This window comes from Chiloscyllium plagiosum, unplaced genomic scaffold (genome assembly GCF_037043375.1).
Source record: "Chiloscyllium plagiosum isolate Xiang-an unplaced genomic scaffold, Cpla_swu_hap1 HiC_scaffold_36, whole genome shotgun sequence".
Taxonomy (NCBI): Eukaryota; Metazoa; Chordata; class Chondrichthyes; order Orectolobiformes; family Hemiscylliidae; genus Chiloscyllium; species Chiloscyllium plagiosum.
In genome coordinates, this window is record NW_028270174.1 from 26,751,865 (window position 1) to 26,823,953 (window position 72,089).

Consider the following 72,089-nt stretch of genomic DNA (forward strand, 5'->3'; position numbering starts at 1 on the left):
TGCATTTTCCTACCCCATTCTATGCCTCCTAAGTCTTTCCTAATCACATTATAATTGCCATTCCCCCACCTGTAACTCTTAACCTGTGGCATGTACCTATCCCTTTCCATCGCTAAACTAAATGTAACCGAATTATGGTCACTCCAACATGCTCACCTACCATTGAATCAAACAACTGGCCTGGTTCATTACCACGTAACAGATACAGTGTGACCTCCCCTCCTGTCGGACCTTCGACATACTGTGTCAGGAAACCCTCCTGCACACATTGGACAAAAATGGATCCACATGATGTACTAGAGTTATAGTATTTCCAGTCAATGTTGGAGAAGTTAAAGTCCCTCATAATGACCACCCTGTTCTTTTCAGTCCTACCCAGGATCGTTTTGCTGATCCTCTCCTCCACATTCCTGGAACTCCGTGGAGGCTTATAAAAACTCTCAGCACTGTGACCCCTCCTCTCCTGTTTCTAACCTCAGCCCATACCATCTCAGTAGACGAATCCTCATCAAAATTTTTTTTTACTGTCCTTGGTTAACAAAGCCACACCTCCCCCTCTTTTACCACCTTCCCTGTTCGTGATGAAAGATCTAAACCCTGGGACTTGCAACGTCCATTTTGACCCTGCTCTATCCATGTATCCAAAATAGCCACAACATTGAAGTCCCAGGTACCTATCCATGCTGCAAGCTCACCTAACTTATTCCGGATACTCCTGGCATTGAAGTAGACACACTTCAAACCAGCTTGCTCTCTGCCAACTCACTCCTGTGACCATGAAATCCTGTCCCTGTCCTCCCTACTCACATCCTCCTGTGCACTGCAACTACACCACAAGTTCCCATCCCCCTGCTGAGCCCGAATAGCACTAGCAAATTTCCCACCCAAGATATTAGTGCCCCTCTGGTTCAAGTGAAGACTGTCCTGTTTCTAGAGGTCCCACCTTCCGCAGAATGAGCCCCAATTAACCATGTACCTGAAATCCTCCCTCCTGCATCATCCCTGCAGCCACATGTTCAGCTGATATCTCTCCCTGTACCTCGCCTTGCTATCACGTGGCATGGGTAACAAACCAGAGATTTGTTTGTTCTAGCTCTCAGTTTCCACCCTGAGAATGGTCTTAACCGGGATCTTGGGTTCATGTCACACTCCAGGTGACCCCATTACACTATATTCTCCCGCGCACACTCTTACATACTCACAGGCTCACACAGACCCTCTCTCATACACATATACATACAACCCCCACACTCAGACCCACACACACTCCCTCTCATTGGCTTATACTCCATCACATACACATAGACACTCACTCTACCAAGCCCGCACACACAAACACACAATTCCATGCACACACTCACATCCTCTCTCTCTCTCTAATGCATGCACACACATGTAAGTCCATGGGGTGAATTTGCATTTGCAGAATTGTATTTGTAGGTACATTCTAGTTTGTTCAAAAAGCGCATAATCTGCAGGCAGTCAATGCATGTAATATGTTATAAATTCCTACTTTGGAAGTAGAACCAGTCTGACTCAAGATTGGAATACAGACAGACTCTAACCTCACACCTTTAATGCATTCTCTGAACTGGGATGTCACTTTTTTTATACAAAACCTTAAGTTATCTCAAGAATGTGACTAAAAAGAAGTTCTGGGATTTACATGTTAATGAACCAAAACCTGCAACCCATTCTAAAAGTTGAGAGACTTAACAGCAATCTAGGTTTGTTCAATGTATCGTTGCAGTTGTACGACACTGTGATCTTTTGCTATAAATTCTGTGTCTTATGACCCTGCTCCACAGCTACCTGATGAAGGAGCAGCACTCCAAAAGCTAGTGCTTCCAAATAAACCTGCTGGACTATAACCTGGTGTTGTGTGATTTTTAACTGTCTAAAGTTTGCACATTCTCCCACTGTCTTGGTAGGTTTCCTCCCGGCGCTCCGGTTTCCTCCCACATTCCAAAGGTATGCAGCTTAGGTGAATTGGCAATGCTAACTTGCCCACAGTGTCCAGGAATATGCAGGCTAAGTGGATTAGCCATGGGAAATGCAGGGTTGTGGGGGTGGATCTAGGGGTCGGTGTGAACCCAATGGCCTGAATGGTCTGCTTCCATACTGTAGGGATTCTGTGTATCTATGTAAAAAGAAAACTAACATTGTTGAACAGGTAGTGAGAGAGGAACAAGAGCAGAGAGGAATAAACACGATCATTTCAAAAGAAGAATTGTATTTATGCAGTGCTTTTCATTACTTTTTTGATGGTCAAAGAACTTTACAGCCAACTTTTGAAGTGTACTCACTTTTCGAAGGTAGGGAACACAGAAATGATTTGTTTATCGCAAAACACCTCTAACCACGTCAGTGGTGTTGGCTGTCTAATTGCGCGTGACATCTAGTCAGAATCACAAATCCCTTCATGTGACCAAACAGGCCGATATTCAATCCACACACCTAGTTGAAGATACTCCTTGAGTTTGTAAAATCTTGAATGCAGAATTTGTAACCTGTTCTTTCCTGCTTTGCGATCACTCTACAATATGAGGCATCAAGACTAAAAGTGTCATGTAGCTTAATTGACACGTTGCCCCATTCAGAACAATTGGTAGCAAGTTCTTCAGTCATTAACTTCAAGGACAGTTTCATAGTGCCTTTGAAGCATTTTCTTTGTCCTCCCATGAAATGTTGGCAATTTGAGGGTTGAAGCATAAGGAATTAGCAGGGAGACTGGTTTTCAATCATTCAGAAATAGTTGCCAATGCATTGAAGTTGATTTTTTAAACTTGTCTGAATTCTTGTAAACCTCATTTCAAGAAGGACACCAGCATTTGTTTAACAGTCCTTCTACACTTGAATCCATGGATGGGGCAGAAGCATTGCTGATGTAATTTCTCTAGTGTTCTAATGTCACTGAAATTGTCTAGGATTTCTCACTGCTATCTAGGAATGTAATGATGCAACTACTTTACACACCAACATTTTTGTTGAACTGTGGAGTTTTAACTGGCAAATGCTCACTGCCATGATTTCCAGAAGTCTGAACTGGCAAACTGATCCAATGTTGGATTTCCTTATCAATGAAACCAAGAAGGAGAAAATCAATGTCTCTGCCCTAAAGCACCCCAACAAAGTGAAGGAATTTAAACAGCAGCTTCTGACCAGTCTGGTAATCTTCACACACTCAACTCAGTGCTGTAACAGTAAGATCATATAAAGTCAGCTGCACTAGGCTCAGCACCTCATAAAACTCTGTACAAACGTGATTCAGTGGAGTGAGTGGAAGAGAAATATTGATTAGGACTCCCTTGCTCTTCCTTGATTGGTGCCATGGAATCTTTTACACTCACCTGAAAGACTGGTGAGGGTGGGAGGGGATTAGTTTAATTTTCCATCTGAAACACAGTGTAATGGTTTCTAAGCAATGTCTTGAAGTACCAACCGAGATTGTACATTCAAGTCTTCAGCTAGACTTGAACCTGCAACCTGCTGACTGAACAGCAACTGAAAGAAGGTTGCTACAATCCAAAAATAGCCACCAAGAATGGATGAAAGGAAGCAATGTATATTGGACATGCTAAGTACTGGGAAAGGAAAGTGTATTTTCTAAGATTTAAGGTAGGTGGACAACACTGATATCTGCTTTAAATGCCTCTTATAAGTAATCGCCGTTTAAAGTAAAATGTCCTTTTTGTACTCTTCAAATTACATGTAATAACTGCTTTGCTTAAAAAACATAAACTGCCAAAAATAGACATGAAGAGAGAAAAAGAAAGTTATCAATGTGTCAAAATCTTTTTAAGATGCCACTGAATTTGCTACATCTGAGATATTTTAATTGTTATTTACTGGTACTGGCTTTCCTGCTTTGTATTTTCAGACTATTTCTTATATTCATTTTAAACTTTCAGCATGATTTTTAACTGCTAACAGTTAAAATTTTGCATTCATTTTAGCCAATAGCCAAAAGCATATATCATCAACTCATGTTAAAAAAAATGATTATCATTCAAAAACAGAAAATGTCTGCTCAATAAATGGATAATAATTAATTTGAAACTTGCATTCTCTTTGTAGACAAATGATTAAAATAAATTAGTTCAGGAAACTCGTTTCTGGTGATGTATTTGTGTAAAACAGATGGAAGTTTTCAAATAAAGACTGGGCATGAACCTGCTCACCCCCAAGTAAATTGTACATTAAGATCTTTGTGAAGAATTTGTTACACTAAATAGTTCAATTTACAAGTCTTGTCCCTAGATCTCAATATAACTTCATTTTAGCTGTAAAACTGTGAAGCAGACTGTCTGGTGTGACTTGACTAAAAGAAATCCAACTTTAATGTGACCAGTCAATTAAATAGAATGTATTTTTTTTAAAATATTGCAAGTACTCAAATATGCTTGTAAATGGGTTTGTTTATATTAAGAAAATTGTTCTCTCTAAAAATGAATAATATATGCCTCATCTTGAGGTAAATATTTAGCTCCTATGTATGTTTTTAAAAAGAAATTTGACTGCAAAAATTTACCATTAAACAGAAGACATCGACAGCACTGGCACATGCTCCTTAACCATACCAAATATGGGTTTATTTTTAGATTCCAGTGTTGATTATCTTTACTACACTCTAGTGCCTAATGCAACCCAGACCATGCTGCTGTTCCAGAATGTTTCCAACCCAAAGTGTCCCACAGGAACAATAACATCTCTTAACACAGTGCAGATGGCGATGTGGTCTGTAAAGCAATTAATGGGCCTTAATGGTATAGTGTACAATGGGGGGAAAGGGGGAAGAAAGGACAAATGAAGAAGCAATTCTTTTTTTTCTTTCGTGCTGTTGTCATGTCACCTCTATGTTACTCCACTTCAGCAAGGAGAACAGAAGCAGTTCAAATCCCATAGCTTTCAACACTGGTGCTCTCTCGAAACAGCTACTGGATTGCACATGACAGAAGTTGAAACACCTGCTAATCAATCTTTACCCTTTGTCCTCCCACACGATATGGCGTGGGGATCATCTACCTCAAGTTGTGCTGCAGGTGACAGCTTGTCTATAGGCGTTCCATGAGAACAAAATCTAACTGAGTAACGATGGACTCCATGGTTGAAAAGTCTCAACCTTTCAACAATACAAGTACTTGGGTGAGGTGCCAGGAGCTGTCCACATCTGTGTAACCATTTGTCAGCATAAGGGCACCTGAGGTTGAGAAAACCAAAGGGACAAAGAAACCTCGCCTGGAATGGATTGTAGCATCCACTTCTGACAGAGGGCCACACACTCTGCTCCCTCCATCAAATCTGCTGAATGTTTCGAGCAATTTATTTTCTTTTAAACTGCTTGTCTGAAGCTAGAATTTAACAATCTGGCTACTAACCAACTGGGACTCAGTGCACACGACAGGAACTATTCATCATCTGACATAAACAGGTACCAAAAGATGGGAGATTACAGAACTCTTTTAAGCATCGCGCTACAAAAACCAAAATCCCTCAAAAGTGAATTATTTAAATTTCGAAGCAGGGCTCGGGACACATTCCAAAAAAGACCAACAATGAATAATTTACAATCTATTGTGTATGGTTTTAAAACTAGCTCCAAAGAGGGTTGCATCCACGTCGCTAACTGCCCATATAAGTAACAGTTTACATGACCTACAACGGCTCGGCTTCGCTGACTTCCCCACGAGCAATTTCATCTGTTATTATCTCACCGCCTGGTAGTTGGCAGAAAATTGATTCGCTCCAGGATTGAAGTTATTTTTTGAAAGAAAGGATGAAGCGTTTAGTGTGGAGGTTCGAGGTGAAAGCCGACACGAATGAGTAATATCTCTCAAAATGTGGAGAAATCCTATTGCGAAGTTATAGATACTCAGGAGCGCCTTTCAGTCACAACTGCCTGACCGTGGCGCCATGCATGTCTGAGATATTTTTGGGAAAAAAAAGTTCATAAATCACGTGGCGGCATCTAAATCACGGGGAAATGAGAGTTTCAACACTGAACCCAGCTCTGGATTAATATTAGCAATCGATTCGGCGTGCCTGAGAAATGATAAAGCTGTCTGTTCCAGCAGACGTTCTCTATATTCTCCTTAACCTGGTATGCAAAAGGCAGAGGCTGGCGGTGGTTAATGTTTAAAAGTCATTGCTGTCATCTGTTGGCCATATCGATAAACCCATTCATTTGTGGTTACATTTGGAGCGACTCTTTACCAGTGGGAAAAGTAATCTGATCAGCCTCCACTCCCCCCACACATGAAAATGTCAAGACTGCACAAAACCTGCTTCTCTCCTCTTGTCACACTGATATGGTGCGGTGTCGCTCTGAGTACAAACATTCTGACTTCTGGTAAAGGGAACCTGTAAAATGAGACAGTTTATTTCCCCGAAAGAAGGGAACTGATACACACAGGGGGCCAGGAAATCCACGCACCAAAGACACAATCGTGGTTGGATGTCAGATAGGTGGCCAGCGCAACTTTTATCGACATTGCTATAATTCAAATGATGAATGTGTTTTGTTTTTTGATGATATTTTTACGTTTTAATTGTAATAGCTAGCCAATTCTCACTTCATAGACACCTCTGGCTTGGTCCATCAATACTGGTTATACTTCAGAGATGCCCGCCTTTCTAGGTGACATTAATCCATGAAACTTTGACCGAAAAAGATTAAACCTAAGCAATACAGTAGTGTACAAAGTTAAAAATCACACAACACCAGGTTATAGTCCAACAGGTTTAATTGGAAGCACACTAGCTATTGGAGTGACTACCACCTGATGAAGGAGCGTCGCTCCGAAAGCTAGTGTGCTTCCAATTAAACCTGTTGGACTATAACCTGGTGTTGTGTGATTTTTAACTTTGTACACCCCAGTCCAACACCGGCATCACCGAATCATGAATACAGTATTGTTTATCTTCCATATGAAAGTACGACTTGGTTCTGTTTTCAGCTCACCTCGGTTAAAGATTTAGAACTTTTATGACATGAAGGGCGCTATGTAAATTTCGGTTGACGAAGAGAACAGAGAAGCTCTCCGGCCAATGAAGGGAACTGGAAAGGTTTTGCAACAAATATAGTTGTTGGGGCTTGGCCAATTTAAAATTTTAAAAGTGGGATTCATCTTATTATTGTGTTGAACAAGGTTGTTAATGGAACCAAAACGAATAAACAAGAATTAAGCTACAGCCATGATGCAGATGCACAAATGGTTTACTGATTAGATTAGGTTCCCTACAGAGTGGAAACAGGTTCTTCCGCCCAACCAGTCCACACCGACCCTCTGAAGAGCAACCCACCCAGGCCCATTTCCCTCTGACTAATGCACCTAACACTATGGGGGCGGGGGGGGGGGGGGAGGCAATTTAGCATGGCCAATTCACCTGACCTGCACATCTTTGGATTGTGGGAGGAAACTGGAGCGCCCGGAGGAAACCAATGCAGACACAGGGAGAATGTGCAAACTCCACACAGTCGCCCGAGTCTGGGAATCGAACTTGGGAATGCTCCAATTGCTATTACAGGATGTGTTTACCTTCATCTACACTTATACCGCCACTTGTTCGTGCACCCATTGATGTACATCATTTTGAGAGTAGCATTATATTGTGTAACCTGAGTAGGGTGGGGGGGCCGCTACTGAATGAGTTGGAAGATGTAAAAAGCTGTCAGGTTGATGTCAATGTCTACACAATGTAGTTTGTGCACATGCCAATGCAGAAAACTAGCCCAAAGCTGAACAGCTTCAAAAAGCTGACATGGCTCCCAATAATGTTACACCTCAAAAAGCATTTGCAACAGTAAAGATTATTGGTTTTTGGTATCTGAATGAGCTAATGTCTGAATAGATTGAATTCCAGGATTTTTACTAATAGTTCCAGAATTGCACTGCACAATTTGCCATTTTCCTGAAGCCCAGAAGCTTTATTATTACCATCATTGAGTCCCTCACCACCAACATCCTGGGGGTTACTATTGACCAGAAAATTCAACTGGATTCACCAAATAAACACAGTGGCTACAAGAGTTACTGGAGATTTAGAATACTGCAGTGAGTAACTCATCTAAATCCACAAAGCCTGTCCACCATCTACAAGGCATAAGTCAGAAGTGTGATGGAATACTGCCCACTTGTCTTTATGGCTGCACCTCCAACTACACTTAAGAAGCTTGACATCATTCAGGGCAAAGCATCCCACTTGATTGGCACCAGATCCACATCCATCCACTCCCTCCACCACTGACTCTCAGTAGCAGCCGTGTCTACAGCAATTCACCAAAGATCCTTAAGACAGTTCCTTCCAAGCCCACAACCACTTACATCTAGAAGAAAATAGGAGCACCACAACCAATAAGTTCATCCCTGAGTCACCCCCCATCCTAACTTGGAAATATGTTTCTGTTCCTGTATTGTGACTTGGTCACAGTCCTAAAATTCTCTCCCTAACAGCATTGTGGGTCAACCCACAGGAAGTGGACTGCAACAGTTCAAGAAGGCAGCTCTCCCCCAACTTCTCAAGGGCAGCTAGGGATGAGCAATAAATGTTAGCTAGCCAGTGACACCCACATTCCACAAGTGATTTTATTTTAAAATTGAACTGTGGAGCAGATATAGTAGCTGCATTGAAAGTAATGCTTAGAGGTTAAGACATAGAAATTAAACCTCAGCCATGCAGTGGTGCTTATCCTCCATGTGAATAAATAATCCTCGTGATATGTACCTGGCAGTTCCCATCTCTCACTACCTTCATTTGTTTTGTTAATGTGTAATATAAGCCTGAAATATCATACATTTAATCTTCGATCTGATACTCTTTATTCTGGAGCCATCAGCCTATTTGCATCAACCTTTGTTGACTCCTTTAATCATTTTAAATATTCCTGTCATGTTGTCTAATAACTTGTCTAGTTATATTTTTTAAAGTTCCAATTTTCACAATCTTTCTTTGTACTTTCTCAAACCAAACAGACTTCTCGTGATTCCAAGCTGTATCTTCTTAAAAGATTAAATGTTTTCATCTATGGGATAGGTGGTGATCTCTAAGTAATGTCAATATGCTATTATTTCCGAACCCCAGGATACTGTAGGAACATAGATACAAATCCTACCATGGCAACTCATAGAAAATTAATCTCATCAAAAATCTAGAATTGCAAGCTAACTCAGTAATGGTACTAAGAAGCCATCATTGATTGTAAACATCCACCTGGTTCTGGATGTAGGTTTGCTCACTGAGCTGGAAGATTCATTTTCAGATGTTTCGTCACCATACTAGATAACATCTCCAGTGAGCCTCCGGATGAAGCTGTTACCTAGTATGGTGATGAAACGTCTGAAAACAAGCCTTCCAGCTTAGTGAGCAAACCTACACCCAGAACCTCAACCTGAGCTACAAATATTCTCAAAACTCGCTATTCACCTGGTTCACTGATGTCTGTTCGGGAAGGAAATCTGATTGCTAACCTGGCCTGGAGTGTAAGTGATCCCAGACCCACAGAAATAAAGTTGACTGTAAACTACCTTCGGAAATGTCCGACATGACACCTAATTACGCCTAACTGTGATAGAAATCAGATGGAATGCAACAGTTCATGAAAGTAACTCACGGCCACCTTCATAAGAAGTTTAGCAATTGGCAACAAATGTTGACCTAGCCAGCATTGCAGCACTTCCTAGTAAGTCAATGGTAGTCCGGTGGCATCACGATTATGAATTATATAGGCTAAACATTACCTCTTTTACATTTTGTACTATAACTCTTTTATGGCTCAATTAACCTTAAATTCTGCATTTAATGTCCAATTAGCCTGTACTTCTAAATATTTTGTCTTTTTCACAATCAAGAACAAATTTATGTTTAAAAGTTAATGATTGCTTACAGCTATTGAACTCAATCTGCTACTCATAAGCCTAATCCCACAATTTATCAATTATCAAATTCAATATCCCTTCCATCTTATTTCTTATTTTGGTATCATCGATAAATTTCAGTAAGACTCCCTTTAAGTCCAAATTCAGGCAGAAGAGGTTCCAGAACTGAGCTCTGTAAAACATCGCTGCCTGCTTTCAATCTATCTGTAAAACTGTCCTTGGATTCTCTTTGTTTTCCACTTTCTAACCACATTTTAATCAGCTTTCAATCTTCCACCTTATTGCTTACTCCTTAATTTTCTCCAATAATCTCCTGTATGGTTTCTATCCTGAAGTTCATCTTCACCACATTCACCATATTTCCTTGTCTTTCATGTCTGCTGCCCCTTCAAAAGAATTATATGAAATTACGTAGCACAATTTTCTCCTTTGAAATCAGTGCTTGCAACTTTTAACTTTTTTATGTAGATATGTAGTTATTTTAGCTTTAATTAAAGATCAGAACATTATTCCCACCACAGATGTTAATGTAACTGCCCTGTTATTACGTAGTTCAGCTGTGTCTCCATTTATTTTCAAATGATTCTACAATTGGCTACTCTTCTATTTTCTGCCATAGATGTAAAAATAATGGAGTTCTGAAATATTACGTTTAGAGCTTCACCCAAAGAATTTGTCTTCCAAAGTAAATTATGTAAAACTTTCATTTTATCAATCATAATACACCTCATGTCAGTTGAATTCATGTGCATTCTGATATCTTTCATTTTTTAATAATGTTGGATACCAATATTGCCTCCCATAATTTTGGATCATCATCAACTGACAGATAACTCCTTCAGGGGAACTAATTTGCATTTGTTGATTTTCAACACTTAAAAACTCTCCTGTCCTTTTTAATTTTAGAAAATGTATTCTTCATGCTCACTCTTTGTTTTCCTCAGCTAATCTGCTACTGAATGTCTAATAGAGGGCTTTGATACCTCTGGCTTGGCACAAGTACACTTCATGCAGACATACCTAATGTTTCAGCACTTGTATTATAGGGTAAAATTAAAGTGAACAAGTGTACATTTTTGCAGTGGGAAATTTAGAACTGCTTGACATGAAGAATACTTAAGGCATATATGTGTGAAATGTGGACATGAGAAAGTGACCACAATCCTTATTTTCCCCTTGAAAATGTACATTTTTGTTTGTAGTTTCAAGAGTTTTAAAGACTTGTGAGGGGGAAAAGCAAGTGTGATCTGGAGCACACAGTTTGCCAACCTGAAACAGAATCCAAAGGGACAACTTCAAGGCAAGTTTACATTTGAAATTTCTTACTTTATATAAAATATTTTCATTGCATTTACTTACCTAAAATGCCACAATCTTGCTACAAAGCCATGAGTTATGTTCAGTTTGAACAAACGTGACCCAAGCTTAACACTCCAGTTGAAAAGTTCACGAATTACTGTACATCCTATTTGACTGTTTCTTATTACATCTTGCTTTGAATTACCCTGAACTGCATCCAAGGCATCAGACCTGTTTTTTAATCATACCGGAAGTGATTTGTACACTGTTTCAATTTCAGACAGTGTGTACCATAAAATATCAAGGCAAAAGTTTGGAAGAATTGTGTACAACCTTAATCTTTAAGTGAATGCAATCAAAGCACCAAGAAGCCATAAGCTGTTGTTGTTATAAATGTTTTACAGATAATTTTGAGACTTTGGCAGCAATATTAACAAATGTTATTACATACATACATGGCACGGTGGCTCACAGCACCAGGGAGCCGGCTTCAATCTCTGCCTCGGGCAACTGTCTGTGTGGAGTTTGCACATTCTCCCTGTGTCTGCGTGGGTTCCCTCTGGATGCTCCAGTTTCCTCCCACAGTCCAAAGATGTGCAGGTTAGATGAATTGGTCATGCTAAATTGCCCGTAGGGTTAGGTGCAGGGGTAAATGTAGAGGAATTGGTCTGGGTGGGTTGCTCTTCGGAGGGTTGATGTGGACTTGTTAGGCTGAAGGGTCTGTTTCCACACTGTAGGGAATCTAGTCTATATGAAAATAGCACTCTTTCCCAAACTTGCTGTGTGCACTGCAGCTGTTATTAGCAACATATGATTTTTAAAAAGTTCCTTGATAATACTGCAACTATTAGATTCCCCAAACAAGGTTTCACACAGCAACTGCAAGCCAAGTGTAAAACTATTACTTCATGAGAAGACTGACAGCATGGAAACTTGCTGAAGATCCCACGCTTGAGCAATCTAAAGGCACTCGCACAAATCTCAGGCAATATCAAAGTCATAAAAGAATCAGACGTCTATAAAAATGTATAAAATTGCAAGTCAACTAATAGAACCTACCAGGACACTTTTATCATTAAAAGGGTCAAGTGATCATCAACATTTATATTACTGTTGCTGCTCAAAAATAGTCCATTTATATATTTTTAATTTCAACCTGTAAAATAGATTGCAGTGATGCCAAGCATTTAAAAAAGAGAATTTTACATAGGGCTTATTTTGGATTTATTTTGCACTGATAAAGGTCTCAGAACTCTTTTGTACCTGCTATATATTACTCACAAATTATGAATCTTTCATTATATGAAGGAGATTTAATAGTAATATGCTACTATCAGTGTCATATCCTCTACTCAACATAGACAGCAATTAGATCATTTCTTGATAACCTTCAGTAGGAGGACTATAATCTTGTAATCATGCACCAAGGACATGGAGCATGCTGACAGTCAATGTCCAAGACTAAACATAAAAATCCATACTTAAGATTGGAAAAGTGGATGTTATAAGTCTATAATGGCGGGAACCAGGAAGTGATTATTGGACTGCAATTTAATCCTAACTTTCAAATAAAGTTTTTAAAAAAGATTCTAAGATGGATTCTAAGAGTAGATATTGTGAGGATTTGCCCCTTGCTGAGAAATCTAACACCAGGGATCACAGTTTTAAAATAAGGGGTCTCCTATTTAAGATGAAGACAAAGAAAAATTTCTTCCCTTGGAGGGAGGTTAACAGTTGAAATTCTGTTCTGCCAAGAGCAGTGGAGACTGTGTCATTGAATTAATTCAGGCCTGAAATAGACCCATTTTTGATGGTCAGGCTTCTCAGGGGCAGTCAGTAAAGTTTGTCAAGATCGAACAGATCAAACATGATTGTATTGAATGGTGGAGTATGGTTGAGGGCTGAATGGTCCATCTCTACTACAATTTTTTAAGTTCTGCATTTGTATAGCAGCTATCATGACAACAAAACACTTCAGCATCAACAAAATAAAGACAGTTATTGTTATTATGTGGTGACTGAGAACCGTTGCACATGATGCTACAAACAATGATGTGGTAAATGATCAGAGAAACTGTTTTACTGATATCGGTTGAATGCTAAATGTGAAAAATAAATGGTTTATTCAGAATAGTGCCAATGGATCTTTTGTGTTCACCTACATATGCAGGCAGTTCAACAGAAAAATGTCAATGTAATTTTGAACTTAACAACAACTTACAATTAGATAGCAATGTAACAGAATAAAAATGTCCTAATACAGAATATTATTAAACAAAATTGATACAAAGTCACTTTAAAACTGGTCAAAGAGGGAGACATTAAAGGAGATCCTTAAATGAATTGAGTGAGGTAGATAACCAGGGACATTTAAGAAAAAAAGTTTCAGTGTATGGGCCCAGTTATGTATAGTCACCAGTGGTGGACCAATTAATGTTGCAGATATAGATGCGGTCAGAACTGGGGAGTTGAGAGAAAGTGAGGGCTGCAAATGCTGGAGATCAGAGCTGAAAATGTGTTGCTGGAAAAGAGCAGCAGGTCAGGCAGCATCCAAGGAACAGGAGAATCGATGTTTCGGGCATAAGCCCTTCTTCAGGAAGGATTCCTGAAGAAGGGCTTATGCCCGAAACGTCGATTCTCCTGTTCCTTGGATGCTGCCTGACCTGCTGCGCTTTTCCAGTAACACATTTTCAGAACTGGGGAGTTGCCAAGGTCTCAGAGGATTGTGTGGCTGAAGGAATTTGCAGAGATAAGAATGGAAGAGGCTACAGAGAAACTCAAAAACAAAAAAGAGGAGTACCATTGCTTGACCAGGAACTAAGGGAGGGCTGGGAACACAGGGATGATGGGTGAACAGGACTGGGCTCATGTTAGGGTACCAGCAGCAATATTTTGGATAACATTAAAACTCTGAATACCAGGACTTGGAGGGCAACTTGTAAGTGGTGGTTTTCCCATGCACCTGCTGTCTTTGGTTCTTCTCAGTCGTAAAAATCATGGATTTGGAAGATGCTGCCTAAAGAGCCTTGGTGAACCATTGCAATGCATATTGTAGACAGTACACACAGCTGCCACTGTATGTGGGAGTGAATGATGAAGATGCGAGACACAACACCAATGAAGTGCTCTGTCTAGGATGGTATGAAACTTTTTAAGTGTTGCTGAAGCTGCTCACATCCCACTACACCTCCAATTTTGGTGTCATCTGCAAACTTGCTAAATATACCTCCTATGTTCCTATTCAAATCATTTCTATAAATGACGAAAAGTAGAGGACCCAGCACCGATCCTTGTGGCACTCCACTGGTCACAGGTCTCCAGTCTGAAAAACAACCTTCCTCCACCACCCCTTTTGAGCCAATTCTGTATCCAAATGGCTAGTTCTCCACGTATTCCATGAGATCTAACTTTTCTAACCAGTCTACCATGGGGAACCTTGTCGTACGCCTCACTGAAATCCATATCGATCATGTCCACCACTCTGCCCTCTTCATTCCTCTTTGTTACTTTTTCAAAAAACTCAATCAAGTTTGTGAGACATGATTTCCCACACACAAAGCCATGTTGACTATCCCTAATCAGTCCTTGCCTTTCCAAATATGTGTAACTCCTGTCCCTCAGGATTCCCTCCAACAACTTGCCCATCACCAACTTCAGTCTCACCAGTCTATCGTTCCCTGACTTTTCCTTACCACCTTTCTTAAATAATGGCACCACGTTAGCCAACCTCCGGTCTTCTGGCACCTTACCTGTGACTATCGATGATACAAATATCTCAGCAAGGGGTCCAGCAATCACTTCCCTAGCTTCCCACAGAGTTCTAGGGTACACCTGATCAGGTCCTGGGGATGTATCCATCTTTATGCATTTCAAGATGTCCAGCACTTCCTCCTCTGTAATATGGACATTTTTCAAGATGTCACCATCTATTTCCCCACATTCTATATCTTCCATGTCATTCGCTACAGTAAACACTGATGCAGAATACTTGTTTCGTATCTCTCCCATCGCCTGTGGTTCCACACAAAGGCCGCCTTGCTGATCATTGAGCGGGGTAAAAACAATGACTGCAGATGCTGGAAACCAGATTCTGGATCAGTGGTGCTGGAAGAGCACAGCAATTCAGGCAGCATCCGACGAGCAGCAAAATCGACGTTTCGGGCAAAAGCCCTTCATCAGGAATAAAGGCAGAGAGCCTGAAGCGTGGAGAGATAAGCTAGAGGAGGGTGGGGGTGGGGAGAAAGAAGCATAGAGTACAATAGGTGAGTGGGGGAGGAGATGAAGGTGATAGGTCAGGGAGGAGAGGGTGGCGTGGATAGATGGAAAAGGAGCTAGGCAGGTCGGACAAGTCCGGACAGGTCAAGGGGACAGTGCGGGCTGGAAGTTTGAAACTAGGATGAAGTGGGGGAAGGGGAAATGGGGAAGCTGTTGAAGTCCACATTGATGCCCTGGGGTTGAAGTGTTCCGAGGCGGAAGATGAGGCGTTCTTCCTCCAGGCGTCTGGTGGTGAGGGAGCGGCGGTGAAGGAGGCCCAGGACTTCCATGTCCTCGGCAGAGTGGGAGGGGGAGTTGAAATGTTGGTCCACGGGGCAGTTTAGTTGATTGGTGCGGGTGTCTCGGAGATGTTCCCTAAAGCGCTCTGCTAGGAGGCGCCCAGTCTCCCCAATGTAGAGGAGACCGCATCGGGAGCAACGGATACAATAAATGATATTAATGGATGTGCAGGTAAAACTTTGATGGATGTGGAAGGCTCCTTTAGGGCCTTGGATAGAGGTGAGGGAGGAGGTGTGGGCACAGGTTTTACAGTTCCTGCAGTGGCAGGGGAAAGTGCCAGGATGGGAGAGTGGGTCGTAGGGGGGCGTGGACCTGACCAGGTAGTCACGGAGGGAACGGTCTTTGCGGAAGGCGGAGAGGGGTGGGGAGGGACCCCTGGTGGTGGGGTCTTTTTGGAGTTGGCGGAAATGTCGGCGGATGATTTGGTGATTTGGTTTATGCGAAGGTTGGTCGGGTGGAAGGTGAGCACCAGGGGCGTTCTGTCCTTGTTACGGTTGGAGGGGTGGGGTTTGAGGGCGGAGGTGCAGGATGTGGACGAGATGCGTTGGAGAGCATCTTTAACCACGTGGGAAGGGAAATTGCGATCATTGAGCGGCCCTATTCACTCTCTATTTACCCTTTTGTCGTTAATGTATTAGTAAAAACCTTTTGGATTTTCCTTAACCCTATTTGCAAAAACTATCTCATGTCCCATTTTTACTCTCCTGATTTCCTTTTTACGTATGCTCCTACTGCCTTTATACTCATCTAAGAATTCACTCGATCTCTCCTGTATATACCTGACATGTGCCTCCTCCTTTTTCTTAACCAAACCCTCAATTTCTCTCGTCATCCAGCATTTCCTACACCTACCAACCTTTCCTTTCACCCTAACAAGAATATACTGTCTCTGGTCTCTCGTTATCTCATTTCTGAAGGCTTCCCACTTTCCAGTCGTCCTTTTACCTGCGAACATCTGCCCCAATCAGCTTTTGAAAGATCTAATATTATCAAAATTAACCTTTATCCAATTTAGAACTTCAACTGTTAGATCTGGTCTTTCCTTTTCCATCATTATTTTAAAACTAATAGAATTATGGTCGCTGGCTCCAAAGTGCTCCCCCACTGACACCTCAGTCTCCTGCCCTGCCTTATTTCCCAAGAATCAGTCAAGTTTTGCACCTTCTCTAGTAGGTACATCCACATACTGAATCAGAAAATTGTCTTGTACACACTTAACAAATTCCTCTCCATCTAAACCCTTTACACTATGGCAGTCCCAGTCTATGTTTGGAAAGTTAAAATCCTGTACCATTACCACCCTATTATTCTTACCGATAACTGAAATCTCCTTACAAGTTTGTTTTTCAACTTCCTGCTGACTATTAGGGGGTCTGTAATACAATCCCAATAAGGTGATCATCCCCTTCTTATTTCTCAGTTCCATCCAAATAACTTCCCTGGTTGTATTTCTGGGAATATCCTCCTGAAGTACAGCTGTAATGCTGTCCCTTATCAAAAACACCATTCCCCCGCTCTCTTGCCTCCCTTTCTATCCTGCCGATAGCATTTGCTTCCTGGAACATTAAGTTGCCAGTCCTGTGCATCCCTGAGCCACATTTCTGTAATTGCTATGATATCCCAGTCCCATGTTCCTAACCATGCACTTAGTTCATCTGCCTTCCTTGTTAGGCTTCTTGCATTGAAATAAATGCAGTTTAATTTATCAGTCCTACTTTGATCTCTGCTTTGTCCCTGCCTGTCCTGACTGTTTGACTCACTTCTTTCTCAACTGTACCAGTCTCAGATTGATCTCTTTCTTCACTATCTCCATGGGTCCCACAGAGCGCCAAGGAGAATGGGTGGAGAGATGCGAGGGCTGCCGGATAGGTCAGTTTTTCTCACTTAAAAAGGGACTTACGTCAGCAGTTGGGCCTCCATTTTAAACAGAGCGGTGAGGAGAGAGTGGAGAGAAGCGAGGGCCACCAGGAAGCTTGTAAGTGAGTGAAACCTAAACCGGAGACCCTATACCATCAGGCCACCCTCCCACCCACCCTCTCTAACCTCATTGAGTCTGTAAACTTAGTAAGTTTTCAGGTTTTCTCTTTTTTTCTTCTTCTCTTCCTTGTTTAGCTTTGTGTGGGCTTTCAGATTAGTGGGGTATGGCTGTTTGAGCAGTTGAATGTTCCTCTTGCAGAATGTGGCAGGTGAGAGACATGACAGATGCCTCTGCCGACCACATCTGCGGGAAGTGCATCCAACCCCAGCTCCTTGAAAATCGAGTTAGGGAACTGGAGCTGGATGAACTGCGGCCCAGAGGGAAATTGAGAGGATGTATAGGGATGTGGTCACTTCTCAGCCACAGTATAAGGACAGCTGGGTTACAGTCAGGGGGAGGAAAAGGAGCCAACAGATAGGGCAGGAATCCCCTGTGGCCAATCCCCTCAGCAATAAGTATACCGTTTTGGATACTACAAGGGAAAACTGTAGTTGTCAGATCTCTGGCACTGAGCCTGACACTGTGGCTCAGAAGGGAAGGGGGGAGAATAGAAAAGTGCTAGTGGTTGAAGACTCAAGAATTAGATGAATTGACAGGAGATTTTATGGTCAGGAACGGGACTCCCGGAAGGTATGTTGTCTCCCCGGTGCCAGGGTCCAGGAAGTCACCGATCAGGTTAACAGGATTCTGAAGGGGGAGGGTGAGCAGCCAGAAATTGTGGTACATATTGGCACCAATGATATAGCCAGGAAAGGAATTGAGGATCTGAAAAGTGGCTACAGAGAGTTAGGTTGGAAGCTGAAGAGCAGGACGAGTAGAGTAGTGATCTCAGGTTTGCTACCGGTGCCATGAGATAGTGAGGTGAGGAATAGTCAGCGAGTGCAGCTTAACACATGGCTGCGAGGCAGGAGGGAGGGCTTCAGATACCTAGACCATTGGGATGCCTTCTGGGGAAAGTAGGACTTGTACATGATGGACTGGTTGCACCTGAACTGGAGGGGCACAAATATCCTGGGTGGGAGGTTTGCTCACATGGTTTGGGCGGGTTTAAACTAGTTTGGCAGCGGGGTGGAAACCAGAGCTACACATCTGAAGGGAGGTAGTTGTAGATGGGGCAGTGACAGGATATAGTCAATCTATTGAGAACATTTTTCATGTGATGAAACAAAGGGATCGGTGTCTGCTTAAAAGCAAGGTGTGTCAGAGATAAGAGTGATGAACTTAGAGCATGGATCAATACTTGGGACTATGATGTTGTGGCCATAACAGAGATGTGGGTTTCACAGGGGTAGGAATGGTTGCTAGATGTTCCAGGGTTTAGAACATTTAAAAACAAAACAGGGAGGGTGGAAAAAGAGGAGGGGATGTAGCATTGCTAATTAGAGAGTGCATCACATCTACAGAAACGAAGGTTGTCAAGGAAGGTTTGTAGACTGAGTCAGAATGGGTGGAAGTTAGGAACAGCAAGGCAGCAGCCACCTCATTGGTGGTTTTCTACAGACCCCCTAATAGCAATTGGGAGATCGAAGAAGTCATAGGCTGGCAGGTATTGGAAGAATGCAGATGTAACAGGGTTGTTTTTATGAGTGACTTCAACTTTTCCAATATTGACTGGAACCTCCTTAATGCAGATGGTTTGGATGGAGCTGTTATTGTCAGGTGTATCCAGGAGAGTTTCCTTACTCAGTATGTAGACTGGCCGATGAGGGGAGAGGCCATTTTGGATTTGGTGCTTGGAATTGAGTCAGGACAGGTGTCAGATCTCGCGGTGGGAGAGAACACTTTGGTGACAGTGGCCACAACTGTCTCACATTTACCATAGCCTTGGAGAGGGAAAGAGCAGTTACTATAGGAAGATTTTTAATTGGGGAAAAGGAAATTATGACGCTATCAGAGAGGAGTTGGGAAGTACAGACTGGGAGCAATTATTCCACAGAAAGGACACAACAGACATGTGGAAACTGTTTAAGGAGCAATTGTTGCGAGTGATGCACAAATTTGTTCCTATGAGACAGGCAAGAAGGGGTAAAATTAAGGAGCCTTGGATGACGAGAACAGAGGCTCTTCTCGTCAAAAGGAAGAAGGCAGCTTATGTAAGGTGGAGGAAGCAAAGGTCTAGCACAGCTTTAGAGTATTACAGGCTTACTAGAAAGGAGCTCAGAAATGGGCTGAGGAGAGCCAGGAGTGGGCATAAAAATGCTTGGCAGGAAGGATTAGGTAGAACTCAAAGGCATTTTACTTGTACATAAGGAATAAGAGAATGATCAGGGAGAAGGGAGGGCTGGTCAGGAATAACGTAGGGAACTTGTGCATGGAGTCTGAGCAGATAGGGGAAGTTTTTGCTTCAGTTTTCACTAAGGAAAGGGATCTTGTTGTGAATGAGAACTTTGAGGAGCTGAGAAATAGGCTTGAACAGGTCAAGATTGTTGAAGTTAATGTGCTGGAAATTGTAGCAAACATTAAGATTGATAAGTCCCCAGGACCAGACCAGATTTATCATAGGTTGCTCAAGGAAGTGAGAAAGGAGGTTGCTAAGCTGCTGGTGAAGATCTTTGCTTCCTCACTCTCCACCGGAGTCATACCGGAGGATTGGAAGGAAGCGAGTGTTGTTCCTCTTTTCAAGAAGGGTAATAGGGAAATCCTTGATAATTACAGACCAGTCAATCTTATGTCTGAGGCCAGCAAGGTTTTGGAACTAATTCTGACGGATAGGATTTATGACTATTCAGAAAAGCATAGAGTGATTAAACACAGTCAGCATGGCTTTGTGAGGAGCAGGTCATGCCTCACAAATCTTATTGAGTTCTTTAAGAGGTGGCAAGACAGGTCGACGAAGGTCAAGCAGTGGATGTGGTATATATGAACTTCAGCAAGGCACTTGATAAGGTTCCCCATGGTAGGCTCATTCATAAAGTCAGGAGGTATGGGATACATGGAGATTTGGCTGTCTGGATTCGGAATTGGTTGGCTGACAGAAGGCAAAGAGTGGTTGTAGATGGAAAGTATTCTGCCTGGAGGTCAATGGTGAGTGGTGTCCTGCAGGGCTCTGTTGTTGGGCTTCTGCTTTTTGTAATTTTTATAAATGACTTGGATGAGGAGGTTGAGGGGTGGGTGAGTAAATTTGCCGATGACACAGAGGTTGGAGCTACCGTTGATAGTATCAAGGGCTGTTGCAGACTGCAGCACGACATAGACAGGATGCAGAACTGGGCTGAGAAATGGTAGATGGAGTTCAACCTGGATAAATGCAAAGTGATGCATTTGGAAGGTCTAACTTGAATGCTGAATATAAGATTAAAGACAGGGTTTTTGACAGAGTGGAGAAATAGCAGGATCTTGGTGTTCAAGTGCATAGATCCCTCAAAGTTGCCACCCAAGTGGATAGGGTTGTTAGGAAAGCAAATGGTGTTTTGGTTTTCATTAACAGGGGAATCGAGTTCAAGAGCTGCAAGGTTTTGCTGCAGCTCTACATAACCCTGGTGAGATCACTGTTGGAATATTGTGTCCAGTTCTGGTTGCCCTATTATAGAGAGGATATGGAGGCTTTGGAGAGAGCGCAAAGAAGGTTTACCGGGTGCGGCCTGGACTGGAGGGCTTGTCTTACGAAGGGAGGTTGACTGAGTTCAGACTTTTCTCTCTGGAGAGAAGGAGGAAGAGAGGTGACTTGATTGAGGTATACTAATACAAGGTAATGAGAGACATGGATAGCCAAAGACTTTTCTCCAGGGCAGGATTAACTGGCACGAGGTGCCATAGTTTTAAGGAGTTAGGAAGAAGGTATAGAGGAGATGTCAGAAGTAGGTTCTTTACACAGAGAATTGTGAATGCATGGAACGCATTGCCAGTGGTGGTGGTGGAAGCAGACTCATTAGGGACACTTAAACGACTACTGGACATGCACATAGACAGCAGTGGATTGAGGGGTGTGTAAGTTAGGTTATTTTATTTTAGATTAGAAATAATCCTCAGTATAACATCATGGACCGAAGGGCCTATTCTGTGCTATATTTTTCTATGTTCTCTGTTCTCTAAATCCTCCTGAGCAGCTCGAGCAAATCTCCCTCCCAGTATACTAGTCCCCTTCCAATTCAGTTGCAATCCATCTTTCTTGTACAGGTCACTTCTACCCCAGAAGAGATTCCAATGATTCAAAAATGTGAATCCTTCTCCCATACACCAGCTCTTCAGCCATGCATTCATCTGCTCTATCCTCCTATTCCTGCCCTCACTAGCTCATACTGGGAGTAATTAAGATATTACTACTCTTGAGGACCTCCTTTTTAAATTCCTATCTAACTTTCTATGTTCTTCATTCAGAATCTCATCCTTTTCCCTTCCTATGTCATTGGTACAAATGTGTACAATGACCTCCTGCTGGTCCCTCTCCCCTTTGAGAACATTCTGCACCCTTTCCAAGATATCCTTGATCCAGGCATCAAGAAGGCAATGCACCATACTGATTTTCCGCTGCTGGCCACAGAAACATCTGTCTGTGCCTCTGACTAGAGAGTCCCCTAACACAATTGACCACTTGGAACTCGTCATACCCCTCATTACATTAGAGCCTGTCTTGATACCAGAAACCTGGCTGTTCATGCTACATTCCCCTGCAAGTGCATCATCCCGTACATTTTCTAAAACAGCATACTTGCTTGAAATGGGGATAGCCACAGAAGACTCCTGTACAACCTGATTACCTCTCCTACCTTTCTTGGAGTTAACCCATCTACCTGACTATAGCTGTGGCTTTTCTTCCTTCCTATAACTGCCATCCATCACACCCCGAGTTCCTGTATGTTCCTCATTGCCGCTAACTGTCACTCCAGTCGATCCATTTGATCTGTCAGGATTCACAACCAACAACGTTTATTGCAGGTATAACTGCCAGTAGCCTGGAAACTCTCTCAAAACTCCCACCTACGACAATAAGTGCATATCACTCTACTAAAGGCCATTTTGCTCCTTCCAATCTATAGACCCAGAAAATAACACTGTCTTTTTGCTCTACAAAGCACTGCTCCAGGCTAACTTAATACTGATGGCTTATATTTTTAAAATTTAATCAAGGGACAGATCCCAATAAAAACATATAATCAAGAAAGAACCCACTCTACTCACTGCTGTAGGTTTATAGCAAGGCTGTACTTAAAACTATTCACTTATCTGTTGTGACCTCTCCCAAACAAGTTCCTCCAAGATCAGCTGTGAATGTCGCTGTTTATTAAGTTTTCCCAGGCACACTACAATGTCCAGTTATGCATGAATTCAAACTGCAATAGCAGTACAGTAACTGTGCAGATTCACTGCTGTGTCAGTTAGCAGTGTAGTTTTCTTCACTCTCGCCCTTACAGACTATGTGCTCGCTGCCTTTGTCTGTCTTTTTCCTTTTTAAAAGTGCCACTGTTTTGACTTTTTTTCTCTTCAAAGTTCCAAAACAATGCAACAATATACAAAACACTAATTGCTGCTCCTGAAATTTGAGAAAATCACTTCCAAAACCTAAAATACCTCAAAAAAGATGCAGCTGTTACAGCTACAAATTTTTCCTGTCCTCCATCTTGAATTACCCAGAATCCTCTTGCCCCAGGTCTTCCTTCAATTCAGTACAGGCTCTATTAGTATCTGAATAATCAAGAATGGTGCTAAAGCTTCCCTAACTCTGACTTGAAGATGGAGGGAAAATCATTGCTGAAGCAGCTGAAGTTGAGCCTCGGACAGAAATCTAAGCATCTCCTGCCATGATGTGCTGCGGCTGAGATGATTGAGCTCCTTTTGTGATCCCAGCTGATGCTACTACTCAGCAAGTCAGAGGCCAGAATGAAATCTGGCTCGATAGAATCAATTTCTTTTTCATTTTATATGGTGGTCATTCACTGAAACAGGAACATAAGGCTGCAGATTTTTCCGAACCAAAATTTATAACACAGAAGAAAGACTAAAATAAATTAACTTTCTAAATATAGAATGTGGTTTAAAGCTTATAACACAAATGCCAAAACAATGACTCATTGATTCCTCTGAATCTTTGCTTTATTTTGATTAAATTCAGAGGAATTACCTACTTTATACAAATCTTTAGGGGAATTAACAGCTACACCCAAGCTCTGTCTTGTGAACAGTGAAGACTTCTAACAAGAATTCTCAGAAAACTGGATGCTTAGGCTTTCTCTTTTTTTTAATAATCTGCAGATTTCTAACCAAACACTCCTGGTCTGGAAGTTTCACAAGCAAACTTTTACCCCAAGTTAACTGCACTTTTCCTGAATTGCCTTGCACTGTAGAAGATAAATAATATTTTCTTCTGACTCTCGTCAGGTCTCTTGAAAACTGCCCTTAAAGTTTTCAATCCCTATTTTTCTTCCCCCTAAAAAAACAATCTATGCCTTTCAATGTTTACTCGCTGTGATGGAAAACCACCAGTATCAATAATCTTCTGTCAACACTCTAGGGGATTTGCAATCACCTGCTGTCTAGCATACACTGGATTAGATCATTATTCTGGACAGGATTGTCTGACTATGTTGACTTTAAATGCTTCAGAAATGTATCAGTACTGACATGACACAACTGTGCAATCCAAACTCTCCAAGTTATACTAATATATATGCACATATAAATTGTATACCTTTCATCACACTCCAACAACCACAACCATCTGCTATGTATGATTATGGAGAGAGTTCTCCCTGATTCTCACTGACCCCAGTGCTAGGGTCCTTGATGCAATGCTTGTCAAATGTTGCCTTCATTTCGAGGGCAGACACCCTTAATTCCTCTCTTGAGCTTTTAACCAAGGCTGTAATGAGATTAGCAGCCAGTTGGACCTGGGAGAAGCTGTACTGAGCCTCTCTGAGCAGGTGATTGTTGAGTAAGTGCTGTTTGTAGATTTATCAATAACACCTTCCACTACTGTGCTGGTAATTGAAAGTAGACTGATGTTTTAATTGGACAGGTTGGAATTGTCTGATTTTTATCAATAGGATATACTTGGGCAAATTTCCACATTGCCAGGCATATGTCAGCGTTGTAATTGTGCTGCAACAGCTTGATTCAAAGTATGGCTAGTTCAGGACCACAAATCTTTAGTACAATTGATGGAGTGTTGTCACGGTGCATTGCTTTTGCCGTATCCAGTGACTTTAGTCATTTCTTGATACAACATGGAGTGAATTAAATTTGATGAAGACAGGTATCTATGATGCTGGCGACCTTAGAAGGCCAAGGTGGTTCATCCACTTGGCACTCTGTCCAAAGATTATTGCAAATGCTTCTTTTGCATTGTGTGTTAGACCCCTATTCACTGAGGATTGGGCTATTTGTGGAAACTTCTCCTCCAGTGGGTTGTTTAATTATCCACAACCATTCATAACTTGATGTGACAGGATACTAGAACTCAGATCTGCTTCGTTAATTATGCGATAATTTATCCTTGTCTACTACCCACTGCAACAGCTTCTTGGCAAACAAGTAGCCTTGTGCTGTAGCTTCACCAGATTAACACTTCAATTTTCAGTGTGCCTGGTGCTGCACCTGGCAGGACCTCCCATGCTCTCTTCATTTGAACCAAGACAAATTTGCTAGCTTGATAGTAATGGTAGAGTGGCAGAATATGGCAAAACATGAGGTTCCTGATTACTGTTGAATCTAATTCTGAATCATAGAATCCCTTTCGTGAGGAAAGAGGCCATTTGGCCCATTACATCTGCACCAACCCTCCAATGAGCATTCCACCCAGGCCCATTCCCCCCTACTCTGTCCCTGTAACCCTACATTTACCATGGCCAATCCACCTAACCTGCACATCTTCAGATTGTGGGAGGAAGCCCACACAGATAATGGCAGCATTTGCAAAATCTACACTGACAGTCACCCAAGGTTGGAATCAAACCCAAGTCTCTGGTGCTCTGAGGCAACAGTGCCACTGAGCCACCATGCCATTGCTAATGGCTTATTGTGCCTCTTGGATGACCATTCTTGAGTTGTTGGATTTGGGCAAAATTTATCTCACGGGAATGCCATTGAATACATGTGCCAGCACTGAATGCTACCACTGAAACATGAGCGAGCTAATGATCAACTGAATAAAATGTTTCTACTTGAGCCATTCTATCAACCACAATATTTAACCATCGTTGTCTATTTATCATATAGTGCACAATACTTCTCCCAGTTACGTTCACGGAAATGAGTCCTTATTGAAGTTAAAGGAGCATTATCTGATAATAGAGTGTAACCATTGTGTACATCAATATGTAACTGTGGCTGCCTGAAGTATTAGTCCAGGAAGGTGCACATGTTCTGATACATGCCAAAGTTGTGAACTCCCTGACATGTATCTGAATCAAGTGTATGCAGGCACCAAAATTGTTGGCCTACTACAAGTCTCTAACACCAGAATGTTCTGTATTAATTGCTGTCTGAGACAACTCTGGAGAATTAAGTGCTTCCATATTCAGAGGCAGACTTTTATCAATACTATTACAACCTCTGTTTGCAAGTGTTTCAAATCTTTGCATTGGTCTTACTCTCAATTTTATGCCACACCATTTTAGTTGGCTTTTAATATCATAATCTAAATATTTTAATGTCATATCTGGTGGGGGAAATATTTTTGCATCCACAATTGAAGTTTGTCTTTCGATCCCCAAGACACAGACTGAACTCCTAATCCAAACATGTCCAAGATTTAAAAAACTGTTGCGGGGTTTGAAATGCTGGTGTTTTGACCAATATGAACCCCTCAACCAGGCAACACCAAAATCATGCTGACTCGTCATTTATTTCATCATTTTTTGGGGGGACCTTACAATGTGATGTCTGTCACTATTGCATTTCCTACACTACACCAGTGACTACATTTCCAAAGTACCTAATTAGCCATAAAGTGTTCTAGGAAATCCTGAATCATGAAAGAAACAATGTAAATGCAAGTTTTTTTTTCCCTAATGGAGTTGTTTCTCGCAATGTGGATTCAACAGAGACTACATCTATGACAGTATTTTTTCCCTATTGTTTTGTGGTAACTCTGACAGACATCTGTGTGTTTGCCTTTCATGGGATATCCAAAAGGTATTTGGCCTCTCTCCCCCTCCCCATATTTGGCAATCTGGTGCAGTCATTGTTGACATACACCACTCCTTGTCTAATCTCTGGCGGTGCAAGAATACACCTGTTTTCAGCAATCTGCCTCAGGGGACGTCTTATTTGTTCTCACCTTTGAGTCCAGTGCTTCTTAAACAACGTCCTGATGGATTGGTAATTGTGTCTGTTGGGGAGGAATTGCACTAGGATAGGGCAGGGTGGTATTGTAGATTGAAGGTGAGGGAAAAACATGACCTCAGCCATGAGAACGAAAGTCAAAGTACATTTTTTTTGTGTGTGTGTTAACAACACGGTGAAAAGATATTTCCAAATTCCGAATGTCTGTATACCTTCAGGTCTTTGGGAGAGACGCCGGGTTGTATCTTGTGTTTCTGTATTCCAAACGTAATCCGGTCTGGTCATATTTGACAGAAGTAATAACTCCAGCAGGACCCGTGCCTGTCATATTTATTGTCAGGAAGGATAATGCATGCAGGGACCTTTAAGTAATAGGCTATTGAGAATGTTTTGTCAAAAATCTGTACAAGACTGTATTTCTCGTACTTTTTGTCATATTTAAATAAAAGGTCAGATTCAATCCGTGAATAGCGAAACGGTTCTGTATATATTCTGTACACTTTCATAGATATGTGTGTGTTTTATGCGGATATCACAACATTTACTTACATAATAAACGTGGAAATGTGATGGAAGCTGATAACCTATGGAAAATGAACCGCCGAAAAACATTTCTTGACTATTAGACCAGACTGGGGGAGGAGCTGCTGGTTATTTCTGATGCTGCGTGTTGCCAGATCTCCAGCATACTTGTTATTACTGAGAGTGCAGGTAATGTAAAAGCAACCATGTCCGTGGTAGGAGTGAGTCAGATGTTTATTCTCCCCTCACCCAATGGGACTGTTATTGCAGCTCCGGTGATTCAAGGAGTTCGTTCGGTCCCCGCACAGGCGACTCATTAAGGTGACGGGTTTCACGCCAGCTCCCAGGGCGGGGGACTGCTTTGGATTCACCGCCTGTCGTTTCTGCAAAGCACTGGCTGGAAAGGGGAACGAGCCTGTTGCAAAATGATCAGATAAATCTCCGGCAACATTTGAAAACCACACATATGCTGGCAAATGACGGGTTGTGCAGATCACAATAAACATAGATCCCCGATAAACATTGAGATTAAAGAGGACATTGGATGTTTGACATGCAGGGTTGTGTGGGGGGATGCTTTGGCAGGGGTGTGTTTCATTGAAGTAAGGCAAAGTGTTTCTGATTAATTATCTGAACTGGCGACACTCTAATCTATGAACATATGTTTCTAAACATCAACACATATTGTAGGTCTGACAGTTGCATCTTGATAAATGTTGTTTGATGTAAATCCGATACAGACTTCAATAAAAATTGTTTAAGTATTTGCATCCCCTTACTTGTGGCTGTTTCTGTTACTAGGAAGGAGTGGATCTGTGTTTGAATGGATGACTGTGTCTATCAGGTGACAGACGTATTCTCCGTGCAAAGGTTGTGCTGAGTTGTGTCAACGCCATTCGTTTGTTTGCCTGTCTCTTGTGTTACAGGAAAGCCCCAGTGGTCGGGAAGCGACGCTGACACATCTGCCAGAGCAGCTATCTGCTTCCTCCTGGGTAACCGTGTGCGTTAGCCGTCAGGGGATGCCTGGGGCTTTGTGATCTCGGGCCTCTGTCCATTCCCATGGTTAGAAAGCTGAACAGTTATCAATGTTTTAGGACGAACGGGCTGAGGTAGATCAGAATCAGCAGCTTTGCAAAGCAGACAACAAAGTACAATAAGCGGGACGAAAGAACCCTGGGAATACAACACTTTCCTTATCGTGTTTTATATGCGCGCTTGTATGTTAATGTGTGTGCATGGGAGTAAGAGGGGGCCTGATTATCTTTTCTTTCCCCATGCATGCCAAACATTTACTCTTTAATGCATTTTCCTCTCAAGTTTACAGGGAAGCGATTTCATCTGGGTGCTGCAACCATGGAGTTTGTATATATGGTTTTATGGGAAGTGAATGTGGCTCATACCTAATTGCCCTTGAACTGACTGACTTGCTAGAGGGAACACGTGTAGGCCAGACTAGCTGAGGACAGATTTCACATCATTTTTTCATGAACTCTCATGGTAGTTTTATGTCAACTTAACTGAGATTTATTTTATATTCCAGCTTTATTCCACCATTATAAACCACGTCCCTAGTGCAATAGGCGAAACTTCTGTATTGCACCCAAAGGCATTCCTACTACTTCGCTATCTTTCCCTGCATTTTGGAGGTTTTGGTGAGAAATGGAGTGGGTTCAGAATTAAGATTTGCCCCAATCCCGTTTAACGGGGAAAGTGTCTCAGGGCTTTTTAATCAGTTTTGCTCCACTTTCGAGTTCATTAACCCCTACCTCCCCTCCTTCGTCTGCCAAAATGACTCACATTCACCATCAGAGGTCCGCCTCAGTTACTCTGATTTGAGCTGATGCACTGTGTCACATTACTCTCAAGCGTCCCTGATCGACACTTGTGTTTCAATGCTTTCCATTTACAAGCTAGAGACTCCTCCAGGGATTTCGGGAAGACCTTTCTACATTATGCGGGCAATGTATTAGACGACCCTCAGTTCAAGAAAAAGTGGTTCCGTTTCAAAAAGGAAACATTTTGAGAATGTACAGTTGAGCAGCAACCAGAAACATTTTGGCGAATATTCCGCTTTGTGTTTTAGGTATGGTAAAGTGTTGTGAAATGACGTTACTTAGTGCATAAGAAAGCGTCAGGATAAGAGAGGATAAGTAGACAGCTTTAATGGTTAGCCTCTGGCCATCTTCTGCTGGGAAACTGAAGTAGATAAAAAATTTAATGCACTTCCTATAATGCAAGCTTGTGATGTGTTTTTTGATGCGACCTGGCTTCTGATAAGTAACAGAATGCAGGCCTGTGGGTAAGTAACAGTGAGAGCACACTGCCCTGCCATATGGCAGTCCCTCAGCCCGAGTGCAGGATGTGCAGTGTTGGTGCCAATTTTTAATTACCAACTCATTAGCACTCAGGTAGCGAGTGCTGGTGGCATTGGCGATCCCTGGTCATCTCCAAAGCTGGCGAAGAACATGATCTTTTATTAAATTGACCCAGAACGCTCAAAAGCTTGCTACTGCCACCGCGAGCTCTTTCAGAGGGAAAACAACAATCTCTGGAGGGTTCCAGTGTCTTTCTCTGTTGCCTCGAGATATAACTCAATCCAGCGTCCGATTATAGTGAGATTGCAATCCGGCTAAGAGTATATCGTCGCTTTTGAAGTGAATCAGGTGACAAAGACTCCACTGCCCGTCTTGCCACTCTTTTCCATTAAGTGTTAATCGTTTGATTCTTTACCGTTATGCCCGTCAATGTTATGTTTTTACTGACTAACGAGAAGACAGATATTGCCAGATTTCAAATTGCTGTAAGATTATGACGGATCTAACTTGACGGAAACTTATATGATGATAGTCATTTTTTCATATGATCCTGATTCTGTGCATTGAAGTTCAAGTGGCATTATCACTTGAGGAAGTTTCCACTTGGCACTGAAGGCACAAAGCCATTTCATACCAATTACGACGCCTAAAACCCTCCAGCCAAGTGTGAAATAACACTTCAAAATATTTTATGTTGGAATATGGCTGCCCTGTTTATTGCATACTCCCTCCAAAAGTTAGAGGAGCCCAAGTATCCAGTTCTCCAAGAGTATGCATGTCCTTTGAGAATGACCATGGAGGAGGCTGCAACAATGCCTAGTCTTCGCTAATACAAATGGACAAGTTCCATAAAACTGTAGGCTAATTCTCTCTATGGCAAAATTGATAAGCAATGAATTTCAGTCTAAAGAAATCTTCTTGAATTTTATATGATTAGATTTGATTCGATTCCCTACAATGTGGAAAAAGACCCTTCAGGTCCACACCAACCCTTCGAAGAGTAACCCACCCAAACCCCTTTTTCCCCTCTGACTAATGCACCTAATTGACAATTTAAGCATAGCCAATTCACCTAACCTGCACATTTTTGGACTGTGGGTGGAAACCAGAGCACCCAGAGGAAACCCACACAGACACAGGGAGAATGTGCAAACTCCACACAGATAGTCACCCAAAGTTGGAATGGAACCCAGGACCCTGGTGCTGTGAGGCAACAGTGCTAACCACTGAGCCACCGTGCCACCTCCAGCAGATGTTCCAATGGATACATGTCTTGCTTAGACTGTGCAAACAGTGAATTTTGATAAATGTATACCTAGATATTTGCAAAATGTATAGAGGTTCCTCAAGGAGGGATGATTTCCCCAATTTCTTTCATTGTATGCTTGTTTAAAAAATGGTGTTGGGATTATTCATTCCAAATTGCCACAAGAAGATAATGATTAACTTTGCTGCAGATTGTGTGGAATAGATACACTGCAGTGTTGCTAGAGTTCCAGGATTTCGACCCAGTGATAATGAAGGAACAATGAAATATTTCGAAGTCAGAATGGTGTGTATGTTGCAAATGTTGGTGTGCCCAAGGGTCTGCTGCTTGTGTTCTTGTAAGTAATCAAGCATACAGGTTTGAAAGCTATCGTTGAAGAAATGTTGGTGAGTCCACTTAGTGTGTCTTGGAAATGGTACACAGTACAAGCATTGTGCCCTGACAGTAGAGTGAAAGAATATTTAAGGTGCTGAGTCCACTATATTTCATCACTTATTTAAATGATTTGGATGTGAGCATAAGAGGTATAGTTAGTAAGTTTGCAGATGACACCAAAATTGGAGGTGTAGTGGACAGCGAAGAAGGTTAACTCAGATTACAAAGAGATCTTGATCAGATGGGCCAATGGGCCGAGAAGTGGCAGATGGAGTTTAATTTAGATTAATGTGAAGTGCTGCATTTTGGGAAAGCAAATCTTAGCAGGACTTATATACTTAATGGTAAGGTCATAGGGAGTGTTGTTGAACAAAGAGACCTTGGAGCCGCAGTTAGGTAGGATAGTGAAGAAGGCATTTAATATGATTTCTTTTATTGGTCAGAGTATTGAGTACAGGAGTTGGGAGGTCATGTTATGGCTGTACAGGACATTGGTTAAGCCACTGTTGGAATATTGCATGCAATTCTGGTCTCCTTCCTATCAGAAAGATGTCGTGAAATTTGAAAGGGTTCAGGAAAGATTTACAAGGATGTTGGAAGGGTTGGAGGATTTGAGCTATCGGGAGAGGTTGAATAGGCTGGGGCTACTTTCCCTGGAGCGACGGAGGCTGAGGGCTGACCTTATGGAGGTTTATAAAATCATGAGGGGTATGGATAGGATAAACAGGCAAGGTCTTCTCCCTGGGGTGGGGAAGTCCAGAAATGGAGGGCATAGGTTTAGGGTGAGAGGGGAAAGATTTAAAAGAGACCTAAGGGGCAACTTTTTCACACAAAAGTTGGTGCATGTATGGATTCAGCTCCCAGAGGAAGTTGTGGAGGCTGGTACAATTCGAACATTTAAAAGGCATCTGGATGTGTACATGAATAGGAAGGGTTTGAAGGGATATGGGCCGGGTGTTGGCAGGTGGAACTAGATTGGGTTGGGAATCTGGTCGGCATGGACAGGTTGGACCGAAGGGTCTGTTTCCGTGCTGTACATCCCTATGACTCTATGATTGTATAGTAACTGGCTGCCCTAAGTAAGGGCTATTTTGTCCTGGATCATCTTAAGCTTTGTGTAAATTGTTGAATCTGCAATCATTCAGGCAATTGGAGTGTATTCCATTACACTCCTGACTTGTGCATGGTTGATAGGCAGTCTTTGAGGAGTTAGGAAATACTTTCCTAAAAATACTCTGTGCTCTTGCAATTGCGTGTTTATGTCGCTGATGCTCTTATTTCTGTTTAATGATGATCAATAGGTTAATGGCAGGAGAATCAGTGATGGAGATCCTGTTGAATGCCAAGGTCAAATGATTAGGTTCGCTTTTGCTGGAGATGGTCATTGCCTGGCATGTGTAGGCATGAATATTACTTGTCATTTATCAGTACAATCTGCATGTTGTCTAGGTTGTCTGTGCACAGATATGGAATGCTGTATTATCTGAGGAGTTACAAATGGTAATGAGCACTGTGCAGCCATCAGTGAATACTATCATTGTCTGAGTATATGGGAAAGCCATAGATGAAATAGTTAAAAATGTTTAAATGGAGAACGCTACCCTAAGGCAATTTAAGCAAGGTGTAGATTTTATTAAAAGTACCTGTGTTAACAACAGCAAACCAAACAGTATAATCAACTCTCTACTTGGCAAAAAAAAACACATTAGGTACAGAATCATTTCTTCAATTTCTTGCAACATTTCTGTTTGCATCTTCCTTCAATAGTATGGTTACTACTAGTCTTTCAGATAAAAACCTAAGGTGAAAAAACAGACTTCTGATAGAGTTAAAAAGGAAGATCCTGACAGTAATCCAGACATTGGTGAAAGTAGAGATCTGAGGTGAGAGCAGTCAAAATGAAGCCATGCTAGAACAACAGATGAATCTGGCAGCAGGCTGGAAAGTAATCACAAGCACCCTTGCTAGAGAATAGGAGGTACAAGGCCAAAATGGAAGCTTTATAACATGATTACATGATTACATAGATACCTGATGAAGGGCTTTTGCCTGAAATGTCGATTTTCCTGCTCCTCAGATGCTGCCCAACCTGTTGTGCTTTTCCAGCACCACACTCTCGACATAGATTACATAGTACTGAGTTTGGAACATGAGTAATGTCAAAATCTTAACTGGCAGCTATAGGATGAGAGAAAGTAGTCACAAACTAACTGATTTGGAGGTTCCGATGTTGGACTGGGGTGGACAAAGTTAAAAACCACACAACACCAGCTAATAGTCCAACAGGTTTATTTGGAAGCAATAGCTTTTGAGGTGCTGCCTGTTCAACAGATGGTTGTGGGGTATAACACCGTAAGACACAGAATTTATACCAAAAGGGTTACAGTGTCATGCAGTTGTAATGATATATTAAACAAATCTAGATTAACTTTTTCATGTTTTAGAATGGAATATGCTAGTTTCGTTTCTTTAATATATAATTCCCAGAACTCAAGATAGCTTCAGCCTTTCTCACAATAATTGCCATCTCAGCTCAGACCGTGCATTAAAGGTGTGAGGTTAAAGTCTGTCTATGTCCCAATATTGAGTCAGACTGGTTCTATTTCTAAAGTGGGACTGACAGAATCTTACATGGATTTATGCAGTTTTTAAGCAAAATAAAATGTAATTCTGCAAATACAAATAAACCCCATAAGTTTTTATGTGCGCATGTGTAGGAGAGACAGCGTGAGCATGTGCATGTGAGTAGACTGGAGACAGGTTTGAGTTTTGGTATCTTAAAGTCTAGCAAATCAAGTAATAAAGATAAGATAGAAGGAGGAATGAAGGGAATAGTGAATTTTTTGACAATATTTAATTAGAAACTGATAACTAATAAGAGGTCCAATTAGTAAGTTTGCAGATGACACCAAAATTGGAGGTGTAGTGGACAGTGAAGAAGGTTACCTCAGATTACAACAGGATCTTGATCAGATGGGCCAATGGGCCGAGAAGTGGCAGATGGAGTTTAATTCAGATAAATGCGAGGTGCTGCATTTTGGGAAAGCAAGTCTCAGCAGGACTTATACACTTAATGGTAAGGTCCTAGAGAGTGTTGCTGAACAAAGAGACCTAGGAGTGCAGGTTCATAGCTCCTTGAAAGTGGTGTTGCAGGCAGATAGGATAATGAAGAAGGCGTTTGGTATACTTTCCTTTATTGGTCAGAGTATTGAGTACAAGAGTTGGGAGGTCATGTTGCGGCTGTACAGGACATTGGTTAGGACACTGTTGGAATATTGCATGCAATTCTGGTCTCCTTCCTATCGGAAATATGTTGTGAAACTTGAAAGGGTTCAGAAAAGATTTACAAGGATGTTGCCAGGGTTGGAGGATTTGAGCTATAGGGAGAGGCTGAACATCCTGGGGCTGTCTTCCCTCGAGCGTCGGAGGCTGAGGGGTGACCTTATAGAGGTTTACAAAATTATGAGGGGCATGGATAGAATAAATCGACAAAGTCTTTTCCCTGGGGTTGGGGAGTCCAGAACTAGAGGGCATAGGTTTAGGATGAGAGGGGAAAGATATAAAAGACACTTAAGGGGCAACCTTTTCACGCAGAGGGTGGTACGTGTACGGAATGAGCTGCCAGAGGAAGTGGTAGAGGCTGGTACAATTGCAACATTTAAATGGCATTTGGATGGGTATATGAATAGGAAGGGTTTGGTGGGATATGGGCCGGGTGCTGGCAGGTGAGACTAGATTGAGTTGGGATATCTGATCAGCATGGACGGGTTGGACCGAAGGGTCTGTTTCCATGCTGTACATCTCTATGACTCTATGACTCTAATTAAATAAGAAGTTGATTAATTAATTAATTAGTAATACACAGTTGAGCTCCATCCCTGAACAACTTTTAATTTATTGATCACTTTACTTTCAGTTGGTGCTTGGCAATTCAAGGAGCAGTATTTATTTTTTAAAGTTATACCTTTCAGGCAAATGCTGAAAGGCCATTAATTCAGGGTGTGATATTTATAAATTTAAAATATTTATATCAGTTTAGTGCTAAGGGGAGATTAACGTGAAGAGTAATATTTATTTGGACAATATTAATTACGCTTAGAGGCTAAAAAAAAAGGCACCGCAAGGTTACAGGAAAAGTAACTACTTAGCTATCTGCTTGCATATTCAAAGGATTGAGGTTTGATTTCATGTGTACCTGTGTAATTATTTTTGAATTGAAGCAGAGTTAAATAAATTAGAGTCAAGACCTAAGGTAGGTTTAGCTAAGACCATAGCTATAAGCAAGGATTTTGGATACAGGCCCATTCAGTAATCTGAAGCAGAATTTTTGGATCCCAAGTTGAAGTAGTAGGATGAAAGTAATCAGTAGCAGAATCCAATTATTTTTAAATTATGCATTTAATGCATATTTATGATAAAATAACCAGTTGTATCAATAGATTTACATTAAAATCATCAGTTATATAGAAAAAGGTTAAATAAGACATGTTTCTTGCAAAAATGCTATACCATGTCAGATGGGCTCAGTGGCTTATTCCAGAGGTTCAGATTAAAGTGTGTATCTAGACAATGAATGTGCAGGTTATGAGAAGATGATGGGAGAATAACTTTGGCCCCATTGCTCTTTGAAGACACAATGGACCAAATAGTGTCCTTCGGCATTGTAGCAAGTCTGTGACTCTTTGAGTGTTCTGAGAGCTTGCATTCAGTGCTTAAAATTGCCATCACTTCATTTTCATTCTCTTCTTGTAAACATAGAAACTCATGCTCTCAAATATTTCACTTGCTTGAATAAATGTCCTGTTTGTACAAATTAAGGTTTGTATTTGATAGACTTAAATACCTTAAGTATAAAAAAGGTCATGCTGTTGTGGTCAAATCTTCTGAACTGTGTTAGATTTGAGTCACTCATGTGAGTGGGGTTAATGTGCTGATTATATCTAGCCATTTCTCCATTAACCTTTCCAGTAAAGATAAGGAAAAAATATTTCCTGGCAATCATTGATTTGGAAACAATTAAAGGTGTCTTTTAACTTTTCATGGAATGTGAAGACCTCAGATTTCCAAAGTATCTTAATATGAATCAAGAACCTGCCTTCACTTATTCAAACCTTTCTCAAAGACTTATACTAAATGACTTCCAGGCTAATTACTGAAAGCTTAAACTAGGAAAGAACCAAGAGCAGGAACGTTTAAAAGTTTTTGAATGATTTGAAATACTGCACTGATCTGGCAGCATCTTTGGAGAAAAGGGATCGAGTACAGGAGCAGAAATGTCTGTGATTGTACAGCGCATAAGTGAAACCTTACCTGGAATACTGAGTGCAGTTTTGGTCTCTTTACCTGAGGAAGCATGTTTCTGGTTATGAAGAAAATGCAGCAAAGGTTTACCAGTCTGATTACTGGGTTGGCAGGACTGACATGTAAACAGAAATTGGAACGGTTAGGTCTATTTTGTCTAGAGTTTAGAGGAATGACGGGAGCACTTAGAAAACTATAAAGTTCTAATAAGACTAATCAGATATATGCACAAAGGATGTTCCAAAGGCCAGGGAGTCCAGAACCAGGAATCCATAGTTGAAGGAGATGGGTAGGTCATTATGACTGAGGTTCAGAGAAATTACTTCACCCAGAGATAAAGTTAAAAATCACATAATACAAGGTTATAGTCCAACAGGATTATTTGGAAGTACAAGCTTTCAGAGCACTGCTCTTTCATCAAGTAACTAGTTGGGCAGGATCATAGGACACAGAATTTATAGTAAAAGATACAATGATGCAATATATTAAACAAACCTAGATTTCTGTTAAGTCTTAATCACTTAGAATGAGTTGCAGGTTTCGATTCATTAATATGTAAATTTCAAGATAACTTAAGGTTTTATAAAAAAATGACAGCTTAGCTCAGTCAATGCATTAAAAGTGTGAGGTTAGAGTCTGTCTGTATTCCAACCTTGAGTCAGACTGGTCCCAAAGAGTTATTAGCCCGTGGAATTCTTTGCCACAGTATGCAGTTGAGGCCAAACATTGAATGCTGTCAAGAAAAAAATAAATATAGTTCTTTGGGCTAAAGGAATCAAAGAATAAAGGAGAAAGCAGGAACAGGGTGCTGACTTGGATGATCAGCCATGATTATTATCAATAACAAAGCATGCACAAAGGGCTGAATGGCATACTCTGCTTCTATTTTCTATGTTTCTATGTTAAACATATCAGGTTGATGACCTGTATTCAGAACTGGAAAGCATTAAATTGCTTAATATTGATTGTCTTGTTTTCAAATGAATTTTGTTAGCACAGAGACTATGTTGTTATTCTAGTAATCCAGAAACATAAGATAATAATGCAGAAAATATTATCATTTGTGACACTTTTTAAGACTCTGGAAATCAAAATTTGCACTATGTTTATTAATGGAAGTGACCACAATGGTGTTGGATTGTCATAAAAGCCCCTTGATGTCTTTTAGAGATGGAAAACATTGTTTTACCTTAGACTCATACCAACTTGTAGGAGAATATTAGCTCAGAACAGGCCAAAGCAGATTGCAGAGATCAGAAATTCAGGCATGTTTTTCAGTAAATCAGTTTCCAGTATGTGCAGGCCACAGTTGCCCTCTCCACCAGCAACATGGACTTATCAAATTACCCATTTAGTGGCAACATTAAATGCTTCCATTTAAGATAGATGCAGACTAAAGGTCATTCTGTATGCCTAAGATCCAATTTCAGAAGAGCAACACATTATGTGCAAATATGGCATCTTTCGCTTCATAGAATAGCTATTGTGTGGGATTCTACAAACCAAATTGTGAATTAGGTGCAGTAAAGCTAAATTTGGACAGTTTTGCTCTGTGGGCCCATGTTGCCCATGAATTGAATGGAGTGAACATAAACCCCTTATAACAAGCACACACACAAGCTTAAATCCTGCATGTTCCAGAAACAAAACAGCCAATGTTTGATTCTTCGAGCCACTCAAATCCATAAGAAGTACTGGGTGGAACTTTCAAAATTGACAAGGACTTAAAACCTGTCAGTAGGGGATCTGGCAACGATCAGGTATAAAATGGGAAGCCAATCCACCATTCCTCACTTTATATCCCCATCTATATTGAAAGTTACACCCACTTTTTGCCTCAACACATTGAAAGAGCAATAGTTGAATGTGTAGAAATGTGTGGAAATAAATATTTCTGTGCACTAGCCAAATACATTGAGAACATTTATTTAGAAGCAGCATGCAGTGTATTATTAAGCATTTGTCATTTCTCAATAACTTTAAAGATGATTATCACTTCACATGCCAACCCTGAGATAGAGGACTGTCAATGTTCTGTCGATAGACGCTGTAGGTTGTATTGTTGAACTACAAATATTTACGTTAAAGGCTTGAAGGCAAGTTGTTACTCATTTTAATCATTGATTCTCGATTGACAGGATTGTGTTGTCTTATATGCATTGGATTGATTACAAGTCCAAAAGAGGTGTTATTACAGTGAAATCATTGAGAAGAAGTTTCCACTCTGGCAAACAGCAGTTTCACATTGGTAAGATGTTTGCTGCAGCCTGAAGTTCCTAGCCAACAATGTGACACATTGATGACTCATAGTGTTCAATTGAGAGTGATGTCCTCTGTGAATCGCAGTGCTGTCATTTTACCACAATTTGAAGGACACTTAGATAAAGGTTACTGCACTGAAAAGTTGTAACGGTTTTAAAACATTTATTGCAATATTTTAAATGAGAAATTGGATAAAGTTTCTAGAAGCATGATTGTTGAGAGATGAGAGAAACTGGGCTTTTCAGGATTGAGAACAGGCATTCGAGTGATAAAACAAAGAACTGCAGATGCTAGAAATTTGAAACAAAAACAGATGTTGCTGGAGAAACTCATTAGGTCTGGCACCATCTGTGGAGAGAAAGCAGAGTTAATGTTTCAAGTCCAGTGACCCTTCTTCAGAACTGGGTTTGAGAGATAATTGCTTTGAAGTACATATGATGTGAATTGTTGTCTGTAACATTACCTTGAACTACATTGCAAGACAAAGATAGCCAGATTTAAATCAAGAAAAAGCAAATTTAGGAGCAACATTACGAAGGTAATTTTCATGCAAACAGTGATTGCTACATGAATTCAGCACTGCATTTAGATATTATTTTATACTAAATGTTATCCTAATCAATCTGTTCAAAGGTTTTCTTACAAACCTCTGGAGTAGGTGGGACTTGAACCCAAACTTCCAAGTCTAGGGATAGGGACACCACCACTGTGCCACGCTGGAGGGGAAGTGGAATGTGGGGCAAAGATTGAAATGTCTAGCAAACTGCCCAAATATCAGTAATGTGAGGCTGAGGATGTTTGAACTCCTGAGCTCATCAGCACAGGGTCAATCAGATTAGATTAGGTTACTTTACAGTGTGGAAACAGGCCCTTCCCCCAACAAGTCCACAACGACCCGCCGAAGCGCAAACTTCCCTACATTTACCCCTTACCTAACACGACGGACAATTTAGCATGGCCAATTCACCTGACCTGCACATCTTTGGACTGTGGGAGGAAACCGGAGCACCCGGAGGAAACCCACGCAGACACGGGGAGAATGTGCAAACTCCACACAGTCAGTCGCCTGAGGCGGGAATTGAACCCGGGTCTCTGGCGCTGTGAGGCAGCAGTGCTAACCACTGTGCCACCGTGCCGCCTCATCCCAAAACCAGTGAGAAGCAGTGGTGGGCCAGTAGGATGGGAACAATTTGCCAGATGGTAGGAGGCCATTACTGGGGACAGTGAGCTGAAGGGACTGTCTCCATTACTCAGATACATTTACAGAGCTCTGAAGAGTCCTCATTTTCCTTCTGGATCCACAAGGATTGTCAATGCAAGTAGAGAAAGTTTTCCACTTCATCCACATCTGGCCCCAAATCCCTTTCCTACAAAAAATATGTGACAGCAAAGACACAATGCATTTCACACAACATCATAAAATAGCAGTCAGGTCCTCATGTCATCATTAGAGCCTCAATTTTACATTTATGAATGGACAGTAAAGTGGCCCAGTCATTAGCACTGCTACCTCAGAGCACCTTGGGTCACTGTCTGTGTGGAGTTTGCATGTTGTCCCTGTGTCTAAGTGCTCTAGTTTCCTTCAATAGTAGGTCATGTTAAATTGTCCATAGTGTACAGGGATGTATGGGGTTTAGATCAGAGTGGTGCTGGAAAAGCACAGCAGGGCTTTTGCCTGAAATGTCAATTTTCCTGCTCTTCGGATGCTGCCTGATCTGCTGTGCTTTTCCAGCACCATTCTGATCTAAACTACAGGGATGTATGGGCTAGGTAGATCAGTGATGGTAAATGCAGAGTTACAGGGATAGGGTCAGGGGATGGGTGCAGAATGCTCTTTGGAAGGCCGGTGCAGACTCTATGGGCCAAAAGCCTCTCTCCACACTAAGGGTCCTATGATTCTCTGTTGTTGGTTCATGATAAGAGCCCTTTCTGCCACCACAGGTGAGAAAAGGAACCTGTAGAAAGACAGCAGGACATCAGAGAAGGTAAATCCATGAATAATTTCAACTGCCCATTTCAACTGAATGGGCAGGTTTAAATTTGCCACTTGTGATTGAGTATCAGAAGGGAACATATTAGAAGCAGTTAGATATGGCAAAATGAGTTATTTAAGCAACTGTCAGCTTGGATTGACTAAGATGGGCTAACTGATAAACAGAACTTGCAATTATTTTTCAACCTGTGACAATCTCCATTTTTTAATAGAGCCTGAAATTAAAATATCAATATTAATTTTGGAAATAAAAATCAACTCCAGCAGAGTACAAAATGGGCTAAAGCAAATCTGTCAATAATTATGGATCCTGCCTCATTTTTCTTTCCATTTGATTTTCTGGAAGTTGAATTATACCTTTGCTTTATTTTCAGCTTAAACTGAGATTTTTCACTGATACAAATTTCAGATTATTTTAAGGGTTTAAAAAAGACAAGATCTGTCATGGTGAGGGATATTAATATTTGAATGAAAATTATGATTTTTATCATGCACTATTGAGGTTGCATGTAGCACAATGTACGCACTGTCTACTGAACACAAATTATAGTTCCAGTGTCATTATTTCCATTTCTTACACCAACAATTAGTTGGTTCTAATGAATTGTCTTCTGCTGAAAAACTGGTTCCAAATTTTCAGGTGATGAAGAGGGTCCCCTGTGAATCAATTTTAGATCATGTTGTACAAAATTGTCATGAATCAACACAAAATTGGCATTTTCATTCAGTAAGGTTTATGAAGTGGAAGGATTTACCATTAGACCATTTTTCAGTTTTGCACAAAGCCTATGTGGGGTCAGTAGAGTGCTGCTAACATTGATTAGATTAGATTACATTACAGCGTGGAAACAGGCCCTTCGGCCCAACAAGTCCACACCGACCCGCCGAAGCGCAACCCACCCATACCCCTACATTTACCCCTTACCTAACACTACGGGCAATTTAGCATGGCCAATTCACCTGACCCTGCACATCTTTGTGACTGTGGGAGGAAACCGGAGCACCCGGAGGAAACCCACGCAGACACGGGGAGAACGTGCAAACTCCACACAGTCAGTCGCCTGAGGCGGGAATTGAACCCGGGTCTCTGGCGCTGTGAGGCAGCAGTGCTAACCACTATGCCACCGTGCCGCCCTGGGTTGGTAATCCCAATCACCAACATGAATGCTTCAAAGACATTTGAAGCATTCCCACTAAGAGCTGGTTATGAAATTTAAATTAAATTTACACAGAAATTTGGAATCATTAATCACATTCCTGTTGATCGTGAGATTAATGATTGTCATTGAAAAAAAGTTTGCTTCACTCATAAGCCTCAGGAAAGACAGAAAATTTGTCATTGTTACCCAGCCTGGCCTACCTATGATTCCAGGTCCAGAGCATAGGATTGATTCTTAGTTGCTCTTTGAAATGGCCAAGCAAGTCACTCAGTTGTATCAAAATTGCTACAGGAAAGTTGCATCAAATTAAAATTGGACAGATAACCCAGCATCACAACTGAGACACTAGAAACAATTAAAGTACACAATGCTCAGACAATCCAGTAAAGCGTTCTTAATGTAAATCTGGGCAGTTCTGCCAAAGTTGGGAGGACTGTCCCACAAACCAGTCAAACAACAGCCTTGCACAATAGTAATTATGAAATCATTCCTTAAAGTCAATATCCCAGATGCACCAGAGATGACACCATACTGTCAGGAATCTGGAGTCCTCAACATTGAATCTGAAGCTAATGAGGTCCATGACAGGCAAGAAATCATCCTGCTGATTATCACCTTTGCCTCAGCTGATGAAATCAATACTCCTCCAATGTTGAACATAACTGGGAAGAAGCACTGGGGGTAACAGGTGTAGAGAGAGTGGGTTACTTGAAAGTCTATCACCAAGAGTGGGTTGGTAAAACCAGATACAATTGAGCAGACTAAGCTGTGCTGGATTGAACCTGCAGCAGTTTGTGAGACAATTATCTGAAAAAAAACAGCTTGATCTTGTCCATGTCACTATGAGTAGATGTGACCACCTCATTGTGTTGCATTGCCACTATGCTAAATGGGTAGAAGTCTAGCAGCTCAAAACTAGGCATCAAGTGGCATCATCAGTAGGATTACATACAACCATAATCTACAACTCCATATCCCAGAATATGTTTCCCTCTATCATCAACAAGCCCATGGATAGGATAAAACACACATGAGGTTCTAGCCAGATGAAGCCACAAGACTGGATGATATAGCCTGTCCAACAAGTGGTTCACAGGCCAGTTTTTAGCGCACTATGGGCTCTACCCAGTCAGCAACCCATGTTTCAAACCTGTGAGAGTACATTCGGAGGATTCTGCAAGGAGCAGCTATTCCGATCACAGGCACTTTTCTCCTGTCTTTGCTGCTCATTTGTGAGAATTGACCGCTGATCGGAGTAACAATGATCTTTGTGAATGTTTGTACCTTTATTCAGCATGATGCTTGGACACCAGTAAAGTCTGAAATTGTCTGAACAGACTACAAAAGGATATGAAGCCTATTGAGCCAGTGAAAGGAATTGCAACCAGCTGAGCAACCACATCTGCTCATGGTTTCTTGCTGAATATGTTTCAGTCCAAGTTACTGAGTAGATTTGAGGCTTTTGGTGACAGGGCCAGGGGAAGAGGCTGTGAGTGGGTCAGAGGGGTAAGGTTGTGACTGGGACAGAGAGAAGAGGTTGTGAGTGGGTCAGAGGGAAGAGGTTGTGATTGGGTCAGAGGGAAGAGGCTGTGGGTGGGTCAGAGGGAAGATGTTCTGAGCTGAGCACAAGGTTGGACAAGATGAGACTAAATCCTTCCTGTGCAGCACTGACTCCCTGAAGGTTACAGTCAAAATGACTGACCAGGCCCTCTGAACTCATGCAGCAAGTGTGGGTGTGAAGGGAGAATGAGGAGTGGGTCAGAGGGAGGGACATGAGGATGAAGAGGGAATGAATGAGTGAGCCACAGAGAGTTGAGGGGGAGGAGATGTCAGAGAGAGAGTGTGAGTGAATGGTGGAGAGTTGGAGGTACTGAGAGTGAGGGAGAGTGTTTGTCTATGTGGATAGTGAGAGAACTAGTTTGTGTGGAAGACGGGAGAAAGATAGAGGGGGAGTATACATATATGCAGGGCTGAGGGAGTGAAATATGTAGTATGTGTGTGCAAACATTGAGACTGAAAAGACATATAACCACCTTCCTTTCCCCTCTCTTGATTACCCAAGAATCCTAACCAGAAAGCAGGCTTGGAGGGAAACAGCACCCAAACTAAGGGCAACCTGCTTCTATCTCATACTTTGAGATTTACAAAGGTGTCACTGGGATTGAAGGGTTTGCGCTATGGGGAGAGGCTGAATAGGTTTGGGCTACTTTTCCCTGGAGGATCAGAGGCTGAGGGGTGACCTTATGGAGTTTATAGAATCTTGAGGGGTGTGGGTAGGGTGAACAGCCAAGGTCTTTGTCCATGAATAGGGGAGTTCAGAACTGGAGGGCATAGGTTTAAGGTAAGAGGGGAAAAATTTAAAAGGGACGTAAGGGGCAGATTTTTCACACAGTGGATGGTGCATGAATGAGCTGTCAGAGGAAGCAGTGCAGGCTGGTACAATTACAACATTTAAAAGGTTTAGACGGATATGGGCCAGTTGCTGGCAAATGTAACTAGATTAATTTAGGATACCTGGTCGGCATAGATGATTTGAACTGAAGGGTCTATTTCCGGTATGACTCTGCTGAGGCCATCTTGGACTGTCCTCCATCGGAAGTGAAAGCAAAATCAGTGTAACTTAAATCCAACTCCTTAGCTTGGCTAAAAGCAAAGAATTGCAGCTACTGGAAATATGAAACAAACAGAAAGGGCTGGAGATGCACAGCAAAACTGACAGCTTGTACAGAGAGAAAAACACGAGTTAAAATTTCTCATCCAGTGACCCTTCATCGGCACACCTGTCAAAGGGTCACTGGACTCAAAATGTTAACTCTATTTTTCTCACTACAGCTGCTGCGAGATCTGCTGAGTTTTTCCAGCACTTTCTGTTCTTGTTTCCTTAGATTGGGCTCCTCTTCCATCCCTTCACTGGTGGTCAGAGATTAAGGGCTAGACTGTCTTTTTTACATGCACCTTGGTAATTGAAAAAAAATAGTTTTTGATACCTTTGTTACCTCTTTCATGATCATTTTGATTGCTTAGTTATTTACTTAAATTAACAATTTATTCCATTGTAATTGTTTTTTTTTTAATTCACTGTTGTGGCAAATCTTTCTTTCTGAAATGCTATCATCAACTCTTCCAGTGAGAGACAAGGTGAAAGTGGCTTTAGTGGAAAGGCTGGACAAGTTTGCTAAAGACCGTGCTAAGTCATCCTACAACTAAATGGTCAGAACTCAGCTCAAAACGAACCAAAAGACTGCCAAAGAAAAATAGCCAGACAATGTATTTGGTGCAATTATGAAACAAATATTGACCAGGACACAGAGAAGAAATCATTATCCACTCCCCCACCCTTCTTCACAATACTGCCATGAGTTCTTTTACATCAACCCAATCGCCATGTTTAAAGTCTCATTTTATTTTAACAGTATAATAGCATCCCTAATCTAACAAATGTAAGAATGTATTGGAAGTTTCTAAATTCATTTTTTCAGACTTTATAAAGGTGATCAGGCCAAACTGAGAATAACCCACACAAGATCATCAATAATAATGGGAAGTACACCATTATTTTATAGCTTCAGTAAGTAAACATCAGTAGAAATCTCTTCACTGAGGCTCATTTCAAGACAGAACATTTTGAAAGCTGCAAAGGACCAGAAATAAAGGTAGTATTTCAAAAAGTAGCAAATACTCTCTCGCTGAGAAATAATAATATTCTAATATTGTATTATGCAACTTAGGACAGTAGAAATAGTAAACTTCAGAAATTGTTGTTCTCTTCATCTGTCATTATAAAATCAGTTCTTTGTTTCATTGCATGTGATATAATTTATTTGATAAATAATGCACTATGCTGTTATTTTGAAGATGAAATGTGCCTGTTATAAGGACCTTAACTTGCAAATTTACTTGCAATATTTTATGTTGCATGTCAAGGGAAGTCACCATATCGCAGAGTTCAAAAATATTAAGCTACAGAATGCTAGGTTTATGTGACTGTGTAAATGATTTTTGGATATACTAGTATAGATTATAGAACATAGTGAATGTAATTGAGTGCTTTGCTATTAGATGGTGAGCTTTTCAGTGTAATTAAGTATTTCACTTTCTTTTATCTTGTGTTTCTGCTCGTGCTTTCATGGCTGAATTTTTCATCCGATTGAATATTTGACTGGGTTTGAAGGAATAACCTTCAAAATATCAAACACAACTTCATAAGAGTAAAAACATATTGAAATCTGAAAATCATTTCACAAATTAAAAGAAATAAATTTGTGAAGTAGCTTATGTTTTGCATTTTGTGTCTGATTCAGGAAATGCTTGATGCTCTGGAATAAATGTAAGACAGAGCTTCTCCCAGAAATGCAGTGTCTGGTGCGGGGGAGGGGCAGGAACTGATACAACTGAATTCCTTTATTTGTCTTTCACCCTGTCATCTTTTGCAAAGGTGTGGCTGGAGTTTGAATGTCAGGCTTAACAACAAGTCGCCAGAGAATTTTTGATGACCTCGAAGTTAAATGTAGTATAGGCTTTAACCATTAAAGGCTGAGACCACTTAGGAATTTTTGATTTCATCAGGGTGGTAGAAAATATTGAGTGCTTCTGACAAATTCCCTTGGGCTGTAAAATGGATGCTGACTGATGGCAAGCAATGTTTGTGGAAACAAACTGCAACAGTCAGCAGAGAGACACTGTTAATGAAAGCAAGCAGTAAGACTCACGGTGGAAAAAGAAAATAAGTAAATGTTGAAAAAAAAGAAAAAATGAAAGCTCATGCTATTTTAGCACGAGTCACTGAATTAAGAATCAAAAGGCATTAATGTGGGTACAGGCGAGTAAAGTGCTTCAAGGTCCTGTAGGAGATTGATGAAGATCAGAGGAAAAAGTGCTTGCTGTGTTGAATGGGGTGCCATCAGGTGTGCCTGTGTGTAAAGTTGCCACCTGTAGATAAAAAGGAGTCTTTATCAGACTTGACACATTCCACCATCAGGATTCACATGAAAAGTCTCACGGAAATTCAATAGCCAACATCCGTTTTATTGACCAGTCACAAGTGAAATGGATGCAAAACATCTGTAAAGAAAATTAAACAATCCGTTTAATGGGTTCTCCTAGTCGGTGATATATTTTACAAGTATTTGTTTATTCTTCATGGAGAAAGAGGAAATGCAAGAGGACTCTGCTTTATTTTCATTGAAACACACCACATACATATGATTTGTTTGCACATCATTGAGGTCATTGTCGTGTCCGGTTATAAGGAAATGAAAAAGTGCTTAGTCAAATCAAACTGGTCTTTCATTAAGGAGACAGCACTACAACCAGCAGTTATTAATCAAGGGAATTTGAATATAATGATTTAGAACCCCAGATTTCTGTGTGAATGTGATCCATTTCAGCAAGCAAATTGAATCTGTCAGAACTCTGCCCACTGTAGCAAGCAACTGATTCTCCAGCACCACCTTCAATGGACAGTAAAAGTGCCATTTCTAAAGTAGACAGACATTTAAATAAAACGCATTTCTGCTTGGTGGCAATCATCATTGATATGATCGAGTGATGTAAAATTTAATGGCTCCCCTCTTTTCCTTCTCTGCATTTGACAGCATTTTCCTAACTTCCTAACTGCTTGAAAAAAAGACATGCTTGTAAATCACCTGAATGCTTCACTGTTTGACTGGAGCCTTTAATGGTGCAATGGAATGTCCTTACCTCTGAATCAGGAGGCCTGGTTTCAAGTCCAACCTGCTCCAGAGAGGTGCAATACTATCTCTGAACAGAGTGATCAAAAAATTATCTATTGCAGGTGAAATGGTGCATTCTTTCATGTTTCATGCCCAGTACAAAAATGGAGGGCATCAGAGATAAAATGAGATGTGCAAACAATAGCATCACAATTGATGTTCCACAGATCTTGAGAGAAGTTTTCTCTGGAAATGAGGAGTTTGTTTTATGAGGCGAGATCGAGCTATTTAGGCCTACACAATCTGCAGTTTAGAAGACTGAGAGGAGATCTAATTGAGGTATATAAGATGGTAAAGGAGATTTAGATGTTTCCTTATGTGGTGCAATTTAGAATAATAGGTCATAGCTTTCAGATAAGGGGTTGCAGATTTAAACAGAGGTGAGGAGAAAGTACTTCTCTCAATAGTTTGTGAATCTGCGAAATTCATTAGCCCAAAGTATGGGAACATTGAGTAAATTTAAAGAGGAGATATAATTATTTTTAAATAGTAATGGATTGAAGGGTAATGGAGAGTGGACCACAAAGTGGAACGGAAATTGAGATGAGATCAGCCGTGATCATATCAAATGGCTGATCAGGCCCAAGGAGCTGAATCGCCTACTTCCTGCTCCTAGTTCTTATGTTCTGTGCATAATGTGATCCGAAAAGACAAGATGAGAAACATTTTCTTGCATTTTTTAAAAAAAGAGGTTTTCTGTTTGAATTAACCCAGTTTAAATAATATACTTTAAAAACGTTCTTACTTTGGCATGAATAGACAGACTGCACCAAACTAAATGATTGATTTTTTTTATTTCAAAAATAAACTTTATTCATAAAATTATTTGGATCTCTATGCTATCGGTCATGCCATTCTTGTGCCCCCATTACATTGCTTTACATACAGACATCGAAATGTATTTTTCCTATGTACAAGTCTGTACATTTACTATCCAGCTCTTCTGCTGAGGCGTGAGCGGAGCCAAGATGACTGGGTGGGGAACCAAACTAAATGATTGATTACCCAGTTAAAGTAAAGGGCTGTACAATTCTCAGAAGGTGGTAATGCAGCTAGCTTTGTGTTGAACTCGGTGGTCCTGCTGCCTTTATTCAGTGGTCCTGGCTTTTGACATCGAAACAGATAAAGACAGATGACTTAGTTTTTCATCTGGAGACAACAGTATTAGAGTGTGTTCTTTCAAAAATCTCTGGTTTACTGTCATTATACGATCAAAGTCAGCAAAGGGATTTCAAAAGCATGCAAATTGGATGGCGAGAGAGTACGCAAGAAGGCAGGAATCCACTCAACATTATTTATCTTCCCCGTCTCATTTGTTTGTCCATTCTGCAGAGAAGGCAGGTACGTATATGCAAAAATCATTATTTTGTCAAAAAATCTTATGTATCCAATTACCTGATGATCCTGATAAGGTCATAACTCGTGTATACCAATTGAACTTGATTAGAATTTGTCTGCCGGTTTCTCTTTCAGTTAGGGTCCCATTGCTTGAGTGATTATGAAAATGCCTTGGTTCCAACTAGGTATGCAGTTAGAACCAACATCTGGATGCCGTGCTAATTAGATAATAAAGCTCCAACCTTCACCCTCTTTCAAGTCTATTGTTCTGATGAAGTTTTTCAGACAGTTTGTTACAATTTAAATTACTTTGAAATTATAGAAGATATAGTTCTTCATATATGTTGCCATTGTTGACAACAAACTCATGTGGAACTAGAGGTGGATGAAGTCGGATCGTTCAGGAGGTGGGGGGTGTAATAGAGAGGAGTTACAGGAAGGTAATCTCACCTCAGGGACAGGAAAATGATGAGTTTTCAGTCAGGGGATGGAAAGGTAACAGGTAGATAGTGCAGGGATCTCCTGTAGCTGTTCCCCTCAATAATAAGAATGCTGTTTTGGATACTGTTAGGGGGACGACCTACCAGCAGAACGCCATAGTGGCCAGGTCTCTGATACTGAGCCTGGGTCTCTGGCTCAGAAGGAAAGGGAGGAGAATAAGAAAGCACTAGTGGTAGGAGGCTCAATACTTTAGAGGAATGGGCAGGACATTCTGCGGTCGCGAATGGAACTCCTGGAAAGTATGTTGCCTCCCAGGTACCCGGGAGTCTATAAGATTCTGAAGTGTGAGGGTGAGCAGTCAGAAGTCATGGTGCCTATTGGCACCAATGACATAGCTAGGAAAAGGGATGAGGATCTAATAAGTGAGTTTCAGGGAGTTAGGTTAGAAGCTAAAAAGCATGATGAGCAGATTAGTAATGTCAGGATTACTACCAGTGCCACATGCTTGTGAGGCGAGGGACAGGGAGCGAGTGCAGCTAAACACATGGCTACAGGGCTGGTGCAGAAGGGAGGGCTTCAGATATGTAGATCATTGGGACACCTTCTGGGGAAGTTGGGATCTGTACAGGAAGGATGGTTTGCACTTAAACTGAAGGGGCACCAATGTTCTGGGCAGGAGATTTGCTAGAGCACTTTGGGAGGGTTTAAAGTAGTTTGGTAGGGGGTGGGAAACAGAGCTACAGATCAGAGGGGAGGGTAGTTATTGAACGGGCAGAAATAGAATGCAGAGAGTCTGTCAGAAAGGATATACAGTTGATAGGGCAAAGGGAGTGTATCTATTTCAATGCAAGGAGTATCAGGAATAGGAGTGATGAACTTAAGCACATGGCTTAGTAATTGGAACTACGATGATGCGACATAACAGACATAGATTTTACAGAGTCAGGAATGGTTGCTGGATGTTCCAGGATTTAGACTTTTTTTAAAGGGAACAGGGAGGGGGGTAAAAGAGATGGGCAAGTAGCATCACAGCTGCAGAGAAGGAAGTTGTTGCTTACTGAGTCAGTATGGATGGAAATCAGTAACAGGAAAAGAGTAGTCACTTTATTAGGTGTTTTTGATAGCAGAGAGATGAAAGAACAGATTGGACAGCAGATCTTGGAAAGGTGCAGATGTAAAGTTGCTGTTATGGGTGACTTCAACTTCCCCAATATTGATTGGAACCTCCTTAGTGCAGGTAGTCTGGGTGGAGCCAATTTTTTCAGGCGTGTCCAGGAAGGATTCCTGACTCAATATGTAGATAGGCTGACTAGGGGGGAGGCCATATTGGATTTGTTGCTAGGCAACGAGCCAGGCCAGGTATCAGACCTCTCGGTTGGAGGGCATTTCGGTGACAGTGACCACAACTGCCTCACGTTCACCATAGCCATGGAGAGAGATAGGAACAGACAGTTTGGGAAAGTCTTTAACTGGGGGAGGGGAAATTATACTGGTATTAGACAAGATCTGTGGAGTATAAATTGGGAACGATTGCTCTACAGGAAATGTACAACAGAAATGTGGAGGTTGTTTAAGGAGCACTTGCTGTGAGTTTTGGACAAATGAGACAGGCAAGGAATGGTAAGGTGAAGGAACCTTGAGTGGCAAGAGACCACTTGATGAAGGAGCGGCACTCCAAAAGCTAGTGTTTCCAATTTAGCCTGTTGGACTATAACCTGGTGTTATGTGATTTTTAACGTTGTCCACCCCAGTCCAACACCGGCACCTCCAGATCAGAGAAAGGATAGGACCGATCAGGAATAGTGGAGGGAACTTTTGCCTGGAATCTGATGAGGTAATGGAGGCCCCATATGAGTTTTTTGCTTCAGTATTCACTAAAGAGGGTGAGCTTGTTGATAGTGAGAACAATGTGGACTAGATTAATAGACTTAAACAGTTTGATATTAAGAAAGTGGGTGTGCTGGAAATTCTGGGAAGTATTAAGATAGATAAGTCCCCAGGGCTGGACCAGATGTATCCAAGGTTGCTACATGAAGTGAAGAATGAGATTGCTGTGCCTCTGCTGATGATCTTTGCATCCTCACTCCCTACAAGAGTAAAGCCAGCCCATTGGAGGGAAGTGAATTATTGTTCCTCTGTTCATGAAAGGGAATAGGAAAATTCCTGGGAATTACAAACCACTCAGTCTTAAGTCTGTGGTAAGCAAGGTACCTGAAAGGATTCTGAAGGATAAGATTTATGTCTATTTGGAAGAATGTAGTTTGATTAAAGATAGTCAGCATGGCTTTGTGAGGGGCAGGTCATTGCCTCCCAAGCCTTATTGAATTCTTTAAGGGTATGACGAGACAAGTTGATGAAGTTCGAGGAGTGAATGTGGTGTATATGAATTCCAGTAAGGTATTTGATAAGGTTCTCCACAGTAGGCTCAGTCAGAAAGTTAGGAGGAATGGGATACAGGGAAATTTGGCTGTCTGGATACAGAATAGACTGGCCAAGAAAAGACAGCAAGTGGTAATGGATGGAAAGTATTCTGCCTGGAGGTTGGTGACCAGTGGTATCCCACAGGTATCAGTTCTTGGGGCTCTGCTCTTTGTAGTTTTTATAAATGATTTGGATGAAAAAGTGGAAGGGTGGAATAGTAAATTTGCCGATGACACAAAGGCCAGTGGTGTTGTAGATAGTGTTGAGGACTGTTGTAGTCTCCAACAAGACATTGACAGAATGCAGAGCTGGGCTGAGAAGTGGCAGATGAGTTCAACCTGGATAAATGCAAAGTGATTCATTTCGAAAGGTCAAATTTGAATGCAGAATACAGGGTTAAAGATAGGATTCTTGGCAGTGTGGAGGAACAGCGGGATCTTGGGGTCTACATACATAAATCACTCAAAGTTGCCACTAAGTTGATAGGGTTGTTAAGAAGGTTAGTGGTGTTTTGGCTTTCATTAACAGGGGGATTCAGTTTAAGAGCCACAAAGTTTTGCTGCAGCTCTATAAAACCCTGGTTAGAGTACACTTGGAATATTGTGTCTAGTTCTGATCGCCTCATTATAGGAAGGATGCAGAAGAGATTTACCAGGATGCTACCTGGGTTGGAGGGCATGTCCTGTGAAGAGAGGTTGAGGGAGCTAAGGCTTTTCACACTGGAGAGAAGAGAGAGGTGACTTGCTAGAGGTGTACAAGATAATGACAGGCATAGATAGAGTAGATAGCCAGAGACGTTTCCCTAGGGCAGAAATGGCTGTCACGAGGGGTCATAATTTTAAGGTATTTGGAGGAAAGTATAGAGGTGGATGTCAGAGGTAGATTTTTTATGCAGAGAGTGGTAGGTGTGTGGGGTGCAATGCCAGCAGTGGTAGTAGAGTCAGAGACATTAGGGACATTTAAGCAACTGCTGGACAAGCACATGGACGGCAATAAATTGAGGGGTGTGTATGTTAGGTTGATCTTAGATTAAGATACTTGCTCAGCACAACATTGTGGGCTGAAGGGCCTGTACTGTGCTGTACTGTTCTATGCTCTATGTTTCTGGGATGTCGCTTTAGTTTTTTAGAAAATGATACATTTAAGCCAATCCAAACTAGGTAGGGGACTGTATTTGCATACACAAACTCAGTATTGCTTTTAAACTCAAATCCAACAACAAATGCAATCTATTATAAATAAATATAAATAAGGCCATTAGGGCCAAAGAATGCAAGTACATTTGAAAAGAACCCTTGGGAATAGCCTTCACATCACTAACTACGTTTGGAATTTTTATGGATCTTTTTCCTTGTGTTTTAATGAACCTTATATTCATTCTTGTCATTTGTCGTCTTCTGGCAGAAAACTATTTTCAATACTGCAGAAACCAATCTGATCGTACTTTATCACACTGTACCGTAAATCATTGACATTAAAGTCCATCAGCTTTTCAGTCAAATGTATTTAAGGTAATTGTGAGCAATCTTCTGAGTAAATTGGAATCATGGTGCTCATTTTAATGGCAGTAACGTATATCCTTCCTTGGGTGCACTCACTCTATTCAGTAAAGTTTGGTTGGGACCTCCACCTAGTTGAATGAAAGTAAAACAACTCTTAAACAAGAAAACATAGTTTCAAAAATCATGTGAAATTATCACCAGCTTAGCCACAGAAAACATGACACAGTATTTAAATGGACCATTGAAACAACTTGTTTCTTGGCTGATTTGGACCTTTATCTTTTTCTTCGCTTTGCTGATATCTGCTTTAAGGTGTATCTGTACTATCTAGTTTAGGGGTGTCTTGCCCAACACTCTGCAAACCTCCTAATTCTGTACCCATCTCTGAAGAGAATACAATAAGGCAGATTGGTGGAACTACCCCTTTAGTTTTCTTTTTGCTTTACCAGAGAGGAACAAAGTGAAGCCAAGCTATGGAGGCAGCACAAAACGTGCATGGTAGGCAACTATCAATACCACTATATAAAGCAGGGAAGTAGGAACAGGAACAAGGGGGCCATCAAGGTATTGAAAAAGTTTTATGTTTCTTTTTGCTGGACCATTATTTCTTTCAAATGAATGGACCTCAGATAATTTGATAGCATACCAAAAACAACATATGTTCCTCAGAGTTTAGTTTCATAATTTGGCTGCTGAAAATTAATTAGTTGGGGTTGCAGTTCTAAATTTTCATTGGCATATGACAACAAATTATTCAGAGACTAGTGATATATATTTACAACTTGAACAAAGTGTTTTTAAGTCCAGTAAGACACTTTAATTTGCTTTATTTGTTAATTAATGGATTATTATATACTGATTTTTCAGTTTGAGCCAGGTTATGAAATCTCTCTTTGAAAAAGTAGACCTATTCAATTGGCTTTGCTTGATTTGACAAGCTCATTTCTGAATACCCTCTGAAAATAAACACAGATTGAGGTACTGCCATTACCTATTTCCCGTTGATGCAGGAACAATGTTTGGTGAGGTTCCATTTCACCACGGAAGTCAGTTACAAATTATGCTATATGCTTCCACTGATCTACAGCTGATCTCTAGTATGGGCATTGCATTAATTATGTCCAATAAGGTCACCAACGCTTTTTCAGAATTAAGGTTATTCTGGGTTGTCATTGGGGACGCCATTAGCATTAGCTAATAAAGTCTGCACAAACACATAAAGCAAATCATAGAGACAGTGTTTGTTTAAGGACAATCACTATAGCTGCAGGACATTACAATGTTACAGAATGTCAGCATTCAAGTTTCAGGACTTGAGAAGCCACAGGCCAAGGAGTTTTTAAGAAAAAGCATGCAATGGCCACAAATGCTCCATTTCCTTCACCTGGATCAAGAAAAAAAAAGTGGAAGCAAGTTGTTTTCAGCAAAATTCATATCAGCAGTACTTTGTCATACAAATGAATGTTTATTTTTCTGGGAGTTACTACATTGCTTTCATTTTAAGCTATGATGCCATGCCATGCTTTGTCCCGAAGGATAAATGTCTGGATAGCTCCTAAAAGTTAAATGTTAGTCTCTGCAACCATAGTTCATGACATTTGTTGTATTTACCTAGCTACCAGCAATTAGAGTGATCGAGTCACAGAGGTGTACAGCATGGAAACAGACCCTTCAGTCCAACCTATCCATGCCGACCAGATATCCTAACCTAACCTAGGCCCATTTGCCAGCACTTGGCTCATATCCCTCTCAACCCTTCCTATTCATATATCCATCCAGATGCCTTTTAAATGCTATAATTATACCAGCATCCACCACTTCCTCTGGCAACTCATTCCACACATGCACCACCCTCTGCGTGAAAAAGTTGGTCCTTAGGTCCCTTTTATATCTTACCCCGCTGACCCTAAACCTATGCCCTCTAGTTCTGGACTCCACAGCCAAAGGAAAAGACTGTGTTGATTTATTCTATCCATGCCCTTCATGATTTTATAAACCTCTATAAGGTCACCTCTCAGCCTTTGATACTCCAGGGAAAACAGCCCCAGCCTGTTCAGCCTCTCCCCATAACTCAAATCCTCCAGCTCTGGCAACATCCTTGTAAATCTTTTCTGAACCCTTTCAAGTTTCACAACATCCTTCTGAAAGGAAGGAGACCAGAATTGCACACAATATTCCAACAGTGGCCTAACCAATGTCCTGTACAGCTGCAAAGTGGCTTCCCAATTCCTGTACTCAATGCTCTGATCAATAAAGGCAAGCATACCAAACGCCTTCTTCACTATCCTATCTACCTGTGACTACACTTTCAAGGAACTATGAACCTGCACTCCAAGGTTTCTTTGTTCAACAATACTCCTTAGGATTTTACCATTAAATATATAAGTCCTGCTCTGATTTGCTTTTCCAAAATGCAACACCTCGCATTTGCTAAATTAAACTCAATCTGCCATGATATCCGTTATACCAGTCATTATAGTGTGTACAACTGGAATGTTGATGGCAAGTGTCAGAGATTATTCTGGGACTGCTCTGTGCCTTTAATCCAGCAGACATCTTTGAGATAATGGCTATCTGTTGCCTGCTTCAGAGTTTTGCCTCAGAAACTGGACCTCATAATGAGAATCCAAACGAGAAAGGCATTCAAATACAGCAGATAAATAAATCTGAAAAGCAGAGCAGCTTGGGAAGAATGAAAATTCACAGCAAACTGATATGGGAGATTGTTTTTTTCTCAAATAATATGTGTAACCATTATGTGAAAATACTTTTCATCACAAAAGGACCAATCCAATTGCATCGAATCACCTATCTCATTTCCATGACATAATCGAAATAATTTCCAAATTTTGTCAAAAATAACATCTATGTGCATTATAATTGCAATACAGACTTAATCTTCTTCACAACTACAACTTCCTAGTGAACAGCATGTACCATATTTTACTGAGCAAAATGGTACAGTTTGACAATAAAACTTGATACTGCTGACGAGCCTTGCTTATAAAAGAAATGCTATAGCTCCTGGCCAAAGAGCGAAATAACAAACAGAGCCTTAGGTTTACATTTTATCAAGCTGCATTGTGAGTTCAATGGAAATTGCGTTGCCCTGTTTGGTACTCAACCACACTTTTATGGACCAAACTAAACTACCTCAAGCTATTCAGAATATATTCTTGACCCTAACTTTTCTTATTTTAAAGGTAAACATAAAGGTGTTGCTTTCCAGATACAATTCAATTAGTCAAACTAACTTATTTAGAGCAAAATACAGTTTATTAATTGACAATAGTTAGAATACGACAAAAGAAATAAAGGATTGGAATAACTGAATTCAAATGGAAAACTTAACAGAATAGTAGATATAATAACTATTACTAATTAACTGTTCCAATATAGTAATATCCCATAAACACAGCTTTGGCAAAATGCAAATTCTGAAGACAGATTTTATTACATGTGACTCCCATAGCAATATTGTGCTCTAAAGGTTGTAAACTGCCTAGTTTGGAGATTGAGTTCAACACCTTCAAATTGTGTTTTTAGCTTTGCTTGCTATATTCCCTGCAATTCTCTCTCCCTCTCCTCTTACTCCACTGGGACTGTCTGTTCTTTCCAGTCTGGCAGTTAGAGACACCATTGTGCTGCCATTCTCACATTCTGATCCCTTAATCTGATCTATCAACGCCCTTTCCCCTGGCACTCTAACCGGCATAAATGCTGCCCCTCCACACTTCGCTTCCACTCTGATGAAAAGCCATCACGACTCAAAAGGTTAGCTTGCTTTCTCTCCATGGATACTGCCTGACCCGGTGTGATCTCCAGCATCTGCAGTAGTTTGCTCCTATGTGATCAGATAATGTTTGATGTTTTCAACCAGAGTGTTTGCACCAATCCTCCTTTCTACGTTTTTAAATAAATAAACAATGGCTTAGACAGCCCCTGGCAGAAAATAAAAACACACGCTGATAGAAACTTACCAAATTTAAATTGAACATTATTTTTGTTGGTGATGATGCACCCCAGCCCTTGCAGTGCATAGTGGTCATGAGAAACCTGTATCATTGCCAGTGAACTCTGCACAGTATTTCTATGTGTACACCCAAGTGTGGATGTAAACACACAACAGGGGTAGTCAGATGATATGATCCTTCATGACATGCAGCCTGAACCCATTAATGGCCATCTTGGCTAAGCCCATGAGCAGGCCCACAAGGAAGGTATGCTGACCTCCTTGGTTCTCTAGGGTGCCCAGAGATCAGGAGAGTGGGTCTGAATTGTAAAAAGAATAAAAGCAGTCTCTTTAAATAATTAAACTGAGGTTGTAAATGAATACAATCTAAATTTCTGGGAAACACAGGTCTCAAAAACCCTCAGGGGCATGGCACCCAGTGAACCGACTTAAATATTTATTGTACAGAGTACTGCATTCAATACTGACTACTATAGAGCCCCATTAGAAGACAAGGGTCTCCTTATAGTGAGCTTTACACTGAGGATCTCTTCTACCAGAAGGCAAGACATTACGTCAAGGTGTATCCAAGCAGTGACTCAAGAAAACTCCTAAGCTTTCTCTGTAACAAATGCCAGGGGAGGAAGCAAAATGATCAGCTTGGACCACAATATGGCATCAATCAATTGCTTTATGACCAACACTCCCGATCCTTGTAAGATGACACTTGCAACAGCTTCCTAAGTGAGGGACACCTTGTTTTCCAGCTCTTGCCAATTCACTGGCCAGGACAGATGGACTCCCAGAGAGAGGAGGTGAGTGGTGCTCCCTGAGAAATATTTAAGCCAATCCAGCAAGATGACCATCTTCCCTTAATTGACCAGGAGTCCCAAACATTTATCGCAATTGACCCTTACAAAAGATGCTGCAGAGTTGATCTGTTGACATTTGCACAGCCTCCGCAAATCAGCTAGGTCTATGCACACACTAAGTACATCAGCAGCGAATAGGACTACCTCAACCTTTTGTTGCAACTGCAGAAGATGCAATACCTGGCCCTACACTTCCCCTCTTGCATCTGTCCAAGACCCTAAACAATATTTGGCTTTGAAATGAATTCCTGAGTTTTGGTTTCTCTTTTGACAGCAACTCGAATTTAACCAATCAGTTTAAGTTATGCCCCAGGATACTGAAACCCAATCCAGTTTGAATTAATTGTTTTGCCAACATCAAAACAATGACACAGTCTGATATTGGGGGGACAGGGTTACAAGAATGAGGACACTTTGAAAATTGGTCAGGGAGCAACTGCTATAGTGAGAGCAACTACCAGAGAGATAACTGCCTATCTGACATCATGGTCTTAAAGAAATCGGAAAAAAAAACCTCTCTATCAAAGGTACCTTTTCATGTAAAGCCTATTTGCAGTAAAAAGAAAGAAGACAACCCAGGGAGATCAGAAGCAGGAAAATTAAACATAGCGGGGAAGGCAAAGATGGTGTAGTTTTGAGATTAAATTAATGTAATTTTAATAAGTATCTATTGGAACAGCATATTTTTAATAGAATTGGGGTCAGATGGTAATTAGTTAAGAGAAACGAGGGCGTGGATTTGTGATTTTTTTTGGTTTAATGTTCACTATTAGACTGAGAAAAAAATAAATTGATATTTTTTCTTTAAATAGTTGAATTTAAGAGTTCCCTTTCACTCACATTTTAACAGATTGCGAGGTTAGCTGAGCTTTTCTAGGTGCTTGGTTCTAATTTACAGAGGGGTTTGACAACCACGTCATAGTAGTTTCCTGCTCCTTGGATGCTGTCCGACCTGCTGTGCTTTCCCAGCTTCACATCTATTGCCTCTGATTTCCAGCAGATGCAGTCCTTACTGTCTCCAAGTACCTCAAATGCCCTCCCTATGCAGAGCCAAATCCAACAATTCCTTCTGTGAGAGGTGAATACAACCAGTCATGCAAGAGGCAATCTTGACACACTTTGCTCCCAAAGCAAAGAGGCAGCAGGGAATCATTAGCTTTTACTAAATCGTCCATTGTAGCAGATAGATGCTGGATCCAGGTGATAAAGTGCATCTGCAACCCAAAGACTCACTAAGTTCTAAGCAAATACTCAGTATCCAGCCTGTTGAGTGACTTTTCCTGATCAAGTGCAGAGAAAGGGACTTGACAAACCAGTGCTGCAGGAAAAAATGGATTGTATCTTGGACCAGATGGATGGTGTCACAAATACCTGTGACCTGGGACTGCATAAGGGCTTGTTTGGGTGAACCAGACATCTGGTCCAGCGTGGTGCCAAGGTGAAAAGACAACACCCTAGAAATTTCCTCAGCCGTCTACCAAATCAAAGGATTTGATAGAGTCCCTTAACACCCTCAGTGATACTGAACTTATTTTACTATATTTATAGTCTCTCCTCTCAAAGGTAGAATTAAAATCTCCCCTGAAGAAATCAATTTTACTTTCATCAATGGAGGCAAGAAGAGTAGATACTTCTTCAAAGAAGCTAATTTGCTCTGGTCTTATCTAGGCATCTATACATTCACAAACTGAAGCAGATGGCTTCATTTAAGCAGTGAGTTGCCTGACAAATTCAGGTGGTCTAGCTTTTCATAATTGTTCTGGAATTGTTCTCTTCAGACTTGAAAGCTTGGGAGATATACAGCTTGATGACTGTTAACTTTGTATTTTATTGGTCTGGAAATGTGTTATGAGGAGAGACTGAGCAGTTTAGATCTGTACTTGGTAGAGTTTAGAGGCATGAAAGGAGATCTAATTGAGGTATATAAAATGCTAAAGGGAATTGACAAAGTAGCTGTCGAGTAGATGTCTCATCTTTGGGGCAATCTATAAGAGAGGTCATTGTTTATGGCTAAGGGGTAGCAGACTAAAAACAGGCTTGAAGGGGAATTACTTCTCTCAAAGGTTAGTGCATTTGTGGAATTCACTACTCTAGAGTGTGGTAGGCACTGGGACACTGAATGCATTTAAGAGCACATAGACAGATTTCTAATTAGTACCAGCCTAAAATGTTATTAGGAAAATGGAGTTCAGGCTGAAGTGAGATCAGCCATTATCTTATTAAATGGTGGAATACATTCTAAGGGCTTAATTGCCTACTCCTGCTCCTAGCTCTTCTGTCCTTATGTTCTTAAATCATTTATCCAATGATTTTGGTTGTCTTTCATCAATTATGTAATTCCTGATAAACACAATTGCAGGTCAATTATCTTGAAGATTCCTGAAGAAGGGCTTATGCCCGAAACGTCGATTCTCCTGTAGCCTGGAGGCTGCCCGACCTGCTGCGCTTTTCCAGCAACACATTTTCAGCTCTGATCTCCAGCATCTGCAGACCTCACTTTCTCCTCTAGGTCAATTATCTTGTCTGGAGGACTTTTTAAAGAGAAACTCTTCTCTGCAATTGGGTTGCCCCAATACATAATCTTGGGATGTTTAATCTCATAAATGTCCATCATGGAATGCAGCTGATCTGTTGAAACAAGTTTTTTCTTTTTTTGCAGTATTCTTGATTTCTGAGCTAGCTAATTTCTTTTTAACCATGTCCTGAATCTGTAAATATTGGTCTGGTTTCCATGGAGTCACACACAGGTCAAATAAATATTTGTTCTTAATCTGCTAATACATTTGTGTTGAAGTATGTAACATCTTTACTTCAAGTAAATAGAGAATGCTGAATAACACATCAATCATCACTACCTAGGAGGTGCACACACATGAAGAGAGTAACTTTAAGTATTCATTACCTGTGGACTGTATTCCCATCAATCAATCTCTACTAAAAAGGAAAGGAAAAAGTAAGGTTCTTTAGCTCTTGTCATAGTAGTTTAAAGGCTTACAAATACAGTTATTTTAACTCTTCCCTGGGGTCTCCCTTTAATAATTGATAATGACCTTATATTACCAGGTAAATTGAGGGATAACAGATTGACTCTTTGTCGACTCTTTGAAGTGAAGTCTATTATCACTATTCAATCTCATTTCCTGTAATATTTCAATCTGTATTTTGCTTTTCCTCATTCTTTCCAGCTTTCAAATGTCATGACTTGAGCTCAAATAAAAGTCAGAAACTTCATTGCTGCCTGCAGTCTGAAATCTGACATGGTAGGATGATCACTAGTCAAGACTGGGTAACTGCCCTCAAGCAAATTCGAACATCCAAGCTTGATTTGTTGTTTCAATACTGTTAGCACAGACCAATGATAAAAATGTTGACTGATAGAACAGAATTTTCAGAAATGTATTTCTAATATACACCACAAGTACTGAAGTTGAATATCTGGGTCACAACTACAAACCAATTAGGGCAGTGAGCAAGATTGGCTTGGTTTGAATCCTAGTTTTAATTTTCAAGTTTGCTTGAATGAATATTAAAGAAAATGAAAGGAAAGCTTAACCATTGATATCTTAGCATGAAAAGATCAATAAATAAATATGTAAGTTACCTTTCATTTAACTAAAAGTATAGTTTTGGCAACAATTTTGAGATAGATTACCACAGGGATTGTTCTGATTCCTTGCAGAAGTTCATCTAAAGGGCCTGAATCTCAGTTTTGTCCCATTTTCATCAAAGTCAAGATGAAGAGTGAGCTTTTCCTGACAGAAATTCCTCCTCTTTATGTTTTAAGTATTTATAGATAGCCAATTTAAAAGTCAACTTGGAACAACCTGAAATCAATCAGAATATTATAGTTTCAAATCCTGTGATCAAATATCTGACAGCTGCTTGAAGTAATGGAAACTTTGAATCTTGATTTGAATCACAGAGATTTTCATTTCCACTCATATAAGTGGAGGCCTACAGGCAATGCAGTGAGTTGTTTGAAATTTGTAAACTTAGCGATAAAGTAGCATCCTTCAAAGGAGATTCAGAAAAACAAAGCAACCTCCTGTGACTTTGAGCAGCTCATTTCATGGTCAACTTTACATTCATATCTTTAGTATCAATTGAATTCAAAAAAGATTTCCTGCTGGTGCCAATTACACTGAATCAATGCAACCACTGTGGTTTGCACTGGTCCTGTGTTGTGTTAGAGCACCACTTCAGTCAGTGTTCTGAACTGAAGCCAGTTCGATTTAAAGATAGACAGAGTTTGTGAGATAAAGAGACTAAGGCATATAACTGCAGTTTATTACTTTTTATACACACAAACTTAAGCAATATGCTGAAGGATAGAATCTTGGTCAGATGGGCTTACCCTCTCCAGAAGTGCACAGCAAAATGTGAGTAAAATTGAATGGGGTTGATCATCAAACATGAGGGTTGTGATGCACAATTTGCCTGCACCCATTCATAGTGGTGCAGGCAGCATGCAAACCTCATGCTGCTTGCTAATCTACAGAATGGTGGTATGTAACACAGAGCTAAGCAAATTACTGACTAGCTATATGTCCCAGCAAAGAGCCTAAGTTGGGGCAAGACTAGAGCCATTTAATGTTGGCCTACAACAATTAAAGCCAGTTTGCATGTCTAAAAGGTGAAGGTGTATTCTGTTTGCAGTAGATGCTTGAAGTGTCTGAGAAAAAGTTGCAGAGCAACAATAGGACCTGGGTTTGATTCCCACATGGCAGGTGATAAAATTTGAATTCAATGAAAATCTCCAGAGTTGAGACCCAGTCTAATGCAGATCATGTAACCATTGTTGTAAACACCCATCTGGTTCACTATTGTCCTTTTGGGAAGGAAACTGCCAACCTTACCTGGTTGGGCTGACATTTGACTCCAGACCTACATGAACATGATTGACTGCTTCTGGGTAATTATGGATAGGAAATAAATGCTGGCTTAGCCAGTGATACCCACATCCTATTTATGAATTTTAAAAAATGGATAAATTGCAAAAGGCCAGAAAACATGCTACGCGGTGGGGGTGACCTCTACTCCATCAGACAAATAGCTGATATGACCAATATTAGCAACCTAGCTCCTAAGGCCTGCAAAACATTTAACGGCCACATGTGGTTGATGTCAATGAATATGTCTGAGATGGTATTTCCTTTAAATCAAATCATTAATTTTACACACTCTTTCATTCATCGCATCCAATTCATTCTTCCACAAAGAATCTCCAACAAACATGACTCATGAGCAATATTTACCAAAATCTCAATTACTCAGCATTACTGCAGGTCTCTCAGACAAATTTCATAGCTCCTAGGCAGTCGACTGTTCAACTGTGATAGGCACATCACCAATGTTTTGCACAATTATTGCTGATACACTTCTCTTCTTCTTGAGGAACAAGATGACTGATAACCAGAGGCAGAGGACCTAACTGGTGGAAGACAGGTGCAACATTTTGCTATCAACCCAGTGAAGGTGACTTGTGCTAGCAATTATTGGAGCTGTCATGATAGATGGCGTGAGTCAAGAGTTTGGTACTGGAAAAGCACAGCAGATCCGGCAGCATTCAGCAGAAAAATGAACCTTTCGGCAAATGATAGATGGCATGACTAATGAGCTGCAACTAACTAGCCCACTTTCTTACATCCACTTGTCCCTCCTCACCCAATGCCTTTAGATTTACAAGCTGTAAGTGGTGTACATACCCATTCTTGCTTTTCTCTCATCCCAATCCTATTCTTACGCTTTTATCTTTTCAAGTTAAAAATCCTGTGATAACTCCAGGTTATAGTCCAATAGGTTTATTTGAAACTGCAAGCTTTTGTCCCCCCCATCCCCTCTCTCTCACTAGCTGCCTGAGAAAGGAACGGGTTCTCCAAAAACTTATGGTTTTAAATAAACCTGTTGGACTATAACCTGGTGTTGTGTGATTTTTTTTACTTTCCACCCCAGTCCAACACCATCTCCTCCTCAACTTGGCTTTACCTTTTCAGATAGCCAAGGTACCTGATCAATCACTGAGGTGGGAATTTGAAGCTAACATGAAGACAGATTAAGAACAAACATGATTTCTTGAAATAAACGTAATTTGTCAATCTCACCCTTGCAGTTACCATTTCGGAATTTTTTTTCTCCGTGGTCTTTAGAGGGCAGAATAGATTGTTTCTCTTCTTTTTAAAACCTAAGTAAATACAAGCCCAGTTGACACAAAATCTCCATGAATGATAGAACCTGCCATCCCATGAATCAGTCTGCTGAACCTTCATTGCATTGTCTCTATGGTTTCGTTTTGGGTAAAGTGACAACAACTGCACACACAGCTCCACTTGTGGTTTCACCAATGATCAATACAGTTGCAGCAAGACTTCCGCGCTCCTATATTCAAATCTTTTTGTAACAAAACCCAACATACCATTTGCCTTCCTGACTGCCTGCTGCATCTGCATGCCTTTTTTTAGTGACTGGTATGCAAGGATTTCCAAATCTCTTTAGAAATCAATATTTCCCAGCCTATCATAATTTAGCTGATATTCTGGCATTGTGTTTTACCTACTGGATTGGATGACTTCACACTTTTCTATGTTACACTACATGTGCTCAATGTCAGCTTATTGCTATGCAGGCCCAGACAGCTGTCTCTCATGACACATTGGGATAGTCCAAAACTGGGCCTCCTGGGTTTACAGGTGCTTAAGGGAACCTTGGCAGGTCATCTGCAACCACCTTTCCCTCAGCTGAAAGATTACAACCAGCCACCATCTATACTGCAACCAATGGAGCATAGTTGTATAGGGCTGATACACTTTTTATCAGGAACAGCACTGTATAAGATTGATGTATTATACAGCTGCCAAACGGCACTAAGCAAATGCATATATGCGACCAGATAACTTTTGCATGCAATATTAGGTAGTTTATTGAATAATTTTCATTCTAAATTAATATTTTGTAGCTGCTTTTGTTTCAAAATCATGGCCAGTAAGAGAGGGATGATAAAGTAGGTAGTTTTGGTACAATGGTAGGTAGAGCCATGTTCAGTGGAGCCATATATTCCAAAGAAGTGAAGTGTTCATGGATGGCCTGCCTGGAAATGGGATGTGCCTCTTCCTTTCCTCCTCATTTGCCTCCTTCTCCTTCTCTTCTTCCACCTGTTTTTCAGCTGCTTGCCATATCTTAGTCGACAATGTGTCTTCATGATTGCCGAACTGTAGACAGAATGGCAGATCACCACAAATCAGACAGTAGCAATAACTGGAGTGCTCCTCTGGAGCACCACAGGAAGTGGAACCATTACTTTGTCACCTCAGTGGACTGCTGCATTATATTTTGTGTGAAAGTATGGTTTTCATTTTAGGCATGCTGACTCACAGGGCGTTGGCTTTCAGAGTAGATAGTTGTATTAGTTGTTAAGTGGACAGCATGGTGCTTGCTATTACCTAGAGAAGGCAGATTTGTTTGTAAACCTCTTTTGTAAAACACTGTTCATGCACAGATTGATCTTAATTTTGGTGGAAGCAATGTAGACCAAAGGAGCTGCAACTACAAGAGAAATGATGGAAGCCAGTGACCTGACCATAACCCTTGTCATCACAATCAAAGCTTTCTTCAAGAGCAGCAGTGTTCACTGTTGAATTCATTACATTAAACAAACTCTAAGCCACCAATCACAAACGCAAACAGAACTGATAAAAATTAATCAAAAAGTGATCAAATGATCACTTTAAATAAAAAGGGGTGAGGGATTCATTTTGCCACTGTAAGAATGTTATGTATGTTTAAGAGGGTGTTGGAGGAGGAGAAAATGACATGGCCTGCATCGAGTCAGTATAACACAGGTTGGAATGGCATGGCACATGACATCATAAAGGCACCCATGGTGTGGAAACTGCAGCACCAATGAGTCAAATGTTGTATCTAACAAGATTTGGTTTTGAAATTTTACATAAATTTCAATTCTGAAGTTCACAACATACTTCTGAATGTCAGCCAGAGTAAACATTTCATCCTATGCACAGATTGTAAAAAAAATGTCATTGTAACATGTGCAGGAGAAGTAGGAGAAAACGATGCTTTGTTTCTTCCTTATCTGCATGATGATTTTTCAGTGCAGATTGCATGAAGCAGGAAACCCCTATCTAAACACACTTGGATTCCTCAAATAAGTTATGCAACTTCTTTAAATGCAAATCTGTTCTTCATTTTCAATTGTTTAAAGCATATGATTGCTTTTGTTATGATCACCATCAGTTGGAACACATACTCCTACGTCCTGTCATTGCTTTGATCATTGTGTACACCGTAAAGACATCTAACAATGATTAGTTTTAACATTTAAAAATACTCTACCTATTTTGACAACCTTCTTTGTGAAGAACTGTGCATTGCCTTATACTTTTGTAGGAATGTTGTGTTCATCAAGAGAAAGTGTCAGTGTTGAGGAGTAAACATTCTTTCACCATTTCTCAACTACGCTGTAAATTTCTTTAGAAGTTTGTCTGCCACTTTCCTCTCCTTACCTCATTTTCTCAGGGCTCCATTGATCTCCAGCCAAAGGATATTGGGAGAGTCTCTTTGGATATCCAATGCCTACATGTAAGTGGACAAAGTTAAAAATCATATGACACCGGGTTATAAAAAGTTATAAAACAAAAGGTTTATTTGAAAGTACAAGCTTTTGAAGGACTGCTACTTCATCAGGTAGCTAGTGAGGCAGGATACATAGGACACAGAATTTATAGTAAAAGATCAAAGTGTGATACAACTGATGTGATCTATTAGACAAGCCTAGATGGCTTTTACATCTTTATTTACTTAGAATGGGGATGCAGGTTTTGATTGATTAATATGTAAATCCCAGAATTTCCTTCAAGTCACTGCCTGAGATAACTTAGGGCTTAATCAGAATATAAAAAAAGGTGGTATTTCAGCTCAGACAATGTATTAAAGGTGTGAGATTAGAGTCTGTCTGTATCCCATCCTGGAGTCAGACTGATTTTATTTCCAAAGTAGGAATTTACAAACTGTTACATGAATTGACTATAGATTGTGTGCTTTATGAACGAAATAGAATGTATCTGCAAATACAAATCTACAATTGCAAATTCACCCCATAGACTTGTGTGTGTGTGTGTGTGTGAGAGAGAGAAAGAGAGCGAGAGCAAGCAAGAGAGTCTTTGAGTGAGAGTGTGTGCAGGAGAGAGTGTGTGTGTGGGAGAGAGGGAGAGAGAGAGAGAGAGAGAGAGAGATATAAAGTGGATAGTGTGGTGGGGTAACCTGTAGTGTGACATGAACCCAGTTGATGCCCTCCTTATGGTACCGAACTTGGCTATCAGCCTGTGCTTGGCCACTTTGCATTGCTGTGTATCCCGAAGTCTGCCTTAGAAGACAGCCGCCCGAAGATCCAAGGCCGAATGTCCTTGACCGCTGAAGTGTTCGCTCACCATGCAATAATCGCCAGACAAATATTTTATAGTCAAGTACAGAGACCTCCAATTAGCAAAATGGCTTCAATCACCCCCAAATATATCAAACTAAATCATTTTTAACACTGTTTAAATAAAAAATTGGAACTATTTTTTAAATGAAATATTGAAACGGTTTTGATAGCTAGTCATTCATTATCAAAGATCAGATCATTATTAATGAACTATCATGTGTAGGACTAATTATTAAAAAGTTTTTTTCATAGTAAGATCTAAGAAAAGATATCTTAGTGAGGCCAGGAATGAGCAATTACAATTTCAACTTAACACAGATATGCATCAGATTGGAATTCCTGATTAATTTGCAATGCCCCATATACAAGAGGCCAAACAATTTGGGATTTGAGATTTAAAGGGTTCACTTTGCTTTTTTTCCAGCGATGAATTCCTTTCCTTTACCAACAGACAACTTTGGGAAGATTATTAACTTAATAAACCACTCTAAATTTAATCTTATCCAATCATCGCCTTCAGTCCTTCTCAGGTGACAGCACTCTGAGACACAAAGTTCCTGGTTTAAAGTTTCACAACAACACTTGAGCATCATAAATGATGGCTCGCACTCTGAGTGAGTGCTGAACTTTTGGAGATGCCACCTTTTGAATAAGATGTTAATATGAGGCACCATCTGTACTCTTCAGTTGATGCAAAAGATCTCGAAGTGCTATTTTGAAGTGAAATAGAGAAAGGAATTATTCTTGATAGCACTATGACTCAGTCAGTGGCAGGGTTGTAGGGGAGTTACTACATATAGAGCTGAAAGCCACCTCCATTGGAGAACCTTGTTCAAAGGCCCAAGGAGCCAGCATTGGTCAGTTGAGAGTATATGGGTGGTGCAGTCTGCTGACAGCTGCCCTACTGTTCATTCCTCCAAGTCTTTCCCTGGCCCCTGGCTCCTGGCTATTGGTCCCTGGCCCTATCTGTGATCCTCTCTCCATCCCACCCTTGGTCATCTGGATTTCTCATCAATCCATGGCCTCAGAGTGGTATGTGACCAGGAGTAGTCATTCCTCCTGGAAGCATTGACAGGCAATAAAGAGTTGCTGGCCTCTATTTGACCAACAGCTCCTGGACTCCTTTCCAAGAGTCTTAAATACTGTGAAAGGCCAAACCCCTGGCCAGTTAAATGTTTGATGTCTTGCAGGCCTTTCCCAGTGGAAGCAACAAGGCTTTCTCAATCTATTCCAACAAAATCTGCCTGGATTTCCAAATGCTTTATTGGCAATAAAACACATTGAGACAGCAGGTAGTCATGAATGCTGCTATGTAAATGGAAGCTATTTTTCTATGAAACATGAAGTTTATGGGGAAAGATCTTTTAGTAATCAGTCCAGATATATGATGCTAGAATGGCCAAGAAAAGATCATAAGTAAAATTCAAGATGCACTCTCATTTAACAGAAGTGGATGGGACTGGGAATTGTCTGCCCAATGCAAAGCCATCTATGTCAGAATCTTACCCTGTGCTTATGGTAATATGGGGAGGACCATTCGACATGTACCTCAGCTATTTTAAGGGTTTCCAAGCATCCTTAATTTTTTCCAGGTCTAGATAAGTTTCATACCTCATTTAAATGTAAGAGGTTGCATCCCTGCTTCGACTACTTGAAGAAAATGCTCAGCAATGTTTGGCTCTTTTTGATTCCTCTCTAATGACCTTTGGTATTGGTGCAGAGGGATGTGAACAAGTCAAGGGGTCTTCTTGAATGAGTCTGCTGTTGGGCCTAGCCAATCTGGCAATTCAATTCTGGCTTGGTCTTTAAACTTGTCACTCTAGGCGTCTGCCTCTCCTTCATAACCTTGTCTTTGATTGATTGACCCTGAAATAGAACATCACCATGTCTGCTTGATACCATCCATGATCAATGAGGACCATGGAGACTGGAGTACAGAATGGATAATACTAACAACATTGTTACTTCAGTTTTATAAGATTCCTTTGACTTTATGGTTAGAATATTCACTAGAATATCCTAAGTGGTCCTTTAAAAGCGGCACTTCATTTGATGGTGCTCAGACATGTGCATTTGCTGGATTATTGCATATATCACACATTCACTTTACCTCAAAGCAATGCAGAGATAACACTAATTTAAATCTGTGACAGGTTTATCTCCAGTGTTAGAAAGTAACCAATCACATTGACACCCTCTCCCTACCTCTCCCTCACTTCCTATTGTCTTGCCAACATTAGGTTTCCTGATTTTAATGGACGGGCATCATTATGATATGATTGATAGGTTGCCTATGTCAATGTACACACTTCCTCAGCATAATTTCTGCTGGGCACTCTGAGGCCTGGTAAATCGATAGCAGTGAAAGGCGGTGTTTTTTTTTCCATCTGACAAAGAACCATCTTTAATATATCTTTCACAGAAAGATATCCAAATTGTTCCTTGCTGAAAGGGGCAGCATTACCAAATGTACCCATATTTACAAAATGGATGCGCTGATTTGATTAAATTCCCTACAGTGTGGAAACAGGCCCTTCGGCCCAACAAGTCCACACCGAAGAGCAACCCACCCAGACCCATTCCCCTACACCTATCACAATGGACAACTCACCTGACCAGCACATCTTTGGACTCTGGGAGGAAACCAGAGCTCCCAGAGGAAACCCATGCAGATACAGGGAGAATGTGTAAGCTCCACACAGACAGTTGCCCAAGGCAAGAATTGAACCTAGGTCCCTGGGGCTGTGAGGCAGCAGTGCTAACCACTGAGCCACCATGCCGCCCATTTGGTGAGAAGAGAAAGTGATTTCCATGAAAGGCAAACAATATTCCTTTAAATGCTATAGACTGGACATAGTTTACAACAGGCAGTCAGCCAGGTTGTAGAACTCAAATGGAGATAATGGCAAGCTTTGTAAAGAATGTCATTTCAAGTAGTTAACAAATAAAATCCCATATCTACTGCCTTCATGGTAGTTTGATAGCCAAAGAATCCTTTTCTCATTTGTGTTTTTTCCACCTTCCATTGTTAAGAGACAACATTTTCCCTTCTCATCCATCAAAATACTCATCAGGAAAATTAGTATGTGAAGCATCATTAAAAATGATGAGCTAAATGTTTTTTGGATCAACTAAAGATGAGAATTTCGCATTTAGAGTCATAGAATCATAGAGATGTACAGTACAGAAACAGACCCTTCGATCCAGCTCGTCCATGCCGATTAGCTCTCCTAACCTAATCTAGTCCCATTTGCCAGCATTTGGCACATATCCCTCTAAACCCTTCCTATTCCTATACAATCTATATGTCTTTTAAATGTTGTAATTGTACCAGCCTTCACCACTTCCTCTGGCAGCTCATTCCATACACACACTACCCTTGTGTGAAAACGTTGCCCCTTAGGTCCCTTTTAAATTTTTACCTCTCATCCTACATCTATGCCCTCCAGTTCTGGACTCCCCCAAGCCAGCAAAAATACCTTGTTTATTTACTTATTCATGACCCTGATGATTTTATAAACATCAATAAGTTCAGCCCTCAGCCTCTGTTGCTCCAGGGAAAACAGGCCCAGCCTATTCAGCCTCTCCCTGTAGCTCAAATCTTACAATCCTCGCAACATCCTTGTAAATCTTTTCTGAACGCTTTCAAGTTTCACAACGCCCTATACAGCCATAACATGACCTCCTGACTCCTATACTCAATGCTTTGTTTAATAAAGGAAAGCATACCAAAAGCCTTCTTCACTATCCTATCTACCTGTGACTCCACTTTCAAGAAACTATGAACTTGCACTTCAAGATCCCTTTATTCAGCAACACTCAAGGACCTTATCAGTCATGCTCTGATTTGCCTTTCCAAAATGCAGCACAACACAATTAATGAAATTAAACTTCATATGCCACTTCTCAGCCCATTGGCCCATCTGATCAAGATCCCATTGTACTCTGACGTAACCATCACTGTTGTCCACTGCACCTCCAATTTTGGTGTAATCCGCAAACGTACTAACTATACCTCCTATGTTCGCATCCAAATCATTGTATAAATGATGCAAAGCAGTGGACGCAGCATTGATCCTTGCACACCACTGGTCACAGGCCTCCAGTCTGAAAAGCAACCCTCTACCATTACTCTCTGTCTTCTATCTTCAAACCGGTTCTGTATCGAAATGGCTAGTTTTCCCTGTATTCATGAAATCTAACCTTGCTAACCAGTCTACTATTAGGAATGCCTTACTGAGGTCCATATGGATCACATCCACCACTCTGCCCTCT